Source organism: Cucumis sativus, chromosome 4 (assembly GCF_000004075.3).
Source record: "Cucumis sativus cultivar 9930 chromosome 4, Cucumber_9930_V3, whole genome shotgun sequence".
NCBI classification, from domain to species: domain Eukaryota; kingdom Viridiplantae; phylum Streptophyta; class Magnoliopsida; order Cucurbitales; family Cucurbitaceae; genus Cucumis; species Cucumis sativus.
Genome location: NC_026658.2, coordinates 4,130,382 through 4,188,974, shown reverse-complemented (window position 1 = coordinate 4,188,974; position 58,593 = coordinate 4,130,382). Strand labels below are relative to the sequence as shown.

The window sequence follows — 58,593 nt, the reverse complement described above, 5'->3', positions numbered from 1 at the left end:
ATTTTACTTAATTATAAAGAGCAAATCAAAGATTTTCTTGGTTATGGTTATATGGATATGAGATAATTTTATTTTAATTATAAAGATTCAATAGAAATTTTTTTGGACATATTATTTGAATACATGGAAATTCATTTATAAATTGCCTTAAATTTATTATTTAGTTTAAAATCTTAATTTTTATTGTTTACTTGATATCTTGGATTTTTTTAAATTTAGGTTATATATATATTTTTTAATTTTAGCTACAATCACCTTATCAAATTATTCTTTTCTTTTTTTTTTTCTTTTTTTTTGACAAATTCTTTTCTAGTAATAGATTATTTTGTAGCTCCATGCCAATATTCATCTTTTAATGAAAAATTTGTTAATATTATCCTTTTCTTTTTTCTTGTTTGAGCTTCAATTTTTTTTTCCTATCTAAAAAGTAAGCACCACCCTCATTTTTTCTCTTCCAATTTTACAAATAAGAGTTTTGTTTTTAATTAAGAGATGATTATCACATAACTAAAAAAATAAAGGAAATATTTTGATTTAAAATTTCTAACGCAGTTATTAGTTATTTTTTTTTATAAAGAATAAAGTTGAAATCAGAAATATAGTCAAATCATCTCGATCATATAAAAAAAAGATTATTAATTTGAACAAGATAATGATCACAAGAATTTGAAAAAGAAAATTAGGAAGTATTTTTTTTTTCTGCGAAAAGAATAGTGCAAAATGTTTTAGTTTATATATTGTTTAATACATGTTTAATTTGTATATTCTTTTATAAATATATTTGAACTTAATAATTACAAATAGTTAATATAAATTATTACAATTTTTTTCACCCAATTTAAAAAACTTCTACAAATATTTATTAAGGACTTATTTAATAATATTTATAAACTATAAAAAATAGTTAAATAACAAAGTGGTTTTTAAAAAAGTATAACACAAGAAAAAAATATTTACAGACTATGTTTCTAGTACAAGATCATTTGGCTATTACCTACTCAAAACTAAATCTTCTTTTTTTTTTTAAGATTATTTTTCTTCGTTAAGAAAATGGATTAGATTTGGAATTTGTCTACAAGATTCATATCATTTAAATTTTACTATCCATTTTTAAACAATTTTTTTTCAATATTCATTCTTACCTGGGTGTTTATCAATATCTTTTATATTTGATACACGATCTTGAATCAAATAACACTCTGAAAAATAAAATACAAAATTCATGATTGATTAAAAACAAAGATTCTAATTTCAAAAAAAGAAATATAAAAGAAAAATTAGAGAGAAAAAGGAAAGAAAGACATGAATAAGAAATGAAAAATTGCATAAGAAGAGAAAAAGAATGAGAATGACCGATTTTGTGCATTTTTTTATTTTGTTATACGAACCGTAAATATTTTAATATTGTATTATATTTATAAAAATTAAGAAATGAGATAAAATGATACGTACTCCAAGTCATCACCCGTACGGGCAATACTTGAGATTTGCATTATTTTTATTATTTTGACAATTGAGATTTGGATTATTAAACCTTAAACTAATTTTAGTTAATCTTGAAAATGTAAAAAAAAAAAAGCAATGACCATTCAAAATTTTGTTCTTAATTATATCTTTTTGGAATATTCTGTTTTGGAATTTGGTTATAAAAATATTTCCGTTGACTGCTCTTTTGCAAAATATTTATGCTTGACGACATGACACGTGGTAAGTTAAGCATTAAATTAGTTGACTTTCTCGTTTTCCTTTTCTTCCTTTTCTCTTCAGGGAGCCACGTCATACTCCACTTTTTTTGCTTTTCTTTCTTTTTTCCTTTGATGCAATATTCCACCTCATCCTATTCAATAATTCCCACACACGTCACACACGCTCTATTTTATTAAACCTACCGACCAATTCCAATAATTGATTAAATTAATCAAATTTGTAATCATATAAAATATTCAAATTTGGTCCCTTCGAATTTATGAAGGTTCAATTTTAGTGGTTAAAAACTGTATATTCAAAGGAAAGTGGCATTTCTTTTATAGGTTTAAACTACTGTTTTCATTTCCCTAATAATGTTGTTAGCATTATGTTGTATATATAAACATTTATTTTATTATCTATTATACATATACATTCTGTAATTCTTTCCTAAATTCAATCCATATTTGATGTGTCATTAAATAATATTTTATTTCATCTCATGAATGTACTCTTACTCATTTTTTGACACTTCATTAACTAGTATATATCTATAGACGTTGACACTATTTTAATAGGTATGAGTATTAGATATATCAGATTTAAATATTTGAAATACTTGACATATGTGCTTAGATAGGCAAGTTAAATATATATGTTTTTTTAATCAATTTTTGACATAAAAACTAAAATTATATGGTAACTTAATTAGATGTAAACCACTGTTAATGTAGCCACAAATTTTATAATTATTTAATAATATAAATTTATCCTTAAGTCATTTAAAATTTTAAAAAACAACATTTTTAACTTAAACATTAATTTTAAGATATTGATAACCATATTATTTATGTAATTACAAAAAATAAATTATAATAGTAATTATTTGTTGCTTAATATAATATTAATTAAATTTATCTTTACCTATTAATTTTTGTTTTTAGATTAATTAGTAATTTAAGATAGTGTAAAAGCATATCGTCTACATCTATTGTTCAAAAGCTATGTTATTTTTCACAAATTTAGTATTGAATTTCCTCTTTTACATATTTTCAAATCCAACAATGTGAGGAGAAATATTAGATAATGAAATACTAAATTTACATTTACCAATTATCTTAAACTCTAATAAGTGATTTAATAACCATATAATCCAAACATCGATTTATTTATATGATATTGTTGTTTTGGGAGTATTTTAAAAAGAAAAAGAAGAAGCAAGAGAAAGATTTGTGAGGTCATCAGTTTAAATCACTGTTTATTATGGAGTGTTGAATAGTAATTTTACAAGGGGTCATTGAATTTCTTTGTTTTAGATTATTTGAAGAATATATTATTGGAAGTTGAAATAGAAAAGGTGTAATAATGAAATAAATATTCATTTTATCCCTCCACTATTATTAATTTTATGTGGCTAGTTTTAAGTTTCCTTTAATAAGTAAAGGAAATCTATGGGCCAAGTTTGTGTACATAGGTCAATATTTTCACAATATGGAATGTTTGATTGTGGTAGCAAAGAGATTGTCTTAATTAAGTGCAAGTGTAATTATTATGCTTAAAGACTATATTTGTGATACATCTGTTCACCTTCTTGAGGAACCTCGCACTTGTGGATATAAAACATTGTAAACATAAAATCTCTCTCTATATATAGTGGAAGAGAAAACACCCAATAATATTAATCTTGATTTTGATTTTGAGTGTAGAAGCTTTTAGTAGGTAGTGGGAAAAGGTGATGATACTATATATTACTAACTTTGTTAACAAACATATGGAGTGTATGTGTGACATGTGCTAAGTTTGAAATTAATCAAAAGATAATTACACTATTAAGATCCACTATAGGGATACCATGAACTTGGTCCACCATCATCAAGAATATTAATAACTAAGTGTATGTATCAACACTTTTTTTAAAAAAAAACTAGAAGAAACCCCTTCAAATTCTACTGATAGATTCTTGAATAAAAATTTGTTTGACATCAAACACTACTTGGCCCTACTTTGCAGCATCAAAATCACAACTCCATGATCCTACATGACCCACTCTGCACGATTAAATAATTGTAATATTAGTTCTCGAAAGAAAATTTAAAACTTCAATTATCTTAACCGTTTTATGTCTAGGATTTGGTAGTCGTGTAATTTATGTATAATAGGTCCTAACATGAACATTGATGTGTTATGAGTAAATGATATAAAGTAATTGAAAGTATCATATTTGATATAATTTTAGTTTGACTTCATGCATATAATTTGTTTTAAAAAGTAATTAAGGTAGCTCAAAAAATAAGTGGTGGTTAATTAGCGGATGAAAGATAAATAATTCAATGAAAAGCATGAAATTGAAGTTAGTTTCGACAATTAGTGGTGCACAGATAATTATAATGTTGCCTATTTTATGAATGTGTCATAAATCAAATACCACTACTCAACCTTTCTTGAAGCATCTTGTCAACCCTAGAAGATTAAATCTACCTTTTCTATTGTCGCTTAGTAGAACTTTTTAAGAACTAAATAGCTCATACTCCTTGGTATTATATAGTACCCCTTAGGTTTAAGGTCATATGACGTCTATACATGGTCTAGGTCGGTCTAAGTTTTATATTATCTTCTTTCTAAGATTTGTTGTTTACTCAAGTTTTTTAAGTGACAAGTTTAAATTAACAAGATTAATCATGCAATTTGACAATGTGAATGATAGTAAATATGAATAAATACCATACAATATCATACATTATTACAAATTAAATATCGTTGAGTGCTCCCCATAATTGAGTCCTATAAAACTTAACTCAACATAGATAAACAAATATGAGAGTTCTTCGTTATTAAACAAATAATCATGAATACAAAATGCCAAGAGTGAAATGAAAAATAATAAAGAACAAAAATAATGAGTGATACGAATAAAGACATCTTCATCACACGACAAAAATTTCAAGATGGAGTTGCATATAATTTATTCATATCAATGAGTTTAAGTGGTAACACACTAAAAGATTATATCTTCACTAGTTGATCAACTGCTTTTTAAGGAGAATCGAACCTTCCAAACACTACTTTAAAATATAATTAAAGTATCTTAATTCACTATAAGATTTTTTAACTAGCATATAGTAGTACTTGTGTATTAACCTCAACGTCAAAGGTTCAATTATTACGACCTCAACCGACATATCATAAAAGAAATTAACAAAAGGAAAGTTGATCACTACGTAATACGTTATGACCTTATTTTTTACAAAATGTCATGAAATTCCTCAACATACATTTATTTTTGTCGTCCAAAACCTTAAAATGTTTAAAAGAGGAGAGAAAGATTTTGTGAGTGAAAATATATATAGTTCATGTATATAGTTGTTATTATTCCAACATGACCCATGAATGGCCCTAAACTTAGGGGACATTCTCCATTATTCACATTTCACATTGCATAAAGACACATTGAGAGTAGTGAGAGCTACGTCATTACCACATTTCAATAAAAGAAAAGAACAAACAGTGAATAGTTGATATTTTGGGGCCATATCCAAAGCAAATTTGTGGTGTTCATTTCATTTTCTTCTATTTTAAGGATATTCCTTTTCAAATATCAATATTTATTTTCCATATTCGGAAGACAACGACATAAATCTACTTAGTAATTATTTCCTTTACCCTTGGGATGCCTCTAGGGTTCCTTTCAATGGTGAATGAAAGGGTGACCTAATAGAATATAATACTTTATTCAAAATAAGTCTAAGGCTTATAGATTGTGAAATTATATTTTGTAAACATTATGGTTAATTTTGCGATCTACTATCAAATGAAAATAAAAAATTAGAAAACAAAAATGTTACTTTAATTATAATCAGCTCCATCATTTCTTTCTAATCTAACTTTGGCCTCTTTTTCTCTGTTCATATCACTTTCCTCATCCTTGTTTTTTCTCCCATCCAACCACCGTATCCCCCACCTTACAATTTATATTAAAACTATATAACTAAAATTATTAAACCAATTGATGATACCTAGAAGATTATATATATAGAAACAACAATGAATTATTTAAACACCTTTGGTTTGTCAAATGGTTTAAATGTGAAAGTCAATCCAAAACATTGAAACTGATCCATTGGTTAGGTTTAGACTAAACAACACATAGAGATTAGAGATAATGTTTATATATATATATATATATATATATAACAAACATTATTTTCCAAAGTAGAAAATTTAATGATAATGAAAACTTCATTAACATAGACAAAAAAAGAAAAAAAATCACAAAACTATTATAAATGCCGTACATGTTAGGTCAAGCATAGAAAATTCATTAACAATTTTCTAGGTACAAAAAATAAGTTGTAAGATAAGTTCGATAACTATTTTTCATTAGGAAAAGTTTTCAAAATCCAGAAAGAAAAAAAAGTAATAATCAATAAAATAAAATTAGATTTTTAATTTTTTTTTTTGAAATTTGAAATATGGTTAGATTTATTTCTTTCTATTATTCTTTTTTTTTTAAAATCCTTTTTTCTCAACAAATCATATCAAACAAATTGGAATAAAAAAAGTACAAATAGTCAGAGCTTAGGGTTTCAATTTTTTATTTTATTCTTTTTTGAAAAATAAAGAGCTAATGTTTGGGGACTATTTTCTATATTTTTGTTTTTAAATATAGAAAAAAAAAAAAGCAAGTATTCTCTACATTTGAAAATAAAATTGTAACCCTTATTTTGTATAATGGATCAAAAACTAATCTCCTTATAGTTTTTAGAAGGAAAAAAAAAAACTACTTTATCAAATGTATTCTTTTAAAAAATATTATAAAAAATGTGTAAATGTCTCTTATATTATTATATGAAAATTTGTTTTGAATGATAAATTCACGAAAATTATTTATAAATACACACATATATATATATATATATTTAATATGATAGTATATGTGGAATTGTTATATTGAAAAAAAGAAGACATGAAGTGATTATTAATTCTCTTTCTTTTAAATTTATTTCAAGAAAAGAGGAATTTTAAATTTTGTCCATTGTTGGGTCCAAAGCATGTCTTAACCACTCAAAGAGGAAGAAGCATAAGAGCAGAGAATTTTTTTTCTAATAATAATAATCTTTATTGCTTTACTCCAAATCACAGGTTGGATTAAAGAGAGACCAAAATTGAGCATAAATAATAATAATAAAAAAAGTATTATATCCAAACAAAATTTAAAAATATATTATCTAAGAAATTAATTACAACAGTTGTACATTTTTTGTCTTCAAAAACTTTATTTTCTTTGAAAAAAAAGGTTATTATAATAACTTGTTGAACATCCCAACCTTTGGCAAATTGATGCAATTCATTAGCGAATTTAGTTGACTATAATAAAAATTATTAACTTTTTTTAATTTTGATTTAGTCAAAATTTCTTTAATAGCTTATTCATATATAACGTGCACACCCATCATTCACTTGATTTTAAAATTAGTGTGCTAATTTTTTAGGCAAATGAATGTAAAATTTAATTATTTTTTAAATATGCAATAAAAGCCATAAAAAATTTCAACTTTTGAAAAAGTCGTGCCAAGGAATCCCACTTTTTATTTTTCAAAATTAAAAAATGAATTGACGTTTTTTTAAAATCTTTTCATCAGTATTCATCTCCATCAAATTAAATCCAGCCACTCAAAAATTGGAATATTCTGATCAATCATATGACATATAATGCTATCTCAAAAAAATCTATAGTTTGATTCTTTAGCTAATTATTTGCTGTTTATATTATTTATACAGGATAAAATTTATTAAGAGTGTTGATGAGTTTCTAATTAAAATAAAAAACGATTTCTCTTTTATTTATGATGAATATTTCTTTTAATTACTTTAAAGGAATCTTGATTTTTGAAATTGCGGCTATACATTTAGCAGTTTTGTGGTACGTGTTAGATATATATGGAAGAGAACCTGAAAATAATAATAATAATAACTTCAATGGTATATATACCATAATTAATATTTAAGAATGCAAATTTTCAATCTACATCTACCTAATTAAATAAACTTTTTTTTTATGTTATGTTAGAATTTTGTGTTAGAATAACTTTTTGTTTTTCAAGAAAAAATAATTGCATTTTTTTTTTTCATTGTTGTGTTTATAAGTAAATATTAGCGAGAGATTTGAGTCTGAATAAAAATATGAATTAGCTCATATTTATTGGCATATAATTAATATTTTTGTTTTTTTAGGAACAATTAATCAGATAATTTCTATAAATAAGTTTCTATAATTATTGGAATTTTATTTATAAAAAAATATGTGTTTGTTTGAAATTTGAATGGATGGAAAAGAATATTTTTTAAATTTATGTATAAAAACTATTTAAAATAAAGTTTGAAAGTCTTATAAAAAGGTATTTTGAATGTTGTCAAACAATTTAATTTTTTCGTAAAATGGTTTATTTTCAAAATCAAACATTTAAAAAATTAAATTTAAAACAAAAATAGCACACTTACGTATATCTAACCTCAGTAAAATTCATATACAAATTAGTTTATAGTAAAAAAAAATAGATGGATAAACTGATATGAAAATGATTAAGAAGATTGGTATGAAAATTTGGATAAGAAATACTTGCTACTTTAATACAAGCTAGGTGTACTATCTGACTTAATCGTAGAAACTTTAAAAGTGTATTTAACTTAAAGCAATTCACATTGGTTTGTAAAGATATAATAATCTATAGTTTTAAAAGCAATTCAATACAAATAATATGACAGTATATTGTCAAGTTGCAAAGAGATGCACGAGAATTGTCAGAATCATCAAGTATCGAATTCGAATATAATTAAGAGAGTGAGTTATTTTATTTATATTATAGTATAAGTTATTTTATTTATATTATAGTATAAGTTCCATAATTGAGATGGATATTGGATAAGATGTGCCAAAAAAATATTTATAAGAAGAAGTAGCTATCAATATAAAAGAAAAATAATAGTATTTTCCAAATTACCAAAAGAACCCTAAATCCAACAATAAAGCATGCACATGAAGGTATTGTTTAGATATAAAAAGGGGATGTGATAGTCCCAAAATTCTTCATCCCATTTCTTCTTCCTCTTAGTTTTTTTTTTCTTGATCTTCATCAAACTTTGCTTTTGGAGATCTACAAACATATTGATATCTCATCATTTTCAAATCAAAAACTTCTGTCCACCAAAATTCAGGTGATGATTATTTCCTATTCAGACACTTTATTTCATTGGTTTTAAATATATATTTTGTTGACTAATATATAAATAAGTACAAAGTTATTTTTATTATTTATTATTTATGAAATCATCTACATAAACCTTTTATTATTTAGCCTATGTAAACAAAAAAAATTACAATTTATTCAAATTAATGGCATAAATGTCGTTTATTATTACCTTTTCTTCATTTCTATGTATTTAATAATTGAGAAAATGAATTGAGTGATCGATATTTTATATATATTTAATAAAGTTCCACAGCATTTGGAAAAAAATAATATATATTTTTCTCTCCAACAACAAGGAGTCTCCTAATATTCGTGTTGATTTATTATTACTTTTTTTACTAACTTTTTGAGAAATGAAATTTAATGGTTGGTTGGTTGATCAGAAATGGCGGGGAATACGACGGCGCCGGGTGGCTGTCCGGCAGTGATGAAAGCAACGTCCAACGGTGTCTTTCAAGGCGACAATCCACTTGATTTCGCTCTTCCTTTAGCCATTCTTCAGATATGTTTGGTTGTTATTCTTACTCGTCTTCTTGGTTTCGCCTTCCGTCCCCTCAGACAACCTCGAGTCATTGCTGAGATTGTCGTAAGTATTTTGTTCTCTCAGTTACAGAAACTTCTCGTATAATTATATCAATTCAACTCTGCATGCTTTTAATTTCTTTTACACCTACCATCTCTATACCAACAAAAGAATGACTAATAGACTTCATTTGATGTTATTTAACATGTTAGATAAAATTATACACTCTGAGTTTCATATAATTTTTTAAATACTTCTTTAAAGACTGCACAATCAATTTATTCTAAAAGGTTCCAAAACCATATGTTTTGATTCGCTTCCTTCAATTTTTTAATCTTAGATGTCACTATTCAAACTTAATCTCACGAATATATTTTACGATTACGACTATGATTTAATTGATATGGAATAGAACATGTCATCGTATTAAAAATATATATATACACACATCGAACAAAATTTAAGGAAAAATAAAGTTACGATGGATGTAGCCACATATTTAGTATAGATTCATCTTTTTAGTTAAAACCGTATCTATCTACTAATTTAATTATTAATGTTTAGACAGTTATATTATATTTATCTATTATCATATGGTTGAATTTATTATTTTATTTACTTATGTTAATATTATATATTTCATTGATCTATTTTCTAATCCATTGGGTGTAGATAAATGAATGAATCAATCCTAGGTGGAATATAATACTTGTCTGTGGGTGTGTGACCATTTTTATTTCAGCTCCCTACTTCATAGTCAAATCAATATGGTGTTATATGATTGAGAATTAAAATATTTATTGTATATATCTTTGTTTTAATTTTATCTTTTAATATCTATTAGAGTCGATATATTGATATTGATAATGAACCCCTCAATTTATAAATTACATTACTCAAAAGTCTAAGCAAAAACTACAAAATATTAGTCATGTTATTGTTGTTATTCCTAGGGGGAAATTTTGATGCACCTATGTTCTGTGCAATCTCACAAGCATCCAATCATTTTGTTGTATTGATTCTTTTCTTTTATGTAAAAAAATGGGAACATAAGATTAGGATTTCTCATGCACCTAATCCAATCCATGCATTTATCTTTTCCAATACATAATAAAAAAAATTCTTAAAGTAATAAAATAGTTATGTGTATATTTTCTGCATCTTAATCTAAAAAGGAAAAAACTTAAATAAATGTGTATCTATGAGTGTAAACGGGTTGAATTGAGTTGAGAGACATGTCCAATTCAATCTATATTTTCGAGTTGGCTGAGTTGTTCAGTTGTTAAGCATAAGTATACATTTTATTTTACTCCATATTCTTCAATTAATAATAAAATATAAATACATGTATTATTAATTTGGATTGAGTTGAGCGAACCCATTCTTATAATATCAGTTGGGTAGTGGGATTGTTTGGGTTATCGTATATCAACCAAATCATGGTTGAAAAAATAATAATTATATGGAAGAAAAACAGAGAGAGAGAGAGAGTGAAAAAAGATGAAGAAGAAGAAGAGTTTTAGATGACAAATTATGTAGATAATTAGAGCAAATATTTTTGTTACTTATTATTTTGTATGAATTTGTTTCTTCTTTTTATGGTTTACCAGGGAGGAATATTGCTGGGACCGTCGGCATTGGGTCGGAGCCAAGAATTTCTTCACACAGTTTTTCCGGCGAGAAGCCTATCGGTTTTGGACACGTTGGCGAATTTGGGTCTTCTTTTCTTCCTATTTTTAGTGGGTTTAGAGTTAGATCTCAAATCCCTCCGCCGTACCGGAAAAGGTGCAATGGCCATAGCCGTCGCAGGGATCACCCTCCCTTTCGTCCTCGGCATCGGAACCTCTTATGTCCTCCGTTCCACCATCTCCAAAGGCGTCAGTGGCCCTCCTTTTCTTGTTTTCATGGGCGTTGCTCTCTCCATTACCGCTTTCCCTGTTCTTGCTCGCATTCTCGCCGAACTCAAGCTCTTAACCACCAACGTCGGCCGCATGGCCATGTCCGCCGCCGCCGTCAACGACATAGCTGCTTGGATCCTCCTCGCCCTCGCCATCGCCCTCTCCGGCACTGGCCGTTCCCCTCTCGTTTCCCTCTGGGTTTTCCTCTGCGGCGCTGGTTTTGTTCTGTTTTGCTTCTTCGCTCTCCCCCCAGTCTTTCAATGGATCTCCCGCCGTTGCTCCGATGGCGAACCCGTCAGCGAACTCTACATTTGCGCTATTTTATCCACCGTCTTAGCCGCTGGATTCGTCACCGACTTAATCGGAATCCACGCTCTATTCGGTGCTTTTGTCGTCGGCGTCCTCGTGCCAAAGGATGGCCCACTCGCCGGAGCTCTCGTCGAGAAAGTCGAAGATCTTGTATCGGGTTTATTCCTCCCTCTCTATTTCGTATCAAGCGGATTAAAAACTAACATCGCAACAATCAAGGGAGCACAATCATGGGGTCTCCTCGTTCTGGTAGTATTCACCGCTTGTTTTGGGAAAATCATCGGAACAATCTCTGTAGCACTCTGTTTCAAGATGCCATTTCAAGAATCAGTTGCTTTAGGATTCTTAATGAACACAAAAGGGTTAGTGGAATTAATCGTTTTAAACATCGGCAAAGACAGAAAAGTTTTGAATGATCAAACATTCGCAATCTTAGTTCTAATGGCTATAATCACAACATTCATCACAACCCCAATTGTAATGGCGGTTTATAAACCAGCAAAAAGAAAGAGCAAATCGGAATACATAAACAGAACAATCGAGCGAGATGAACCCAATTCAGAGCTGAGGGTTTTGGCTTGTTTTCACTCTGTTAACAACATTCCATCGATTTTGAATTTGATTGAGGTGAGTCGTGGAAAAGAAGGTCGTGGGCGGCGGCTTTGTGTGTATGCAATGCATTTGATGGAGCTGACGGAGAGGTCGTCGGCGATTGTAATGGTGAACAGAGCAAGAAAGAATGGATTGCCGTTTTGGAATAAAGGAGGGAAATCGGATTCAGATCAAATTATTGTAGCGTTTGAGGCATTTCAGCAGCTTAGTCGAGTGTCAATACGTCCGATGACGGCCATTTCTCCGTTTTCAGATATGCATGAAGATGTTTGTAACAGTGCTGAGAGAAAACGGGCCGCCATTATCATCCTTCCATTCCATAAACACCAAAGGTTTCTTTACTTTTCTTTTTTCTCTTCATTTATATTTTGTTTTTATTTTATCAATTTTGAGGTTAATTTTTTTTTTTAAAAAAAAACTTTAATAAATTTATTTTCTTAAAAATATGAATTTTCTTCTAATTTGTTTTAGTTAGTTAATTAGGTGAGTGGTATAAATAAAGTTGATAAATGCATGTGATTCAACCATCACTTGAATATTTTTCATATTAAGTTGGATGAAAAAAGTGAAAAAAGTTCCCAATATAATAGTTTACTTCCACTTCATTTTGAATGAAGCACCATTTTCACAGAGGTTGTTTGACACCATTAGTAACAAATGGGCAGGTTTGATGGATCTTTGGAGACAACACGGACTGATTTTCGATGGGTTAATCAAAAGGTTCTCGAACAACCACCATGCTCCGTCGGGATCTTAGTCGATCGAGGTCTTGGAGGTGGCTCCCACATATGTGCTAGCAATGTCTCTTCCACAATAACCGTCTTCTTCTTCGGAGGTCGTGACGATCGTGAAGCCTTAGCCTATGGTCGAAGAATGGTAGAGCATCCAGGAATAACCCTCAACATCGTACATATTCTTCCTAGCTCTGACATGGCTACAGAATCAACCGTAATCGACATGCATTCCAAAGATGATACTAATACTTCAACACTCATGGATCAAAAAGTGTTGATGGAGTTCAATGTGAAGAAAATAGATGACGAGTCAATTAGATATGAGGAGAGAACAGTGACCAAATACAATGACACAATTGAAGTAATAAGAGAATTTAGTAGGTGTAATTTGATATTGGTGGGTCGAGCCCCTGAAGGTCAAGTAATAGAGAGTCTTCATTTCAAAGGTGGCGATTGCCCGGAGTTGGGTCCTATCGGCAACTTGTTGACATCAACAGAGATCTCAACATCAGCTTCAGTGTTGGTGGTACAACAATTTCGAGGTCCATTGTTGCCTTCTTCGTCCACCTCTACAGCAACAGTATTACCCGAAGAAGTTACTGAGTAATGAGTTGTTTGGATTGACTTTCTAAATGTTTTTTAAAAAATGTTTAAATCCCTAAAACCTACTATTTTCATTCACTCTATAACACGTGGAAAACCATGATAAAAAAAAATTGAATGAGATGTGTACAAATATAGGTATAGTTTCGAGTGTACCTATGTATTTTTCTCTTAAAAAAGATGTGGAGTAAAGCTCATGTACATTTTAAGATGCATTTATCATTGTGCATCTCATGGTGTTGATCAATAAGTACATTATAATGTTGTATTTGAGTCTTTTTTTTAATGGTAAAGTGTACATTATGGCTATTGTCGTTTCATTTTAAAATTTAGCCTCACAAAAATCGAGGTGCTCTTCTTCTCCTAATTATTATTATTTACCCCTTTTCATCATTTTTATTGATCGGCTTTGCGGGATTTCGTAGGATTTTATGATTTAATTTAATTTGGAACTTTACGTTTAACTTTAAAAAATTGTTCTAACAACTATACACCTTAAAAACATTTTAAAAACATAAAATTATTCTTCTATATCATTTAAAACATTTTAAAACTTTTTTTCCCATAAACTTAGAGTACTGATGTAATAACCTTTTGGATCAAGGTACTAATTATGTTAGTCCATATACTAACTATATTAAAATAAAAAATTGGAAAATTGCATCATATGATAAAAAGAATTTAGGAAAAAATGGTCCATAACACCTATTTTTTACGATTACAAATATGATAATTAATTAAATATATATCAAATGATTATCCCTTTTAAATTTGATATTTTTGCAATTTAGAAAATGAAGCGACATGAACCGTATTATCATAAATTTTTTTGTTATTTTTACAAACACCCTATTTTTTTAATCTTTCATCATCCAAAGTTAGAAAGTATTATTGACCTTGTGAAAGTTCATATTATTGTCTTTTAATTAAAGTACAAACCGTTTCTATCCCAAACTAATAGTTGAGTATTTTAATTTTTTTTAATTTAGAGAATTATCAAAAAAAAATCAAAGGTGCATATTCTCTTGATAAAAGAAAGTATTTCCAATAAATTTGCATTTATATTCTAAATATAAATAAAAATCATCCATCAAAAGTAAGAATAACTAAATTTATTTAGAGTTTTTTATTTTTATAATTTTTTTTCTTTTCTTTTCGATATGATATTTTTCACAACAACTATGAGTTGGACGATTGAGTCTTCTACCATAAGAATGAAGGTTATGTAAATTATCGTTAACATAAAACGTTAGCTTTAAAACAATTATTACTGTTTAGCTTTTCTTCTAGTTAATTTAATCTCAACGATGTTATTGATTATGAGACGTTCCTTTTTTGGTTTTTTGTTTCAAAATTTTCTATACCATAAAATTGAGATTCAATGACACCTAACAAGTGTCACAAACAATTTTTTTCTCCCATTGGTATATGGTCAAATTTGTAGATAAATTTAAACCTTCTTTTTCTTAAAAGATAATAAAGAATATATAAACCCTTTTGCATCTTTCTTTCCTTTCCTACGGTTGTTTTCAAGTCAAAGTGTCACCGACTAATTGTACCACAAAAAATGTATCACCCACTAATTTAACTAAATGTATCATCTCAATCTTCAAATAATATGATCTAAATTTAAATTATTGGTATAAGTTCAAGGATGGAATGAACGATACTTTATCAAACTTATAAATGGCCTAAACATAATCCCATAAAATAGATAAATGAATTCTAGTAAAAATAATTTACTCGAGTAATTAATGTTTTGACATGTTATATATATATATGGCATATATTATTTTTTGGGAACTAAATCAAACAAAGATGGTAAAATGGCGAGAAATAGTACACACAAATTTTCTTTCTTTTAGAGAAATAACATCATCTTTTACTAATTGCCTAATAGGATGTTTATGACGTTTTGATGCATCATTGATACCCTAAACCTCTTCTAATAACACTTTTCGAACCACCAATTTTATTGGATGAAAACTTAGTGTTGAAACTAAATTAATCTAAACTTAATACATATTTGCATTATTGCATATGCATGTATAGTCGAGATACAAGAAAATAGTTAATTACTAATTACTTTGAAGAGTCACATGTATTGGAATTTATTATTGATGTCTTTTGATATACTTTCCTACCGGTTTGAATATGTGTAGGGTTTTCTCGTTTGAATGTAAGAAAAATAAATTTATAAAAAATATTATTCAAGTTCTCAATTATATTCTAAATTGAGGAGTAAAGAGAACAATCTTCTTCACTTTTGTTCGAGTATTTTTATCGGAGGGTTTAACTACATTTTCAACACTTGGTCGGTGGAATCTTTGTCAATACGATGACTGAAATTTAACAAAAACGTAGATAAGAAAAAGATAATAAAGCTTTGGCAAAATGTTCTTGCATTATTGCAGGGTCAACTTTGTATGGGAAGATGATGGATGGTTTATTATTCTCTTCTAGCTTTTGTTGTCTACAATATTGGCTTCAAGTCAGTTTATCAGATAAATTTTCTATCGTTATAGTCTCTTTACTTAAGATTTGTTCAATTTTGATTATAGTGTCTCTATAGTTCTAATGAATCTTAAATTTACTTCCTCACTTCTAATTTATTGTAGTTCTTTAATTAAAAACATTATGTCAATATTAACATCTTAAGAAAAAAACCCATATCCACATATTTGATTTGGTTGCATGAAAAAATTATTGTTATTAGACCAATTTATTGTATATAGGCTAAAATCTAATGATTGAAAATGAAATAATTAAAATTAAACAAAATTTAAAGTATAGAGACTAAATTCGTATCTAAACAAAAGAAAAGGTTTTCTTTCCCTTTTAATTGCGAGATTATTTTGATGAATATTTTGTTGCAATAGAATAAAAAAAAAACTCTAACAGCTATTCTTTAGACTATATGGATTTCATCGAGTGATTTTGAAGAAAAGAATAATTAGAAAAATAGAAAAGAAAAGTTCCAAAAATACTCATAAGAACTCTTCTAAACTCAAAATCACCAGTCATACCTTTTATTTCCAATAGAAATTAATTATTTTTAATAAAAATTAAACGATTCTCTTTTTAGTTTGTAAGTACGGTTGAGCTAAGTTTGTATTCGTTAAATACTTTTCTAAAAAATACGTATGTTTTGAGTATCTTAAACGTAATTAGTTAAAAACGAAAAAAAAAAAGTTGAGAAAGTTCATCAAATTCTTCTTCTAATTATATTAAACAAGTACATCACAATTTTGAATTAGAAATAAATAAGATTTAAGATTAGTGTAATTATAATAGGTATTAATAATTAAATATATAATAATATTTTAAAAAATTTCAAATATAACAAAATTTATTGATGATAGAGTTTGATAGACTCTTACTAATAATTAAATATTTACAATATAATCTAAGACTTAGATTTTGACATATTTTATTATATTTGTAATTTTTTTTAAATATTGTTATAATTAATTATTTTAAATTTAATTATTAAGTTTGTACATATCCCTTAAAATTATCTCTGTTCTCATCCTCTCTTTTTGTCTATCAAGATTAATATTTTCAATTAATTTGACTAATAATCTACCAGGCATGGATAAGTAAAATATACCTATCAAACCATGGTCTGTTTGAATATTTAATTTCTATTAAACAAACTTAACCACGTTGGAGTTACTTTTTCTCACAAAACCGATTGATTTGATAGACTTTAATTGGAATATCTCTTTATTTCTTTTTTCTTTTATATAATTCAACAACGGTGATTTGAGGAATCAAGTTATCTGTTTTTAAAATATAAATTAACGAATGTTTATCTAATAAGTTAGAGTTATTCGCATCTTAACATTAGGTTTATCCTATATATCATACAATAATGTAACCGATAACTAGGTATTTTAGAAAGTAAAGTATGAGTTTGGTTGATTTTGTGATCTCTTTCACACGTATATCTACTTATTTCATCTTTCTTCCATTTGATTTATAGTCAAAATTCCCATTTCAAATAATAGTAACTTTTATAACTTCCTTTTGCAAAAGAAAAGGTATAAAAAGTACATGTCACCTTTTACCGTGTATGATTCGTTCTTATATGCCAAATGTTACTCTTTGATTTTTTTTTTCTTTTTGTTTAATTAAGATGATATCTCAATATTTAAATAACATTATCAATAATTGAGTCCGACTAAAATTAGATAGTTGAGTGTGTGTTCACGTATGGAATCAAAAACTTCTTAAAATTTATCAACTTAAGTAAAGTAAAACACACAATCTCATACAAATTATATACTAAATAAGTAAATAGTAATGTTTAGTATGATAATCCTATGGTTGATTTTCTTTTTCTTACAAATTTGAAAAATTAAGCCTCTAAGTTATAGAAACTTCTTCCATTGGTATTATTGTTTTAAAAAACAAAACCCTTTTTAAAAAATTGTTTATTATTCAAGAATTTGCAATTTTTCCAAAGAGTGAATACATGCATAGTTCTTTAAATTAAATTTTCAAAAAAAAAAAAAAAAACTGTTTAGTAATTGATAACATCCAAAAAAAAAAAAAAGGATTTGAACGGATTTCATTTATTTATTTATCTTACTTAAAGTTTAAATCCTCTCTATTAATTAAGTAATCCAATAACTCTATTCTAATTTGCTATATTAATTTTATTTTATATATTGTTAACTTTTAAAACATATAAACTAATAATAATAATTTCTCCTCCCTCTACCATCATTCTCTCCCCTCACTTCACCACATCTGTTTAATTTTTTTTCCCTCTTCTTGATGGTATCGAGTAGAATGGAACTAAATTATGTTTATAGTGATTGATATTAAACGTTCGAGGGTTAAGATTGTTACGACAACTAAAGTTGTTAACTATAACTTGTATGTAAACTAAATTTACAAATTTATAAATTCTAAAAGAACGTGTTTAATAATGAATGAACTAAACCCATTTAGAAAGAAAGGTAATTAAGTTAAGATTTAAAATAATATTAGATAAGGATGAATTAATTTTTTTATAAAGAAAAAAAGTAAAGAGGGATAAGTAAGTAATGAATATAAGTTGTTGTGGTGGGTGGAAAAATACAAAATAATAATAAATAAAAAAGGGAAAAAGGAAAAGAAATGAGGTGTTATTTTGAGAGGGAAAAAAGAGAGAGAGAGAGAGAAAAGAAAAGAAAAAACAAATTGATTTTGAACAAACAAGGAATTGACCATGTTTTTAAAAGGCAAAATATTGACCATTAAAATGGCATAAACTTACCGAAAAAACTTCTTCACAGAGAAGTAGAAGCCTATAAAATTGGAACTACGTTTCTACATAAATACATCACCTTCATTGTTTAATTAACTTAATTACTACTAATCTAATTTTCATAATGGCCACGGTGACCACCCATAATGCGACGGCGCCTGCTGGTGTTTGTCCTCCGGCTATGAAAGCCACCTCCGATGGCATTTTTCAAGGCGATAATCCTCTTAATTATGCTCTTCCTCTTGCCATCCTTCAGATTTGTCTCGTCGTCCTTCTCACTCGCCTTCTCTCTTTCCTCCTTCGTCCCATCCGCCAACCTCGTGTTATTGCTGAGATCGTCGTATGTTCTTTCTCTCTTTCTTTTTATTCTTATCTTTTATAATCATAATTAATAATATTAAGTTATGTTTTCGTTTTTTTTTATATATTATATATTTATGAGTTTTTTGGGGGGCTTGTTTCACTATTTAATGATTTTCTATACTCTAGTGAGTTAATGTTATGTACAGTGGTAAAACCAAGGTAGAAGAAAGTGAATTTTATTACTTTGGTCCCTATGCATGACTCTATTATGTCTATCCTTTTACAGTTTAAATACCAAAATGAACCATAAGTTTATGTTGTGATTGAGAATGTATTATTGAATTTGTGTTAAAGTGATTATCAGAGGTGTTTCCTTTTTTTTCTTTCTTTTATAAAAGTGACTGTTAGAGCTTAATATTTGAATTGGAGAATGGACATATTTCTTATAACTTTTCACTATGGAATGGACATCTGTTTCTATATAATTTAAAAGTAGCGTTAACGGGGTATTGCAGGGCGGCATCTTGTTGGGTCCATCGGCACTTGGCCGGAACTTGGCTTACTTACACACAATCTTCCCGCCGAGGAGTCTCACCGTATTAGACACATTGGCCAATTTGGGTCTTCTCTTCTTCCTCTTTCTCGTCGGCTTGGAGTTAGACCTTAAATCCCTCCGCCGCACCGGAAAACGAGCCATGTGCATTGCCTTTGCTGGGATCACTCTCCCCTTCGTCCTTGGAATCGGTACCTCCTTCATTCTGCGATCAACCATCTCCAAAGGAGTCAATGAAGCTGCATTGCTCGTCTTTATGGGTGTCGCTCTTTCCATCACTGCCTTCCCTGTTCTCGCTCGAATTTTGGCGGAGCTCAAGCTTTTGACAACCGATGTCGGTCGGATGGCTATGTCCGCCGCTGCCGTTAACGATGTCGCAGCCTGGATCCTTCTAGCGCTGGCAATTGCACTCTCTGGCACCGGAAACTCCCCTCTCGTCTCCCTCTGGGTTTTCCTCTCTGGAGCTGGTTTTATTATTTTTTGTACCTTCGCAATTCCACCGGTGTTCCAGTGGATGTCGGAACGGTGTTCTGAGGGTGAGCCGGTGAAGGAATTGTACATTTGTGCCACCCTTTCCATTGTTTTGGCTGCTGGGTTCATGACGGATTTGATCGGAATCCATGCCCTCTTTGGAGCTTTCGTCGTTGGTGTTTTAATTCCGAAAGAAGGACCATTTGCCGGAGCTTTAGTTGAGAAAGTTGAGGATCTTGTCTCCGGTCTTTTCCTTCCATTGTACTTCGTTTCCAGTGGATTGAAAACAAATGTTGCAACAATTAAAGGAGCTAAATCATGGGGCCTTCTTGTTTTAGTCATTTTCAATGCTTGTTTCGGTAAAATCGTCGGAACTGTCTCTGTTTCGCTGCTCTGCAAAATGCCATTTTCAGAATCACTTGCTTTGGGGTTCTTAATGAACACGAAAGGCTTGGTGGAATTAATTGTTTTAAACATCGGCAAAGATAGGAAGGTTTTGAATGATCAAACATTTGCAATTATGGTTCTAATGGCAATCTTCACAACATTCATCACAACCCCGATTGTTATTGCTGTCTACAAGCCGGCCAAAAAACATACCAAATCTAATTACCAGCATAGAACAATAGAGAGGAAAAATCCTAATTCCGAGCTTCGAATTCTTGCTTGCTTCCATTCCTACGGAAACATTCCGGCGACGATTAACCTTATTGAAGCTTCTCGAGGGATTGAGAAAAAAGATGGGCTATGTGTTTATGCTCTGCATTTAACAGAGCTAACAGAGAGATCATCCGCCATTCTTATGGTTCACAAAGCACGGAAAAACGGCGTCCCCTTTTGGAACAAAGGTAGGGTTGATTCGAACCAGATCGTTGTCGCCTTCGAGGCATTTCGACAACTTAGCCGGGTTTCAATCCGGCCAATGACTGCCATTTCTGCTCTGTCCAACATGCACGAAGATATCTGTAGCAGTGCCGAAACGAAAAGGGCCGCCGTTATAATCCTTCCATTTCACAAACATCAAAGATTGGATGGATCTCTTGAAACGACGAGGACTGATTACAGGTCAGTTAACCGAAAAGTTCTGGAACAAGCCCCCTGCTCCATCGCAATTTTGATCGACAGAGGACTAGGTGGTGGGTCTCACGTCAATGCAAGTAACGTCTCTTCCACAGTCACAGTCTTTTTCTTCGGCGGGCCTGACGACCGTGAAGCTCTGGCGTTTGGAAAAAGAATGTCGGAACATCCCGGAATTAGGCTGCACGTTGTCCGATTCACACCCAGCACTGATTTCGTGACGGAATCCGTCGCGGTCGACGTAAACAATAATAGTTCGGAGGATTCTGACGGTGATAATAAAGCGTTAACGTCGATTGCGTATGAGGAGAGAAACGTGAGCAAAGGGAGCCAGGCCGTAGATGCAATGAAGGAATTTAATAAATCGAATTTGATTTTGGTAGGAAGATGCCCGGAGGGGGAAGTGGTGAGGAGTTTGAATACAAACGGTGGGGATTGTTCAGAGCTTGGACCAGTGGGCGGGGTGTTGGCATTACCGGAATTTTCGACGATGGCATCGGTGCTGGTGGTGCAGCAATTTCGCGGTGAACAATCAGTGTTCCCAATGGAGTCCACTTCCACTTCAAAAGGGGAATCTACCGAAGATGAACGTTGAAGGACTAAACTTTTTTTAAAAAAAATGATTTTATGTAATACCTATTTAATTCCAAGATTATGTTTCCAAATTGGGATTATTATGCATTATTAAATAATGTCATTTTTATAGATTTTGAGATTAGGAGTCTTATTCATTAGATTTGAGTTCACTGTTTCAACTTCCAAAAATAAATATAAATATAAAGTTTCTCGTTTTTTCCTTTAATTACATTTTTCTTTTAGAATTTTCAACTATATTTTTATTTGGTCCCTTTGTCAAAAGTTTATATTATTGAAAATGTAGTAAAAGTAATTGAATGAGCAAATAAAAATTTAGTCCAATGTAGTAAGTTTATTGTTAGAATCTTGTATCACAATTTGATCATCTTATTGATAAGTTACAAAGCTGATACACTAAGTTTATTATTAATAAAAATATTCTTTTAGTAATTTTTAAAAAGTACACGATACTATTTTTAATATAACAATTAAAGTCGAACTATGCACATATCTCATCATTTATGTTAGTCGAGTGAAAGCTCTTTTTTTACCACAAACATAATTTTTTTGACCTTATGTCAACCAACCAATGTTGTATGACTTCTGTAATTGAACAAATTATATTCATATTATATATTGAAAAACTATTTATTAAAATAATATATTTTCAAAACTGTTTAGAAAATTGATGGTTTTGTTTTCTCTCGCCCACTTTTTTTTAATTAATTATTTATTTATTCTATTTAAATTTTATTTTTCTTTCTTAAAATTAAAACTAAATTTTTTAATTTAATACTAATTTATTTTCCTCTCCCACGAAAACTATTTTTTTTTGGAAAAATTAGTTTAATTTTATTATTATCTAAACTTATTAAAAATGTGTGTTGTTTTATTTTTAAATTGATCAAATTTCTTTCAACATTTATTTTAAATATTTTTATTTAGGTCTACATTAATCTTTAAATTTATGAATATTTAACCGTTGTAATCCATTCGTTTAGTATTAATTGAAGGCGGTAAATTTTTAGTAATTGATTGAGATTGGAAAAAATTGAATATAAAGTAGAACATCGAATACAATGATTTAACACTTTTCATTTAATGAAAATAATATTAATCAATATGTTCCACAATCAGGATGTCGCCAATTTATAGTTGGTTTTAGCCGTCAACTCTACACTCTTTGTTGTTCTAATCTCTCCTAATTCTCTTGTTGTTGTTGTTCATCTGGTTGCTTAGGTACCACTACAAGCACTTCGTAATTCAAATGGTCATTATTAAGATGATGGATTGATCTCTAAATTACACTATCATTGCCAAATGTTTGACGATGATGGACATGCCTCCATAATGTAATATATTGTTTCGAAGTCTGATAATTGACTAACTCCTGAATCATATATCCCATTCTAAATGTTGTCATCATCATCATTGGACTAACATAACTAGTCCCACACGAAAAATTTCTTTCAATTTATCAAGCTTTTGCACTCAAGTACGTATTCTTTGAACTGGTGCAAGTACAATAGGGGTACATCATACGTATAATGTATGTTTTCCATGTACTACTCGTTATTGTTGCATATATTTAGGACATGTGTTTAGTTATTGGCATGTAGAAATTGTGGAAGTATGCTACGGTGGAGTGGACCAAATCCCACCCAATTCCCATACTCACCCATTATTTATTATTATTATTAGGATAATTTCAATTGATAATAATTTAAGGAATAATAATTAAGTATATAGCAACGTTTAAAAAAAATTACAAATATAGCAAAATTTATCAATGATAATTTCTATCACTGACTGAATAATTATCTGATAACCATTCGATCATTAATTACTTATTATATTTTTCATATTCACACATTTCTTTTTTATACAATTTCTGTTTAGGTTATTTGAGTAATGAGTTTTTAAGAGTGTATTATTTTCATAAAATATCCTTTATAATTTGAATTTACTTAATACTAGAAAATTAAGTTAGGGTTTTAATAATTGAATAAGACACATAACTTTGTCCCTATTTTTTGGCACACAATCTTGAGATGTGAGCCCAAGTAAATATCAAAATTGCCAAATCTTCCTATTAAGTCAGCCTTCACTTTTACTTATATATATATATATATATATATCTTTTTGGGAACTATTTTATGATTCTTTTTTTAATTAATTCTTTCAAATATTTTCCCCATTTTAATTAAAATACAACATTTATCCCACAAGTATTCTTCTGTTTTCTACCAAAACAGTATTGAAAATACTAACCAAAAATAAGGAAAATAACGTCAGAACCTATGAATTGAAGAGTCCCTAAAATTCATCATAATTTTTTTTCTGGTTCTTTGTTTTATCAATGGAAGTGTAAAAAAATTAAATTTTGTTTCAACAAAACTGTGGAGATCTAATTTAGAATATAATAATTTATAGTTGCTATTTTCTAAATTATTTAGTGACATTATTACAAGCCCTCAGATAAACTATTTTTAGGGCATTCAATGATAATAACAATAAAACTTTCAGACGATGTGAGAAAAAAGTTGACAGTGTTATTGATATTGATAATTGTTAATGTTTATTTGACTAAAGTTTTACATTCAATTTTTAGTTGGTTCTCATGAATATCCTATAGATCCGTCGAACATGGATGAGTTATATTTATATGTTAACTAGGCCATTAATTCATTTATGAATTCAATAACTAAAAGGAACCATCCTCTGAAAAGTAAACATATTACACCAACAAGTCTTTTTTATTATGTTATATTTATAATTGATTTTCTTATAATTAAGGTAGGGTTGTAGATGGATAAAAGATTTATCATAGAAAGAAGGAGATTATATCAAACTTACAAGATTAATATATTATTCTTTTATTTTTATTTTTACATTTATTCATTATAATATACCTAATTGTTACATCTACCTCACCCCAAGTTTAATTTTTCAAACTAACAAAGTTGTTGAAAAAAATGAAAAAGAAAAGTATTTTTCGACCACAAATTTATGATAATTTTGTTATTAGAAAAACTTATAAGAACCTTATTGAACTATGAACATAAGTTTAATTCATGTATGTATCATTTCATCTTTAAACTAGGTTTATATTTAATTAACTATTTCTACCTTTCAAATTTTAGTGCATGATACTAAAATAATATTTTCTTTTAAAAAAAATTGATATTAAATTTAGTTTCTAGAGTACATTCAAACTTAAATTTGATGAAAATATTTATGTTTGGATGCCTCGATTGTTAAGTCATGTTTAATATTTATAATTATAACAATGAACAAAATAAATATTTTTCAAGATATAACATACTTTTTAAACCTCCTCACAATAGTATAATATTTTCACTTTAAGTATAGGTTGATGATACTATTTTAACGAAAGATTTAAATAAACAAAAATAAAGTTCATAAATGTTGTCATGTGTGATTACGTGGCCACAAAGTTTTAAAATCATAAATTTAAACTCTAAATTTTAATTAGTTTCTATGGGATGCACATGGAATAGGCTATACTCGATTTGATTTCATTGGGTTTAGTGCCGATCAAAAACCAAACCACATTAAACCAATCAATTTTATACTCAAAATAATTCAAATCAACGTACGTAAAAAAACAAAATCAATGAATTGACTTTATTATTATCGGATTTTTATCGGTTTGGTTCTTAGTTTTTTACTTTTATTTTTTAAAATAATTTATTCTTTCTCTTGTGTTAACTTTGAATTAATACGGTGTCTATTTATTTTAATAAATTGTAATTTAGCGTTTTAATTTTTAAAATTTGGCACCTTTTAAAATAAAAAACAAGCATGTTACGTCCTACATGATGATCTTTTTTCTAAACAAAACATATAAATGCACCAAAATAATTCAATACTAAAAAACACTAAATTAATAATCAAGTCTATTAAATTAATATAATTAATCTTCAAGATAAAAAGAATTTATTTATAAATAAAAGCTAGTTAGTATATATTTGTTCGATTCTAATCACATTATACGTATAGTGAACGATACAATCTTAAATCTATATATTACTAAAACTCAAAAGAATAAGTATCAACTATCGTATCACTTTTCTCTTTTTTTTTTCTCTCCATCTCAAAATAATCGATGGTGTAAATGATTACACATTAGAAAGGAACATTTATTTATTCCTAGATGCCAAACTAACAAATAATCAAAAGCCAACCTTTTATTTTCTCTTCCCCTTTAATTAACTTATTATATATATAGTACTAATGATGTTTCATCAACATTTGTAATTAATTTTATTTATAACAATATCTTAGACCTTGATATACTAATACTTTTCAATATTTAAAACGTTGATCTATCTATATTTTGGTGGTTAGGTTGCATGATCTAAGGTGGGATTTTAAATTTAATTAAAACTATATGTATAGAGAGGGAGGGTTATTTGTATATAGCTAGTGTGTGTGTGTGTTTGAGCTAATAGTTTACTTTACTCATTTCACATGAATATGAATAAATATGTAATAACAAGCAAAGTAGCCACTTGGTAGGAAGGTCAACTTCATACTTACTATTTAGAAAGCTATTTGAAAAATATTAAATTTAGAAGGGTATAAAGTATTTGTACCTCTCAAGTGTGTCATTTACCATAAGGTTAAAGTCTTGGAATCTTTATTTTCCTAGTTCAACTAATAAAAAATAAAAACCTTTATTTGGTTGTAAAAATTACAAGATACAACCATTAATATATAAAAACAAAAAGTTTAAAAAATCAAAATCTCAAATTTCTAGACTCAGTTAGATTTGATTATAAATCTATCAAAGTCCTCTGTTTATAAAAAAAAGTAATAAATAGGTGGATTGCTTAGCTACTAAGAATATATAGATGAATTGATACATGCATGAACGAGGTTGCTTTATTTAGACACTAAATGTCTACCGAACTAAGACATATATGTGCATTTATGTATTTCTCTTCTATTATATTCTTTAATATTTATAATATATTTTAGTGTTTGGTTCTTGAAATTAAACTTTTATTTTCTCTTAATTTGACATATGTATTTTTTCTAAAACTTTTATATTTATACAAATTAAGTAGTATAAAATTCACCAAAGGTTCTTGAAATTTGTGTTGAATTTCTATTTTATGCCTAATATCAAAGAATTTGACTTTACATTTACATCCAATATCATAACTACTAGATCAATTAATTAGTTATTTTTAACATAAAATTATAATTTGAGGAACTAATTAGAATTCTTTGTTTGAAAATAAATAATTAAAAATATTAAAATTTAGAGATAAACACAAAATTAAACATAATTAAAAGACTTAAACAACCTGAAAAACTTGTAATTAATTTAAGGAAGACTCCGTACCCAAACGGCGCCGATAATTAGTGTTCATACTCCAAAACTCAAACGACAATGGAGATCTTTTCTTCCTTCTTCATCTTCCTCTTAGGATCAGGTCCCACTCCCATTCTTATTTATATATCAAATGTAATTCTTCACCTGTAATTGCATTTTTTTTCTTCAATCCTCTGTTCTGTTCTACTACCCCAATCAACCCACCCAGTACTAGAGCTAATCCACCATTTTTCTTTCCTTTTCTTTTCATTGCATGATGGATTTCGCTTTAATCAAATTTCACACAACTTTTCATCATTCTGATTCATAAACCTTTCTGGGTATTTAACTTTTTGCTCTGTTTCTTGTGTTCTGTTTCCATTCCCACCTTTTCAATTTGGCTCCACCTTGGAGATTTTGCTTTTCATCAACACATTCTTTGTGGGGTTTGTTTGTTTTAGAGATTCCTGATGTTTTTGTTTTGATGTTGTTCTTTTTTGTTTCATATGACTTCGTTTTGGATGATTTGGTTCTTCGTTAATGGGGGTTTCTTTGGAGTATGCGATTTCACTTCAAGATTTCGTTGTGTTTATATCTCTCCTTGTCACTAAGGTCTAATACTAGTAGAGTTTGAGAATGGATGTCTAATAGTGTACACAAGATTTGTTATTCTTGTACTTAAAACATTGATTCCTTTGCTGTATGACCTGCTTTATGAACATACTATCGCAGTATCGCTCTCAGAATTTTTTGGGTCTTTGGTGCTGGAACTGATGACCCCACATCAAAAAGACGAAGTTTTAATTATTCCTTCAGTGGCAAGGCCTGATTAAAACCAAACTTTTATTTCCTTTATTTATTCATTTTGTGCGGTTCTGCTTTGGTTCTTATTTAAATCGAAGTTTGGTGAATGACGTTTTCTTTAGTTCCAAGTAATATAATCGGCTAAATTCTTATGAACCCAGATGGGGAATTTCAGTTCTATCGAATATATTGGCTTATTTGTATGTCTATATACGTGTTTGAGCATTGGATATACTGAAAATGTCTTTGCTTGATTGGTTTCCTTCTTTCTTTCTTTGTCTGTTTTTCTTTACAGTTCTAGGCTCTTTGTTTTATGATTATCAAATCTGACTGTAGAAGACTTTTACATTGCAGAGGAAGCCTATTTTTGAATAGGAACTGAGATTAAAGTAACCTGTTCTTTGTAATTTTTTGGGTGACGGAATGGCTTCAAACGCTACGGCAGTGACCTTATGTCCGACTCCTATGAAAGCAACGTCAAATGGCATTTTCCAAGGCGATAATCCTCTTGATTTCGCTCTCCCTCTTATCATTCTGCAGATATGTTTGGTAGTCGCACTTACTCGTGGGCTTGCTTTTCTTCTGAGGCCATTAAAACAGCCGCGAGTGATTGGAGAAATTATCGTAAGTCTCATTGTTCTTCTTCTGAGGCCGTTAAAGCAACGTCAAAAGGTCTTCGTTTCGAGATGTTTGCCTGTTGTCTAGAATATTTTTACATCTCTGTGTAGTAGACTGTTGCATGAACTATAATAATGCTTGCATATTGATCTGTTAGTTCTTCTTAGAGGAATGCCTTTTACTCTAGAATTGAAATTGAAGCTGGTATTAATTGAAAGAGTGATCACCCTTCTGAGTTAACTCTTATTACAATTTGGCAGGGAGGAATACTTCTAGGTCCATCAGCTCTTGGACGTAACAAGAACTTTCTTCATACGATATTTCCATCCAATAGTATCACATTGTTAGATACCATAGCAAACATTGGATTGTTATTCTTTCTCTTTCTTGTGGGTCTTGAGTTAGATCTAAAGTCAATACGTCGTACGGGAAAGAAGGCCTTTGGCATCGCTATAACTGGAATTTGTGTTCCCTTTGCATTAGGAATTGGATCATCATTTGTCCTCCGAGAAACCATATCCAAAGGTGTAAATGCTTCTGCGTTTCTCATATTCATGGGTGTTGCACTTTCAATAACAGCCTTTCCCGTCTTAGCTCGTATTCTTGCTGAGCTTAAACTACTGACGACTGATGTCGGCAGGATGGCTATGTCTGCTGCAGCAGTAAATGACGTAGCTGCCTGGATCCTCCTTGCTCTTGCTATTGCGTTATCGGGTTCTGATAAATCTCCCTTGACTGCAGTTTGGGTCTTTTTATCTGGCTGCGGCTTTGTGGTGGCTGCCATTGTCATTTTATCCCCTGTTTTCAAATGGATGACCAAACAATGTTTTCAAGGGGAGCCTGTACGGGAAATCTACATATGTGCCACATTAGCTATCGTCCTAGCTGCTGGATTTGCCACAGATTTTATTGGGATACATGCTATGTTTGGAGCTTTTGTTGTTGGAGTATTAGTTCCAAAGGATGGACCATTAGTAGGTGCTTTGGTAGAAAAAATAGAGGATCTTGTTTCTAGTCTATTCCTGCCTCTTTACTTCGTATCAAGTGGATTGAAGACTAATGTAGCCACAATTCAAGGAGCACAATCATGGGGTCTTCTAGTTTTAGTTATAGTAACTGCCTGTTCCGGAAAAATCCTTGGCACTTTTCTGGTGTCCCTTCTTTGTAAAGTACCTGTTCGTGAGGCTCTCGCATTAGGATTTCTAATGAACACGAAAGGTTTGGTGGAGCTTATTGTTCTCAATATTGGTAAAGATAGAAAGGTAAAGTTATCTTAAGCCTCTACTTTCACTTGTCAAGGACTTTTTTATGGTTGTTTTTCTTTTGTTTTGGAATCTGACTTGCTTCTTTGTTTGATTCTACAGGTTTTGAATGATCAGACCTTTGCAATAATGATTCTAATGGCTCTTTTTACTACTTTTATTACCACTCCCCTTGTCATTGCTGTATACAAGCCGGCAAGGAGTGCCAAAATAGCAGATTACAAACATAGGAAAATCGAACGGAAAAACAAAAATACACAGCTTCGGATGTTGACGTGTTTCCATAGTGCAGGAAATGTTCCGTCGATTATAAATCTGCTCGAGGCCTCGAGAGGAACTGAGAAGGGAGAAGAACTTTGTGTGTATGCAATGCATCTCATGGAGCTGTCCGAGAGATCCTCAGCCATTTTAATGGTACACAAGGCCAGGAAAAATGGTTTGCCTTTCTGGAATAAGGGACAGAGGTCGGATTCCAACCATGTTATTGTCGCTTTTGAAGCTTACCAACAACTGAGCAGAGTATTCATCCGACCAATGACGGCGATTTCTTCCATGTCTGATATACATGAAGACATTTGCGCCACCGCTGAGAGGAAAAGAACTGCAATCATAATTCTTCCATTCCACAAGCACCAGAGGGTGGATGGTTCACTGGAGACTACTCGAAGCAGCATCCGTGTTGTTAATCAGAATGTTCTTGAGCATGCTCGATGTTCAGTTGGAATTTTTGTTGATCGTGGGTTAGGTGGTACAACCCATGTTTCGTCAAGCAATGTTTCACTTTTCATCACTGTTCTGTTCTTTGGTGGTGGAGATGATCGCGAAGCACTTTCTTTTGGAGTTCGTATGGCCGAGCACCCTGGTATTAGGTTGATGGTTATTCATTTCTTTGTTGAACCCGAGCCCATTGGGGAGATAACCAGTGCTGATACTGTTGGGAATTCTTTGGCGAAGACAGTTCCTCAGGATGATGAATTTCTGTCAGAGTTCAGGCACAATGCAAGCAAGAATGATTCCATCACATATGTAGAGAGAACTATAAAAACTGCTGCAGAAGCAATGAGTACAGTACAAGAGCTGAAACACTGCAATCTGTATCTCGTTGGTCGAACACCGGGTCTCAATTCAAGTTTTGCCTTAAACAGAAACGACTGTCCGGAGCTTGGTCCAGTTGGGAACCTGCTGACTTCACTGAACTTCCCGATTACAGCGTCGGTTTTGGTGGTACAGCAATATCGTTCCCAGTTACCCGTGAATTCAGCTTCAGATTCTGCTGATGGAGAATCCGAATCAGCATAAGTAGTGTGTTGATTGACTTAAAGGAGAGTAAAAACTAGTCAGTTTACATTCTTTAGTTGCACATAGAAGAGGAGCATCATTGTGAATCATAATAGATGTCTATTTTTTTTTTGGTTCAATTTTCAAATATGATTGGTGTTACTTAAAGCTCCAAATAGCATTAACCTATCTTTAATATGGTAATATTGTCTAATTGAATCTCTAAAAGACAAGCTTTCTGACCTAAAATTAAGATAGCAAAGATTTTTAAATCATTAGATATTATCAATCTGGGTTACAACTTAAAGGGGACTTCTCTTCTAAAAGCTTTTGGTTTATGCAATGTTTTTCTTTTTACTAATAGTATCTTTTGAATGAACATTATTGGTAAATATCAAACATGCATGGGTAATGGTTTCATTTGAAAATTTGTAACTTAATTATAAAGAAATTTTACTACCAAAATAAGGTAAGGAAGGATTTAAATTATTTCAGTCTATTATAATTTCAACTATATTTAAATTTAATTTTAAAATAAAAGTTACGTAATTCATGATAAAATACCAACACAATTTCAAGAACGTGAAAAATAAACACGCCAGAGTATAATATAGTTTGACAATCCAATGAAATATTATCTATATTTGGAGATAGTGTTTATGTGGAAAAAGATCTCGCTAATATAAAATCAAACAATTATAACAATGTATTTGTTTGCAAATAAATAACAATTAGGGTGATGTTTGAATAATCCAACTTAAAGAAGGATAACCTGCTCTCAAGAAAAATCTGACTCCTCTAAACGTGAGATCTCGTCATCTTTCACATATTTAAGCTCTTCTTAGATACAAAAATATTCTTGAATGGTCAAGTTAGTATTCTCCTGATTGTGAGATCTCTTCTCAACTCAAAGTTCTATATTTTCTTACTTGAAATGAAGACTGCTCACTTCAAAATCCTATGCTCCACTCACGGTTGAGAATCTCTTCTCAAGTTCTAGTACAATGATTCAACAAATATAAAGAAACACTCCAAATTCAAAGTAGCAAAAGTTTCACAATCACATAATTAACATATTTGTATTTTCAACACCAACAAAAAAAAAAAAAAAACTCAAAATTCTTCAAAACAACCATCTTCACAATAGAATAACATTCTCTTAAATATGCACACACAAAAAAGGAGAAAAACTCAAAATAGACTAACACCAACCTAAAAGGAACTGAAAATTTATTATAATAACCAACATGAGAAAAATATTGTTGCACAGTGGACATCAACCCATCTAAAACGATTAATGCACTGACATAAGTTTAACTTACCTAACATCTATTATGTTGTCGAGAACACGAAGTCTTAGGTTTAAATCTCACACTTCAAATTGTATCGATAAAAGATATTTTGAAAGAACAAAAATAACATTGGAAAAAAAAATCTTAAAAACAACACTGATTAATAAATGGGATTATTTGACTAAACAGCTGAGTGGTGCCTACAAACCACCAACTTAAACTAAAATCCAAAATATGAACAAAGAAGATTTTAGCATCCACCTCTACTTAATTATTTATTATCATTTGGTATTTGAATATTAAAAGCCATTAAGATCATTTTTCAACCCTTAAAAGTTACTCCAACATCATGTTTAAAAACTTTTTTATTTTTTTTCTAAAGAAAAAATATGATGTTCATGCATTTTAAAGATGGTTTAGAAGAAATTAATTATATGTTACATCAATCTAAAAAAAAGTTACTTTCTGCTTTCTTACACATGTTTACCGTTGTTCTACTTTTTAACTTTTATGCTACACAAATGCTTTTAAGTCAAATTTATAAATAAAAACAAAAACAAAATAGTTATGAAACGAGACTTTTAATTTTTCATTATTTTAAAAGCTACGTTAAATTTGAATCTTTTTTATGTACAACTTTTTATATTTTTAGAGACGATGTTATAATTAAAATTTTCTCATTCGTTCATTAGTGATTTAAGCTGGTATCAGAATAATTTAATCTATGATATCATATGTTTAAATTCCTACAACGTTTCAAAATTAATACGGTACCGACTTCAATAGTTAATTTATGAATGTCAACGTCAAAATCCTCCACCATTAAATAATTTAACACCAAGAAAACATTTCATTCCCCCTATTAACCTACCAAAAGGGGAGAAATTTAAGGTCTTTCCCATATTATATTCCACTTCCACCAACTAATTTAGACTTTAATTTTGATTCATTATTAATGATAGTTGATTGAACTTATTTTCAAGAGAGAAAAAGATGATTTAGAAGAAAGCAAGCATGAATTTTGATCCTCAATTTGAAAGGTTTTGCCAATTGAAAAACTATTGGCCTTTAGGTTATAACTTTTTAAATAACTTTTTTAAAATTAAGAGTACATGTGGATGTTTTTCTTAAAAAAAAATGATTACACTCTTGAAAGTTTAATGAACAAATAATTATAAAACTCAGTTTTGATTTAATGAATTATAAATCATCCGATTCTTAAATAAAAGCATTTTTAATCGTTCACAAACATTAGCCATAGATAAATTTTAGGGTTTTTTTTTTTAAATATAACGAAGTGACAAAATACTTGGAAAATATAAAAAATGTTGTCGTCACTTGTGTCTAATATATTTGGTACACAATCGTTTATAAGAAAATTTACATAAATAGAAGAAAATAGAAAGTATCTACGTCGTATAACAAAAAAAAAATGGATATTTTGGACTTAGGTTAAAATTTTAGTTATACAACTTGAGTTTGGATTAAAATTTTGCTATACACAATAAATAGTTTGTCGATTCTTTTATTTTTAAAAATTCTTTCGTTTATATTTAGTTATCCAAATCTAAATAACTTTTTTTAAAAAAATTGGTATGTGAACATTTAGATTTGACTGTTCTTTGCTATATGATAGTTTAGGTTTGATTGTTTAAGGATATTTTTCTTCAATTTTTTTTTTGTACAAGATCGTTTAGATTTGACTATCAAGATTTGTAAATGACATACCAATATCCAATGTTCTTTTTAAGATCTTTTAGATTTAGATTGGTACACTATCTTAAACAGCCAAATAACCGTTTGAAAATATATATATATATATATATTTTGTATTTTGTACACGATCATAAACCAAATAACCGTTTGAAAAAAAAAATAAAAGTAGAATTGTAGAAGAAGAAGAGTGATTTGTTATATTTATGAAGATTTTTCTAAATTGTAACTTTGTTTATAAATATTTTCAACCGTTTTACACAGTTATATTATATTTTAATTTAAAAATTTAAGGAAACTAAAACGTTAGAAAAAACTGAAATATATACTTTTGAAATTGAATTAAAGAAAATTAACATAAATTTAAGGGTTCCATCTGATTATGATGTGAATTCAATTGATTATTGAATGTGAGTTTATAAATAACCAACTTACACTTCTACTTTGTTGAATGAAAATGGAGAAAAATATTAATTATAATTAACTTTTAAAAAGTAGAAATTAGAAGTAAGTAAACACTTAAAATTATAAAATAATTAATAATTGGATGCATCGAAATTGGAAAACAGAAAGGCAAAAAAAAAAAAAAAAAAAAAACTATTTTCTTACCAAACTATGATTTAAACAAACACATTATTTTGTGAGAAGTTAGGGTTAGACAATCACCCACCAATTAGAAAATCATATCATAATTCACCTAACCCTTCACCTATCTTCAAATTATACATTCAATTCAAACTTTTTCCTTTATTCTAAATTAAAAATCAAATAATCTAAATTCCTCTATTTCTTACAATAATGTTTATATTTCTTAATTAAAAAAATTCTTAATCAAATACCCAAAAAAACAAAAACTAATTTAATTACCTAGCAAAATAAATCAAAATATTTACAAATATATCATTTGTTTCAATCATGATACAAATAGTTATTTATCAACAATCAATCTATTAAATTTAGATAGATTTGTAATTGAGTGATTAATGGATTAGGGGCATTTCTATGTTATAAAAAAGAAGAGTTTTCAATTAATAATTGAATAGATTGCTTAACTAAAAAATCCTCTCTAGAGGTCAATCTATGGATATTTTAATAAAAGGCAGTCAAAAGATGTTGAGTTGCTCACCAATGCATGCAAATAGGTCCCATAACATTCCTCCATTATAGTCAAATAAATCAATAAATAATTGCATATAGGTCCTTTAATATCTCTGATCTTTAGTCAAAAGAGCATTATAGAAAAAAAAATAGTGGTAATTACTTGATGGATTTAAGTTCCATCCTTCGTGATCATTATTTTCTTCCAAACAAAACATACATATCTCTTCTTATTAGAAAAAAAGAAAAAAAAAAACGTTTTGAATCGGACCGCGTTACATTCTTATCTTCTACAACTAAGTCAAAAGTGAGTGTCTTTAAAGAAAGTGTAATTATTGTTTTATCAATCGAGAGATGTTTACCATTAATGATTCAAAGCGTAGATGACAATAAATATGTGATCATTATATACATTAAATAATGTATTTAATCTTAAATTAAATATATATAAATGTATTATTCATGTAAAAGTAACTCTATTTACAATAATATTAACCAAGTAATACATTTGAATATCTCTTCTCCTCTAATCAAGAAGTCAATGACTTACTTGAGTTGTTGGTGAGCTTTTGACAATTGTAATTTAAAATAATAACAACAATTAATTAAAGCAAATTCATTTTTTTGTTGCCTTATATAAAGCCATATGATGAACGAAGAAAAAATCACTTCAAAACCTACTTTCCTTACACTTCACTTAGTGAAACAAAAAATTGAATTTTAACCAAAAATCTTCAATGGCTTTCTCAACAAAAAATTGTATTACTATCACTGTTTTGGCTTTGTTCTTATTCTCTTCTTCTTCATGCTCGGCCTTACCTATGGTGAAAAAGCAAAAACACAAGCCTTGTAAACAGTTGGTTCTCTACTTTCATGACGTTCTTTACAACGGAAAGAATGCCAAGAATGCAACTTCCGCCATCGTTGCAGCCCCAGAAGGTGCAAACTTAACCATTTTAGCACCACAGTTTCACTTTGGAAACATAGTTGTTTTCGACGATCCCATTACTTTGGACAACAATCTTCACTCGAATCCGGTAGGTCGAGCTCAAGGGATGTACATTTATGACACGAAAAACACTTTCACGGCATGGCTTGCCTTCTCCTTTTCTCTAAACTACACGGCATATAAAGGTACCATCAACTTCGTTGGAGCTGACCCAATTCTGGTGAAAACTAGAGATATCTCTGTCGTCGGCGGCACGGGAGACTTTTTTATGCACCGTGGTGTTGCTACCATAATGACTGATGCTTTTGAAGGAGAAGTCTATTTTAGGCTACGAGTTGACATAAAATTCTATGAGTGTTGGTAAATTTTATCAAACAAGTTTCATTTTAATTTGCTCTTTCTATCATATGCTCGTATTTAATCATGTGATGTAATGTTCTAAAAAAATCTTTGTTTTTGGTGTCTGTTGAGTATTGATCATAAAGTTAAGATCATTTGCTAAATTATTGGTTTCAATAAAAGTTATGATAGAAAAATTTCTTAGAGTTAATACTTAGATGACATCATTTTTATCCGTTTCTTTCAATCATAAAAGAAAAGAAAATATAAAACAAATATATAGTTTCTTCTTTCAAAAAAAGTTTGCAATCCAACAACTTTTGAAATGCTCTTGACTCACCATTTAGATGAACTCTACGAAAAAGTTGCAACTCAAGAAGTACTGTATATTTTTCTAATGGTGGTGTTTTACTTAGTGATCTAGTCGATCGATATTCATTTTTGTTTGGATTTAGCTACATAGTTTCCATAAATTTTAGAGTTATTTGAAATATAATAAAATAAACTAAAATATTTACAATCGTCACGATCAGTAGTATATCTTAGTCTATAACAATCTATATTTTACTATATTTGTAAATATTTTTAAAAGTTCCATCATTTAAAATATTTTTTCTTAATTTTAACTCAAACAACTTTTATCTTCGCATGATTTTATAAATTTTCATCATATTTTAACATTTTTACTTTTTAGAAAAAAATTATGTCCAGTTTATTGAAAACCAGTCCTCATTAAAAATAAAACTCTCTAAACGGTTTATTTATTTTAAAAAAAAGTCAGAGGACTAATTTCTCAATTTAACACAATGAATTAATAGAAATATAGAGGAGAAAAAAAATCATCAAAGAGACAACTTTAGGTTGCTACTAATTTATTATACATTTTGAAGAATTACTAACGTAAAAATTCAACTTGAGATCAAACATTTGCTTTTAAAAGAACTAATTCTAGAAGTGAAGAAATAAAATGGAAGTTGAAGAATATAGTAAGTTATTTCATAAATAAATTCCTCTTGAATGAATCACTACAAATTTCAATGACAACTAACAATATAACAAAGTGTTTGTCAATTTTGGGCTTATGTTAAAATTCTGTCATAGTTAGTAAAAAGTTTGTCAATTCTTCTATTTTTAAAAATTTCATCGTTTATATTTGGTTACCCAAATCTAAATGACTTTTTTTTTAAGATTGATATGTGATCATTTAGATTTGACTATTCTTTGTTATATGATCGTTTAAGTTTGATTGTTTAACGATTTTTTTTCTTCATTTTTTTTGATAAGTATCGTTTAGATTTGACTATCCTTTATTACATAACCATTTATATTTGTAAACGAAGTATCAATATCTAATGTTTTTTAAAGATATTTTATATTGGTACACGATCTTGACCAATCAAATAACAAATAACAGTTTGAAAAAGAAAAGATAATAAAAATATATCTTTTATATTTGGTGTACGATCATAAACCAGGTAACCATTTGAAAACAAAAAGTACCTTTTGAAAGGTATGAGCATAATTTGATAAAAAAATTAGATTCAAAATTTAAATAAAAAAATGTTAAATCAAATCTTGCCATTAAATTGATTTTTTAAAAAGAAAATTCTTATATATTCAAAGTTTAAACTTTCAAAAAAAAAAATATTTGTTATACAAATTTTAAGTTATTTAAGGATTCAAAAGTTATTTAATTTAATATCAAATCGTCTCGTTTGATTTTATTTTGCTTTTATATAAATTTAATAAAACTCATTTTTTAGAAATTTATTTAACTTAAATTCATCCAAAGCAGTTTATATAAAATATTCAAAGATGAAAAAGGAAGAAAAATAAATAAAAGACACGAAATAATAAAATTTAAAAAAAAGTTCAATACTAGGGCTAAATGCATAAACTAATTATAATTAGTATTTAATTAAAATTAATTTCGTAAATAAAATAAATTAAAAATAATATTCTTTTAAGAGTATTAAATTAGTTAAAAACAAATAGCATTTGATAAATAAAAGAGTATATTTTTTTAATAATAAAAATATAGAGATTTGAAAATGTAGGTTTATGAGTAGTTGAAAAGGGATCGAGAAAAAAGAGAGAGGGAAAAGGTTTATTATAATCCTTCCCAAACAAAGGTTAGTTATCATAACTCTAACCCAATACAGATAACCCTTAGCCAAACGACCCCTTAAGATTATAAAATAATTCATAATTGAATGCATGAAAATTGAAAAACAGAAAGGCAAAAAAAAAAATTAAAAATTAAAAAATAGTAGATTTTACAAAATATTTACAACTTATAGCAAATTCTATCACTGATAGTGTTTGATATACGTGATAGAACACGATAGAATCCAAAATTTTACTATCACTTATAAATATTTTAATTTATTTTATTATTTTGAAAAGTGTCCTAAAAAACTATTTTCCTATCCAACTATAATTTCAACAAACACATTATTTTGTGAGAGTTAGGGTTAGACAATCACCCACCAATTAGAAAATCATATCATAATTCACCTAACCCAAATTATACACTCAATTCAAACCTTTTTCTTTTATTCTAAATTAAAAATCAAATAATCTAAATTCCTCTATTTCTTAAAATAATTTAGATGTTTATATTTCTTAAATAAAAAAATTCTTAATCAAATACTAAAAAAACAAAAACTAATTTAATTACGTAGTAGTATAAATCAAAATATTTACAAATATATCAAAATATCACAACTTATTTGTGATGTTCTATATTTATTTTGTTTTATTGATAATTGATAGACTGTTATTTATTTCTATCATTATACAAATAGTTGTTTGTCACAGTCAATCTATTAAACTCATGGTAGTGAAGATATGTTTGTAATTGAGTGATTAAATTAATTAGGGAGGGAATTCCAATCTTATAAAAGAAAGAGTTTTCAATTAACAATTGAATAGATTATTGCTTAACTAGAAAATTCTCTTTGAGTTGCTCACCAATGCATGCAAATAGGTCCCATAACATTCCTCCCTTTTAGTCAAATAAATCAACAAATAATTGCATATAGGTCCATTAATATTCCTCAACTTTAGTCAAAAAGAGCATTAATTAACTTTGTAATAGTGTAACAATAATGGTAAATACTTGTATATTTGTTTGGAAAAAAATATAACGATCATAAACGACTAAACTTAAATCAAAAGTCTATATCCTTAAAGAAAGTGTGATTATTCTTTTATCAATCGAGAGATGTTTCAGTTTATATACTCATGTTAATGTAAATTTTCATTATCGAATGAACATTTTTTTTCTTATTTGTCGATTTATTCAAATGTTAAAATCAAGTTTCCTGCTAATGGTTCAAAGTATATGACAATAATGTATTTAATCTTAAACCAACCATGCCAACTCAATTATGTAAATGTATTGTGACGTAAAAGTAACTCTATTTACAATAATATTAACCAACTAATACTTTGAATTCATCTCCTCCTCTGCTAACTAAGAAGTCAATTACTTACTTGTGAGAATTGTAAATTTAAAATAATAATAACAATTAATTAAAACAAATTCATTTTTTTGGTTGCTTTATATAAAGTCATATGGATGAACCAAGAAAAAATCACTTCAAAACCTACTTTCCTTACACTTCACTTAGTGAAACAAAAATTTGAATTTTAACCAAAAATCTTCAATGGCTTTCTCAACAAAAAATTGTATTACTATCACTGTTTTGGCTTTGTTCTTATTCTCTTCTTCTTCATGCTCGGCCTTACCTATGGTGAAAAAGCAAAAACACAAGCCTTGTAAACAGTTGGTTCTCTACTTTCATGACGTTCTTTACAACGGAAAGAATGCCAAGAATGCAACTTCCGCCATCGTTGCAGCCCCAGAAGGTGCAAACTTAACCATTTTAGCACCACAGTTTCGCTTTGGAAACATAGTTGTTTTCGACGATCCCATTACTTTGGACAACAATCTTCACTCGAATCCGGTAGGTCGAGCTCAAGGGATGTACATTTATGACACGAAAAACACTTTCACGGTATGGCTTGCCTTTTCCTTTTCTCTAAACTACACGGCATATAAAGGTACCATCAACTTCGTTGGAGCTGACCCAATTCTGGTGAAAACTAGAGATATCTCTGTCGTCGGCGGCACGGGAGACTTTTTTATGCACCGTGGTGTTGCTACCATAATGACTGATGCTTTTGAAGGAGAAGTCTATTTTAGGCTACGAGTTGACATAAAATTCTATGAGTGTTGGTAAATTTTATCAAACAAGTTTCATTTTAATTTGCTCTTTCTATCATATGCTCGTATTTAATCATGTGATGTAATGTTCTAAAAAAATCTTTGTTTTTGGTGTCTGTTGAGTATTGATCATAAAGTTAAGATCATTTGCTAAATTATTGGTTTCAATAAAAGTTATGATAGAAAAATTTCTTAGAGTTAATACTTAGATGACATCATTTTTATTCATTCCTATCGATCATAAAAGAAAAGAAAATATAAAACAAATATATAGTTTATTTTTTTAAAAAAATTGCAATCCAACAACTTTTGAAATGCTTTCGACTCACCATTTAGATGAACTCTAAAATTATGGTGCAACTCAAGAAGTACTATATATTTTTCTAATGGTTATGTTTTACTTACCTTGGTCCATCAATATTCATATTTGTTTGATACGTAGTTTCCATAAATTTCAGAGTTATTATAAATATAACAAAATATCATTGTCTATCTACCACGAATAGATAGACAACCAATATAAATTATTATTTGTGTTTATTTATATCGATAGACTACTATTTGTGTTTATCTATATTGAGACATAAATTCAATAATCACAAAGAATAGTGTATCTTGATCTATAGCAATCTATATTTTACTATATTTGTAAATATTATCGAAAGTTTTATGATGTAAAATAATTTCTTAATTTTAACCTTTTATCTTCATGTGATTTTATAAATTTTCATCACATTTTAATATTTTTACCTTTTAGAAAAAAATTATGTCCAATTTATTGAAAATCAGTCATAGTTAAAAATAAAACTCTCTAACTGTTTATTTATATAAAAAAATATAAAAATCCAGAGGACTAATTTCTCAATTTAACGCAATGAATTAATAGAAATATAGAGGAGAAAAAAAATCATCAAAGAAAGAACTTTAAGTTGCTACTAATTTATTATACATTTTAAAGAATTACTAATGTAAAAATTCAACTTGAGATCAAACATTTGCCTTTAAAAGAACTAATTCTAGAAGTGAAGAAATAAAATGGAAGTTGAAGAATATAGTCTAAGTTATTTCATAAATAAATTCCTCTTGAATGGATCACTACAAATTTCAATGACAACTAACGATATAACAAAATGCATTTTCTTAATAATATTACATTGCCGTTGGAAAATATGACAAGTTGTTACATACGTAAAGAAAAACCTCTACTCCCCTTTATTCTTCATTACAAGTAAATAAGTCATTAGACTGGTGGAATGTACTTATGCATTACATGATCAAGAAGAAAAGTCCCTTTAACTTGACTGACAGAAACTCCTCTTCAGGATCGTTATGAAGCCGCCCTGCGTGCTACTCCAAAGCGTCCATCCAGGTTCAATATAAATAACTTCACAAGTATACAACATATGGATGAATAATGGTAAACAAAACATGTATGGAGAACAGGGATGCGCCAATGCTTCGGTTGCGCCAATGCTTTATTAACTCATCAGTTAAAACATCTTCGAATCACCAAGATGCAGCTGCTATTTAAAGATGATGCAAGAGTGAGAAGGCTCATAAGAGAACAGGGAGGGACACTTAACTTTCAACTTGCATCAACTCAAGCACCCCTTGGCTTTGATTAGGGAGGTGGAAGAATGTATGGGCTTCAAAGCATATGGTGGGCTGATAGTAATCAGGAGGTAATTGCTACATAGCATGAAAATTTTACTGAATGATCAAAAAATTAATTCTTGAGTCTCCATTGGGGATGACCAATAACGCAAGAGTGATTCCACAGTGAGCCTTCGTGTTGCACTCAGCACTGAGATGAAAAATCGACAACCATCAATCTTGTATTCCTCTAAAGGATGCCTGTGCCCAAAGCTTCTCACATTTACCTGTCATGTTCCATGTAAGATTACGCATAACTAAAACGTTGTTGGAACAAATGAAAGAGTAAAAAAGTACTTATATACCGCAGAACTGAGTCTATTCATGTTTATGAGATGATCCCTCCAGAAACAATCTAAAGTCTTCACAAGAACAGCTCTCTGCGTTCAAACAAAAATACGGACATAAGAAAAGGGAGAGATAATTTAATGAAAAAATCAGTAGCACTTAATAAGATAACATGATTTAAAGAGACTTTTTCAGTTGTTAATGTTAAGTCCATTATCAACTGCCATTGAAATGTTTTTGTCCTAAATGATCAAAAGCTTTTTGTTAGGTACTTAAAGCACCTTGGAGAACTACACCTCAAAAGCCAACTATTGGGCTGGGAGAGCCAAGCTGCTTAAGTACCACATTGGCCATCCCATTCTAACCAATGTGGGACAAAGACATCTCATAACTACCTTGGAGTAATGCAAGCACACTGCAAATCTCTCATCCCAAACCTAGTGAATATAAAAGAAAATATTGAGGCCGAATTTATTAGCTGGTTAACAAGGCTAGAAAGACGGTTGTGGGTAGATAGTTCGTGGGAAATTGTGTGAGAGGTGGTGTATTTTAATGTTCTCCTCTAGGCTCCAATTCTTTTTTTTTTTTTTTTTTTTAAATTGTCCCTTGTTATTCCCAAAACAAAAGCCTTTGTACTCCCCCTTTGGCTTGGCCCATTTATTGGAGGCCCTCCTTTGTAGTTCCATTTCCATATTGAAGCTTGTTTTTTAATTGATAAGATATGATAAAACATATATATACACACATCAGAAAGTGAACTTGAAGGACCAGGACCCTACCTCAATTTCCTTCACATACGAATCATCATAACCAGATTCTTGAATGACATTTAAATATGAAGCAATCAGAAAATCCCCAAGGTATTTGCGAAGTAGGTTAGCAATCATTCTGTACCTGCCATTTCTGCATTTGAAGTAAAACATTAATGCAATTATGAAGTAGGATTGATGGATAAATAAAATTCAGAGAGAAAAATAAGCTATTCATAGAATTCAATGTCGCATACTCACGGTGTCAAATCATCAGAGCAGATTGAAAGCCAGCGTTCCAATGAAGAATTTTTCATGCGAATCCCTCTGAAGGCATTAGGAGGTTTTGGCATTTCAGGAAGGTTCAAGTTGCAAACATCTGTAGAGATCGTTTGATGTAATTTCATAATGGCTTTTAACAGTCCTTCCTCAGTGATTTCTGCGCCCAAGTCTGCACAAAAACATCTACGGTTGAACTCGATAGGAATAAGAAAATCAAGAATCAGAGAATGTTACAAGATATTAACTTACCCTCCAAAATTTTCCCACCGATTGTCTTAAACTCTTGCACAAGTTTACCCAATCTCCAGCTTCTGGGATGCTGCCATACGAAGAAGTTTATTTAAAAGATGAAAATGTTATACAGCCAAGCATAAATCTTCAATGAAAAGATGAATACACTACCTTTTTTGGATCCACATGACTAAAGACAATCTCATCAACCACAGCTTGCATATACCTATAAACAAGTACAATTTAGCACAAACATTGACAAAAACTGAGCAGAAACCTAATGGAAACTAATGCTGTTTTCCCTTTCTTAGTTGGTTATTAATAGTCGGTGCAATGAAGATCAAACCATTCAACTTTCTTACTTGGGCTGTTAATTATATTTTAACGAGTGGTTTTTCTACAACTAGTAGTAGACCCATTCAGAAAAAAACTTGAGTTGCGGATGGGGAAAATTGATTGTCGTTCCAATCCAACCGGCTACTATTAATAGATTATTCAAAAACAAACAATAGTTAGTTTGAGGTTAGCTCACAGGTATGAGGTGTCTAAGTATCTAACGAACCAAGCATTTTGTCCTGTTACTGTCCGACATGAATTCCTTTAGCAGTCAAATTTACTTTAAGAACATACAAGCTACTTACATGAACTCAGATTTAAACAATTGAAAAAAATCAAATTCACAAATCAAGATGCATTTAAGATTCTTCTTGTTTGCCACCCCGTTCTCACATAATCCAAGCTATAAGACTTAATATTCAACAATAGCGTATGCCTAAATTTCAACTCTATACACAGGATAAAAAATATGGATAGCTGCTGACAACTTTTGAAATAATCAACAAGCTAGAAAATGCATTCAAATATTTAGTTATTTTCTGAGTTAGCCGATTAGACGAATTGCAACAGCATAGCCATTCACGTTTAGAAGTACACTCACTGAAATATGTGTTGAGTACAACTTTCATTATTGCCAGTCAAAATCGACTGTCGAAGGTTATAGACATGCTTGCGCTGCACCTGGTGAAAACAAAACATTCCATCAGTCACCAATAGATTGTTGTATAATTTCTCAAGCCAATGCTAGTTCAACTCAATATTTTTCTGCAAGTATTATAGGGAAAATCAACAACAATATTTGGTTAACTGATGACGATAACAGGATGGTATTACTAAATACAGTCTCTTTGAAGCCAGCATTGCATATCCTATCCTCCAAGGAGTAAGTGGGATAATCAGTTCTGTGTTTTTTTTTTTTTTAACAAGAAACAGTTATTGATAGAAAGAAATAGAAATTGATTATATGGGCTAATCAGTTAATACAAAAGTTCCAACAAAAACTTAGCCTCCATTCAGAACTGACCTCTAACACTTCATCAAATTCAACTAGGCTCTTCCGTATACCAAAGAAGTATTTCTCTGCATTAATTTGTAGGGCCAAGAGCTAAAACAATATAAATACAGTGTATTAATAACAGAATCCATTATTTTCATGAAAAGGATGATTTAAAAAATTAAAGATTATAGCAAAGCAACTGTTACCTGTTTCACAATTGCATCACCTTCAATTGGAATATCTTCATCATTAGTTATTCGAGAAATGAGTCTCACAGCCCATTCTGTATCAAAATTGAACTTTTGAAACATCTCATCTTGCAAGCTGCCAAAATTTATAGGACATGAATTATAGCTACAGCAAGCTCAGTTCAAGATAAACATGCACCTATTTAGTAGCTTAAAAAGCACGCTCTTTAAAGTTAGGGTTAATGCATTCTATGAATCAATCAATACTCTCAGATCAGCACCGTTATATTGGTACAATAAACAACAAAATTCTTATATTATCATAGAACAACAAAAATGGATGCAAAATTTTGATCTCTTTTAGTAGGATTGAACCTTCAACCTTGAGGGAAGAAGGTTGTATCAATCACCACTGAGCTAAGCTCACTCTCGGATGCAAAATTTGATTCAAACCAAGAATCTTGGCTTCAGTCTATCATCCCATTAGAACTCATCCCATTAGAATTGATCTACGTATTTAAAAATTTCAAATGAGGTGCACATTTATAGGCAGGCGGTATGACAACATGCTCTTTTGTATCATGGGATAGTATTCTACCTGACCATAAACCGGGTTGATCCAGGGTCTCCTTGTCTTCCTGCTCTCCCACGAAGCTATCAGATATCATGACCATTTAGATCAAGATCCAAGTGCAAAAATGAAATCTCTCTTCCCGTAGGAAAATAATAAAAAAGTAGGAACTACAAATTTGAAGATCAAGACGATGAAATAGTTATCAACAAACTGCTGGTTCCTTTATTTGAAAAAAAAGTCATTTAATTAATGAATGAACTTGTACTTTGAGCATTAGTCTCATTTATTATTATTAATAAAGTGGTTTGTCTCCATTTCAAAAAAAAAAAATGAATGAAATTATAAATCAAATAAAATAACTTCCAACTACCCAATGTGGTTACAAAAGAATTTCCAATTTGAGACTAGAGTAGCAAGAGAGTAACCACAAACTGCGAAGTGTGATGACCATTTACACCAAAAAAAACTATAAAGGGAATACTATGCAAAATCCAATGAAATGAAGATTCCATTTGATGAAAACCCAAGAATTCCATTCACCAGAAACTCCAAAGAAAGGCCCTGATGGCGAACCAGATCAGCTTAACCCTTTTTTTTCTTTTTAGTGAAAACAATTTTCATTGAGAAAAAAATGAAAGAATACACGGGTATACAAAAAATCAAGCCCTCAAAAAAGGAGAGTACCCTCTATCAAAAGGGGCTCCAGCTATGCAACAAAACGCCTAATGGCCCTATAGGATAATCCTTCGAAATCAAAACCAAAGAGAAACATGAAAACGAAGAGGGACAAAACATCAAAGGATCCTTACCCACACCTCTAAACACTTTCCTATTTTAGTCATTCCACAAGCCCAATAAGATAGCGCCCACCCACCCCTGCAATCAGCTTCTTGTCCCCTTTGAAAGGTGTGTTCCAGAGGGATTGAGATAAGAAAGTCATGAATAAATGGGTGACCAGGAACCAAACAAAGACTTCCAGAATCATATTACAGCAGTTTTAAGCCGCACAGACAAGAAAAGGTATGACTCTGAGTTAGTTTTACACAGTTAAATATACTAGCACCTGTGTTTATGTATAACAACTTGAGCTCTCATGCAGAAAAATGAAATAGAATACAAGGGCTTATAAATACAACCAACAAAGAGAGTCCAACTAACTACGGAGAAGGACTCCAATCTAAGAGAATAAGAAAAAGATTTGGCTCATAGTAATGAAAAAAGAGCTTAATAAAAGAAGCCCACAACGAGGTATTTAGTCTGATGTCATTCCAAAATTCCTCCATGGACCCGTTGCCCTCTCTCTAAAACTTTTGTTATTTCCCCGAAGCTAAATACCCAACAAAGCTCCAAGATAAAGTAGCTCCAATAGACAGTCATGTGCAAAATTAGTTATAATCATAATCACATGGACCAAATCATATGTTGGGTATAGAATCTCCTAGTTTTGCAACAAAATCATTGTGATAAGACAAACGAAATTTCAGAGGGAAGGCCAACCTGATTATCAATTCTCCGGGACTCGTGTAAAGATGTTCCTATAACGTGAAGACCTCCAAGCCTTTTTACTTCAGCCCCTTCTTTGGAACAGTGCACTTCACAATCCTCTAAAACTGACAAATAGGCAAGTGCTACAGTGGGGCCAAGAGGGTATGTCTCAATCTGTTCATCAGCCAGCCTCTCTAACTCTTTGAAACTCATAGACTGGCTCATTTCCACCGACTCTAAGATTATGGATTTTGCCTCTTTATATGTCCAGTTTCTACCTTCATTTTTGCATACATATTTAGCTGGAAAATTCATAAGACAGAGCATAAGAGTTCAGTATCCTTGCATCACTCGTAATAAACGTACAGTCATATCATTTAAAATGATTCCTGAGATCAAGTATTTTAAGAGATGACAAACCCATTAAAGCTGTCTTGGCTAGCAAAGCTAATGACGAAGATCCAACATTTATCTTGGACAAGACCTACAAAACAATGTAAATTAGATACGTAATTCGCACATTAGCTTCACAAAAGTAAAATAACCATTGTAAATTACCTTCCTTGGAAGTTCTTCACCGTCAATTTCATAATCAGGAGATTCTTTTGTCAGAAATGAAAGCAGGCTGTCTTCTATAATTTCTTTTGCAAGCATCTTCAAGTATTAGACGAGTTTTATAAAAAATAGTTAATTAAAATAGATTAAAAAATGAAGCAACTTGTAGTTGTAGAAAGGGAGATACTTCCCTATACCTAATTTTTATAAGAAAGAGAAGGTTGTATTTTTTTTTTTTTTTAGAAAGGAAACAAGACTTTTTCATTGAATTGAATTGATGAAAAGAAACAGAAGGTTGTATTTTTTTTTCTTATGAACAGTTTTCTTAAACTGACATAAAAAACCGGTTTCACTTGTATACCTACTTTTGGGTTTCCTCCTAGAATTATGTCAGTGCCTCTTCCAGCCATATTTGTTGAAATGGTGATGGCATGTTTCCTTCCAGCTTGTGCAACAGTTTCAGCTTCCCTGGCTGCATACTGGGTAAATGGAAGAAATAGGAAGGCAAAAGGGTTTTAGTATAGGATTTACAAAAGTTGATAAATGATGTTTTAGTTGGTAAGACATTAACCTTGGGCCGTGCATTCAAGACATTGTGGGGAATTTTTCGTTCCTTTAGTAAGTCAGATAAGTATTCAGAATTCTCAACGCTGCATCAAGAAATGAGAAAACATTAGGGTAGATATACTCATAAGTCATAATGCCTCCAAAAGTGAATTAGAAACCCTTCCCTATAAACAAAAGGACAATATAACCTTCAAAATAATTCTTAAAAAATAAAAATCAACTTGTTATAAATACATTTCAACAAGAAACAAAACATTCAATTAAAAATAAGTATCAGTCCATAGATAATAATGAACAAAAAATATTGTATGTTGAAGGATACAAACTCTCTTTGAGCAAAAAGTAAGAAATAAATCAGATACAATCAAAAACTTTTTTTTTAATAAGAAACGGAGAAGTATATTCATTAAAAGAGCCAACGAAACAGCCAAAGGCAAGGGTAGAGGAAACTCCCTCCCTGAGAACTAATAAAGAAAGGCCCTCCATTGTTAATAAACAGTAATAGTAATATGTAAAATTTTCAAAAATTTTACCTCTTCCTCTATCCTATCCCACAGGATACATTATTTGTAGGACCATCGTTTTCCTTTCTAATCCAGGTTCATTATAGAGAGAGAACAATGTTCTTCAACAAATCTTAAATCAAGTCCTCAAACCTGAATGAGGGAGACATAAGGATTTGGGGTAGGTGAAAAATCATGTTATGTGCAGATGGAGAAATGCTCACAATATTCCTTCCCTTCGTGGAACAAATGGACAGATGAACCCTACTATTTCAATCATTTGAAAGAACAAATCCACCAACAAGAGGAAACACAAAATTGTTCTCTCGTGTTGGACCTCGTAAAGGTCCCATTAGAAAGAGAATTATCCTTAGAGGGCCTTGAAAGGTTGGTTGAACTTTCTCATGCATTTTGGTTACACAGCGACATGATATTTTCCCGCACCTATCAAATAAGCATTAAGTCTTCACCAATGCACCAAACACTCGGAAATTATAAATTTCCCCCTGATGGCGTTTCTTCAACCATGGATACTTGGATACCAGAGATCAGAGATCCAACAAACTCAATGGTGCACCAAGTCAGTAGAAATTAAGATCATCCCACTGAAGGATTCGACGTATGGTTGGTTGAACTTTCACATATTTTTGGATGCATGACGACATGAAGATTTTCTCACATCCATCTAATATTGAATTCTTCGCCATCGCACCAAACACTGTGATTTCTGTCCAAAAGTGTTTCTTTTAAACGAAACAACACTTTTCGTTGATAAGTGAAAAAATCCTAATTTTCGAATTCCAAAGAAACAATAATAACAAGCACTAGAACTAAAGATCAACAAGTGCACCCCGTTACCTCAACTAAGTTGAAACACTCATAGCACCCCCGTCACACCCCAACAAAATTCGACAATTACAATAGACAACTAAATTCGACTTAGAACGATGAGAAGGCCTCATCACATGTCAAAAGTGTTTACTTGACCATAGATACTAGAGATCCAACAAACTGAATTGTGCACCAAGTCAATCGTCAACATCGAAAACATCGATGGCCAAGGTGAACTTCCCGTTCCAGAAAGAAACAATTCACCTTGCAATACCAACAGAACGAATAGTAAGCCATCTGATGTTCCTATAACTCCATCAATTCAACCAAACTCTTATTCACCTTCTAAGCCCCGATTCTAGAAGGAAAACAAAACCATGCCAAATCAATAACACTAGAGTTTTTAATTATTTTTTCTTCTGATCCCAAACCCCTTGACATTCCACTAAGCCCAGATACTTCTACTCTGAGCTTCCTTCAACAGTTTGAGTGCACCAATTTTCTCATAATTGATAGTGTAAACAGGTGAAAAGTTCTCTACTTCCTGTCCCTTCTTTTTAGGAGTATAAGGTCTTCCTTGCATTTTTCTAGGACTGGACCTGAAGCACAATTAAACATGACCGTCAAGGCCTTGCCATTTTCTATCAAGAAAGTAAAGGGTCTAGGCATTTGGGTTACCTCCCTAGCTCCTTGAAATGCAACCTCTTTGCGGCTTCAGTCAAGGTAGCTCCATAAACTAGCTTTACTGTTTTTTTTTATAAGAAACTCTATATAGTAGCTTTATTAGTGATTTCAAAATTCCAAAGATCATTAACAGATGGCATTAGTAGCTCTATATACTACCAGGAAGGACATCAAATCAACCACGCTATTAGTAAATCTAAATGAAAATCCTAATGTAAAAATGAGGGGGCTTTGTTTGAGAAACGTATATGTGTGATTCAATTAGGGTCAAACTTTACATGCCACACTGGCCAGAATAAAAAGATGAGTAGAAAATACCTGGTGGTTCCAACTAAAACAGGACGGCCTTGTCTGAACATGTATTCAACTTCTTGGCGAGCATATTCCCATTTTCCTCTGGCAGTCTAACAAAAAGAGAGACCAGAGAGGGTCAAAGTGAAAAATTGAACTATATGGGAAGGTTAAAGATTATTAAAAAAGTATTAAAGTCTTACAGCAAAAGCTTGAATAGGTAAATCTTTACGTATGTTTGGCAAATTTGTGGGCACTTCAATTACAGGTGTCTGAAACATTTTCAAGAACTCCTTCTCCTGAAATAACAAATACTCTTTATTGCCAAAATGACTAAACAAGAACATACAAGAGCAAATTCAGTTCATCTACATCAATGCCCACCTCAGTTTTTGCAGTTCCAGTCATCCCTGATAACTTTGGATAGAGCTTGAATAGCGACTGATACGTGATTTGTGCCACTATAACTGAATCAGCCTGAAAATAGTACACAAAATTAGACTAAATCAACAGCATATGTCTTCTTGTCTTTCTGAGAACTCTTATAGAAAATGATAAAATACCTGAATCTTCAGACCTTCTTTGGCCTCTACTGCCTGATGTATTCCCTCAGACCATCTTCTTTTTTCTTCCACTCTGCCGGTCAGCTGCAGAAATTATACCTGATGTTAGAAATGGTTATTCATATGTTCACCCTTGAAAGTTCTAAGAGAATGCAACCAATATCGTACAAAGGAGACAAGAAATACATGGCAACTCAGAACATAAAAATATTTCTTTATATATATAATAATAATAATAATGATAACAACCCCTTTTATTGAGAGAAAAGAGGAAGAAAAAGGAAATCAGGATAAACAAAAACTAAGCCCAGAAAACAACTAAAGAAAGGGGCTCCAACTATAAAATACCTAAGGAATAGCTACAGAGGATCTTCGAAATTGAAGCCCAGAGGAAAACTTGAAATCTAATAAGAAACCAAACATCACTAGGATCCACTCTCCAACTCTCTAAACACTTTTCTTCCAAGAGAACCTGCAGAATAGCACACACCCCACCAAGCCACAAAAAACAACCCTTCTCTCAAAAAGGGTGGATGGAGGACCTCCCTGATCCTATCACTAATGTCCCTACGTTAAGCTAGTAGAATTAAACCATTTATAAAAAGTAATTCCAAACAAATCTAGCAAACTCACATCTCCAAAGAATGTGACCCAAATTTTCTACCGTCTTCCACAGAGTCAGTCCAATGTGTCAAATTTTCCATGTAAATATTGCAAAGTAAAGAACTTCACTTTCCTGGGGATCTTAATCCTCTAAAGAGAAAAAATAAGCAAACACCATTGTTCGGGCCATTTGGATTTCAGTTCTAGCCACAAAGTGAAATATGTTGAAGCTTCAACTTCAGGCAGCTTTAAGTCCTACCCTCTTCCAAGGTTTGTTATCTCAAGGTCTAGACAGCTAGCATACAAGTAAAACTACCTTTGCCACATAGCATACAAGTATACTCTTCAAAATAACATTTTTATCTCTTATGGAAAAGATAGTGAGGCGAAAAGAGAGAGGAGAGAGGGAGCATTTTTTCAAGTAATTAATTACGCTTTTCTCTTTGCCTCTTCAGTAAGAGCATATTTTTTATTCATTATAAACATAAACATCTATCTATCTCCGCGCAAGCAGCACAATTTTTGAATGAACACAATATGTTTCATATTGACGTAGAATAACTCAACACCAACAAAGAGATAAACAATAATGATGCTGGTAGAATAGTAAGAAAGAAAACACTTGCAATAATATATAAGTTTACCTCATTTATTATCAGAGCCTTTCCATTTCTAACTATATATTGGACATCACGTCGATAAAATTCTTTAGCCTTAAGTGCATTCATCACAAATCTGTATATGCCAAAGTTAAAAAGCAGACAGATTCAGAGTTCAATAAACATGGAAAAACCATCCTACGATCAAAATGTTATTTACTACTCCAAAAAAAAGCAAAACAAAAATTAAAAGCATATAAAACTTTTTTAAAATACTAAAAAAGAAAACTAGAAATACAAAAGAGATGTTCTCAAGGTGAATTTCAAGACCAAAACTAAATAATATTTACAAATAAAAGCCAAAACAAAAGATTGCACAATTACCTAGCCCATGGATCGTTTTCATCCCATAAATCATTGGTTTCAAGAGCAATCTCTGCCATCGCAATTCCTTCTTCGGTCAACTCCACCGAATTGTCTTTCAATTCCACATTATAGTGCTGATACCAAAGTATGCAATTTAGAGTAGAAAGAACACTTGAGTATGTGCACCTTTTGTTACTGATCATTTGAAAAAAACAAAGGCACTCAGATTCTTAGTGCAAAAGAAGAAACAAATTAAGTGATCAACTCACAACTCCCTTCACAAGCAGTTCTGCTACCTTCGCTGCAACTGGATATCGACCAGCATCTTTGCTAGCCTAAGAAAGAAAATAACAAAGGCAATATTACTTTTCATGGAAACCACTGCTTCCAATATAGTAGAGAAACCAAAAAAATGATGTATTCAAATTTCACCCAACCCAATGAGAGAGCAATAGAAAATCATTCTCAGATGGTAGTAAAAACTACAGTTTAACCAAAGGCCGAGGAAAGTTTTCCTTCTGTTTTGAATGAATGCAATTGCTCAATGAGATAAAGCAATTGAAATCCTTCTCAGACCAAAGCAAGTTCCAATTAAAGATACAGAGGGCTGCCTTTCCTAAAATGAACTTAGTTATCAAAATAAATAGGAATATATGACTAGCATCATTACTATTGCAGACTTGAACAAAATATCCCAAGCTGTAGACAAAACCAGTGGGTGTTTCTCTCATTCGGTCTACGTCTTTGAGGAGTATCAAATCCCATTTAAAACCCAGACGAATTTTCCCATTACTTGCCCATTGGCTTTGTCCTCACTCTGAAAAGAAACTACAAGAGTTTTACCCACCCTTTACTGTATAGTAAGTTTTCTTATCAGTGATGGTGCTCTACTCTCAGTTCCTCAGAATCCAAGGTTGCTTCCCCCGTAAATGTGCTAGAGATAGTTGAGAATCTCTATAATCATCAACCATCAAGAAAGAAAGCTAGAACTGTAGTTGCAAGAGATGGTTGCCAGTATTTTGATGTGGGACAATGATCCACAAGGAGTAATCATGATTTAGAGGAGGGATAAAGATAAAACTGTTGGCCTTTGAGATATTGAAAATTCTAAACTTTCTTATGGACCTGTTTTTCTTAATATCTTGTAATTATCCTTCATTTTTTATGCATGCCAATCAGAGTGGTTACAGATCTTCTCAGCCTTATACCTTCAAAAAAATACGAAGAAGAAAAGAACAGCAATCCCACAAAAAATATTCCACATGCAATATAATTGCACTGCTAAAGTAACAAGATTTCCATACGCACATTAAGATGCTGAATTTCTAAATAAATAACAAAGAAAATGCAGGAGGATAAAAATAGATTTACCTCACCGCTTATTAATAAAGGATTTCTTCCTTCATCAATTAGAACTGAGTCAACTTCATCAACTATAGCAAAATGGAATGGTTTTGGCCTGTATTACATGAAATGTTACCGGTAGTCAACAAAGCTATGGTGACCAATTTCAAGTTGGTCATACTCATAACATACCATCTCATCACAAGCTGTCCATCGTTTCCAGCTAGATTGTCTCGAAGATAATCAAAGCCAAGTTCCTGAAAACAACCCAGTTTTGTGCTATGTCAGGAAATTCTCCAGATTTTAGGTATGTAGAGAAGGGGAAAAAACAAAGAATGATTCCTCAGACTATATGGGTGTTGGATAAAGGATGTCACTTCATCTACAAATTATAAACATTTAGATTAATAGAAGAGCAAAAACACTACCAATTTACCAGCACTTTGAGCCTCAGTTTTATCACTAAGCAGTCAACCAATTAAGATAATACTTCTTTTTTTATGAATAACTGAGTCTTCATGAAGAAGAAATGAAAGAATACAAAGACATACATACAAAAAGGGAGACAAACTACATAAGAAAAGGGCCCCAATAAAGAGAAATAGGACCTAGCAGATAATTAAAAAGGGTTTTGAACAATAGCCCATAAGGACACTAATTAAGATAAATACTTACTGAGTTATTTGTGTATGTGATATCACATCTGTAGTTGGATCTCCTCTCTTTGGCCGTCATACCCCTCTGCTTATTCAATTAAAAATACACCAATATATAATCAACTTTTCCTCTCAAAAAAGAAGAAGAGTGTTAAAACGTAACATAACTGCAATGCATGTATTTCAAATATTAAATCCGTAATTTAGGTCCTACCTTTTATAAAACTACAAAATATCCTGCAAACACCACCACATAAATAACAGCAACAACAAAAAAAAAACTGCTAATCACCTGTATTAAACCAACTGATAAACCTAAAAAGCGATGAACACGACCCATCCATTCAGCATCACGTTGAGCCAGATAGTCATTCACAGTTACAACTAGAAAAAGGAGGTATTGTTAGAGTTTGACCAGAAAAAGAACACATGCATACACTTCCTTTCAAATTTTGAGAGCAAGCCACTTGTAAATTACAATAAAACCAACTCTATGAGCCATACAGACTAGGAGCTAATAAAAGAAGTAACTTTGTACGGTGCAGGTACCTTTAACAAAAAGTGTTGGCACAATTTAAGTTGCTATTGTAATTCATACTATATGTTCTTAAGAGCATTCTCCATCTCCCTAGTATCTTTAGTCTTTAGTGTCACCATCAACAACAAACAAAGGCCACCAAGGATCAAGTAAGTCAGCAGGTCTCGAGAAGCCGGTAAATTTATTAGCAATAGAGAAACTGAAATTTTTGTCTCATGGCCAGTACCGGGTAGTAATGGCGCCGATGCTGCTCTACAAGGCAACAGAGTAGAGGAGCACCCACAACGGAGGATATCATTAAAAAGGAAAACTATCTATATCATTAGGCATTTTTATATGACGTTTACTCAGAAATGTGCAGATACAGGAAGTTGGTAAATTTATTAAATGTTTTTCATGATTAGGTTTGTCTCAACAACCTTGCTTTTTATAAGAAAACAATTTCCTTGATGTGGAGGAAATCACAAGAAGAGTCTCAATTCCAAGGAAATTACCAAAGGCTTTTCCATAGGGTACAAGATCTTTAAGCTAGAATTACAAAAGGGGAAACAATTTATACCAACTGACTCAGTGAGGGCTAAAGAGGTAGCATGTTCACCAAGTGAGGGCTATAAGATTATGCTTTGTCTCAAGAAACGTGATTTGCTCCTAAATAGTAGGGTAGTAAGACTGAACGAGGAACAATCTTAGGATTTAAATGTGTACAATTTGACCACTACCCTTCATCTCCCCTTTCCCTCCGTTTCTTAGCTAACATTTGTTGACAGAATATCACATCCAATTACTACAAGTTGACTTCAATTCATTTGCTACAAGCCGCGATCATATTCACACGCAAAAGTAAAATTTAAACTCCTACCATGAACACCTTCACCCGGCAGGGCATTGAGATATGCAGCCAATGTAGAAACCAACGTTTTCCCTTCACCAGTTTTCATTTCCGCTATTGAACCATCATGGAGCACTGCTCCACCAATAATCTATAGTAAACATAAACAAACCCACACTGATTACCATAATAATAACCACCATTTCAATCCAAAGAAAAACAATTCTACCTCCAAATTACATGAACTACAGATCATTAGAGCGGAAAGAAACAGATACCTGTACATCAAAGTGGCGCATTCCAAGCTTTCTTTTTGCAGCTTCACGGACCACAGCAAATGCCTCTGACGGGATCAAAAGTAGAAGAATAAGTAAATGGATTGTCACAAATAAGATAAATTGGATTATAAGATTCAAAATTTAGATAGTTAATTATAGAATGCTTCGACCAGATTGGATGTCTGCCAAAGTCTCTCCCTGTCTAAGCCTTCTCCTAAACTCCGAAGTCTTTGCAGTGAGCTGGAAATTGAAAATTTCATTTCACTTCGTGTTTTGGATGTAGTGTTAAACGTACATCAAAAACTACGACAGACAAGTTAGTTCAATGAACCTGCTCATCAGTAAGGCTCTGCATTTGCGGCTCAAAATCATTAACGGAGTCGACAAGACGATAGTAATCACGAACAACCCAATAGTTCATGCTCGTTAAATCACTCCAAGTCTTTCGCACAGTCCCAAAACTCTCCTAAACCAACAACCGTAATATACAGAGTAAATATTCAAACAGAAGAATTGCAGCCAGGAAGAAAACGGAGAAACAAGTAAGTTGGCAGAACACAAACTTTCAAGGACGCGGCAACAGGAGTGGCAGTGGCCACTGATGAGGAATTGACAATTGAACGGTGTCTCCGGAGACGATAACGCAACGACGACGACGTTTGGAAGGAAATGGGACTGACAAAGCCAATGGTGGGCTGCAGAGACGGCAGCAAGGAAGGGGGCTTCGGAAAAGCACGAGTGGTGGCCATGAAGGTTAACCCAATGTTCTTGCCGGCGCACCCCTTTTAGAACGAGCACAGACGAACTAAAAACGGCGGGGATTAGGCAGCCGCCGGCAGTATAATTCGGATGGAGATAAAGGCTGCGGCGGCGGCGGTGAAGTCTACGGTCACCGTGAAGAGGAGTTTGGGATTTTTGCTGTAACGGTGGGCTTTATTTTGGGCTTTCTTATGGGCTCTATAAGACAATTGGGCCCAAACTACAAATACCAATCATTCATCCTGAAAAATATCCATCGAGTTTTTAAAAAAAAATAATAATAATAAAATTTTGATAAAACTATTTTGAACAAAATCGTTAAAAAAACATAACTTTCTCCGGACGAAAATGTAAATATTTTATCAAATATTTTATTTTTATGATTTCTCTCGAGCTTTTTGTACATACTAACACACATCTGAACGATTATTCATATAGTAAGTTGTAGCTAAACTTTGATCAATTTGATAAGCAAATCAGCTTTAACCATTTTGATCGTAAGGTTCTATCTATTTTTGTTTTTATTTTATTTCATTTAAATTTGAATAAATAAAAAGATATTGTGTTTAATTGAGATTGTTAGATATTGTTTTATGTTGCACAAAATTATTCCTTCTTCCAGGTTTGACCATGCTCTATCTTTTCCAAATATGCAAAAGTGGGTTAGGAGACATTTCTAGAAATTATGTGAATCCAAAGAAGAATAAATAATCATAATAATAACAAATAGTGGAGGTTGTTTATGATAGTGACTATAGAGTACAAATATTTGACCCAAAGTAGAATAGGAGTTAGCATAAAGTTATGACAATTATCAAACTCAAAAGTCCCTAATCCATCTAGCCTTTTAATTATTATAACAAACACTTGGTGGGATTTGTTCACCCACCAATTAGGTGCCTATAAAATATTTTTTTCCAAAAAAATAACTTCTCCATTACACTAATTTTAATTTTACTTTAATTTGTGCAATTAATTATATTGGTATTTTTTAAATAGTCAAATAAATTAAAATATTTACAATAGTTTTTTAAATAACAAAATAAATTAAATTATTTGTCCGTTAT

At 30.8% G+C, this 58,593-nt stretch overlaps 6 protein-coding genes across 12 annotated transcripts; 5 read left to right on the top strand and 1 right to left on the bottom strand.

Moving 5' to 3' along the window:
• Positions 1-8,760: 8,760 nt before the first annotated feature.
• Positions 8,761-13,921, top strand: LOC101203169 (cation/H(+) antiporter 18). Its single transcript, XM_004146530.3, has 4 exons — positions 8,761-8,898; positions 9,317-9,519; positions 11,067-12,607; positions 12,941-13,921. The coding sequence occupies exons 2-4, from the start codon at positions 9,319-9,321 to the stop codon at positions 13,614-13,616; spliced, it is 2,418 nt and encodes an 805-aa protein (XP_004146578.1). The 5' UTR covers positions 8,761-8,898; positions 9,317-9,318; the 3' UTR covers positions 13,617-13,921.
• Positions 13,922-18,799: 4,878 nt separating this feature from the next.
• On the top strand, positions 18,800-22,075 carry LOC101202937 (cation/H(+) antiporter 18). Its single transcript, XM_004146529.3, has 2 exons — positions 18,800-19,209; positions 19,688-22,075. The coding sequence occupies exons 1-2, from the start codon at positions 18,994-18,996 to the stop codon at positions 21,866-21,868; spliced, it is 2,397 nt and encodes a 798-aa protein (XP_004146577.1). The 5' UTR covers positions 18,800-18,993; the 3' UTR covers positions 21,869-22,075.
• Positions 22,076-27,207: 5,132 nt separating this feature from the next.
• Positions 27,208-31,383, top strand: LOC101223205 (cation/H(+) antiporter 18). 6 transcript variants are annotated; one of them, XM_011654900.2, is made up of 4 exons: positions 27,208-27,314; positions 28,352-28,621; positions 28,876-29,877; positions 29,980-31,383. In XM_011654900.2, exons 2-4 carry the CDS (start codon positions 28,421-28,423, stop codon positions 31,174-31,176), a joined length of 2,400 nt encoding a protein of 799 aa, XP_011653202.1. In that variant the 5' UTR covers positions 27,208-27,314; positions 28,352-28,420; the 3' UTR covers positions 31,177-31,383. The 6 variants fall into 6 exon arrangements, with proteins under 6 accessions (XP_011653202.1, XP_031740731.1, XP_004146576.1 ...); XM_031884871.1 differs by lacking the exon at positions 27,208-27,314 and adding an exon at positions 27,332-27,346; XM_004146528.3 differs by lacking the exon at positions 27,208-27,314 and adding an exon at positions 27,363-27,534.
• A 4,556-nt stretch (positions 31,384-35,939) lies between these two features.
• On the top strand, positions 35,940-36,757 carry LOC105435185 (disease resistance response protein 206). The gene has a single exon (XM_011654897.2). It carries the CDS (start codon positions 35,996-35,998, stop codon positions 36,569-36,571), a length of 576 nt encoding a protein of 191 aa, XP_011653199.2. The 5' UTR covers positions 35,940-35,995; the 3' UTR covers positions 36,572-36,757.
• Positions 36,758-40,153: 3,396 nt separating this feature from the next.
• LOC101214654 (disease resistance response protein 206) lies at positions 40,154-40,979 on the top strand. The gene has a single exon (XM_004146492.3). It carries the CDS (start codon positions 40,218-40,220, stop codon positions 40,791-40,793), a length of 576 nt encoding a protein of 191 aa, XP_004146540.1. The 5' UTR covers positions 40,154-40,217; the 3' UTR covers positions 40,794-40,979.
• Positions 40,980-41,819: 840 nt separating this feature from the next.
• On the bottom strand, positions 41,820-57,674 carry LOC101222972 (protein translocase subunit SECA2, chloroplastic). 2 transcript variants are annotated; one of them, XM_004146527.3, is made up of 31 exons: positions 57,331-57,674; positions 57,099-57,233; positions 56,938-57,007; positions 56,768-56,832; positions 56,520-56,640; positions 55,415-55,506; positions 55,142-55,207; positions 54,659-54,723; positions 54,494-54,581; positions 53,392-53,457; positions 53,141-53,256; positions 52,802-52,892; positions 51,555-51,638; positions 51,376-51,468; positions 51,195-51,290; positions 51,019-51,104; positions 48,687-48,765; positions 48,481-48,594; positions 48,119-48,214; positions 47,981-48,044; positions 47,573-47,862; positions 46,100-46,155; positions 45,520-45,637; positions 45,341-45,421; positions 44,918-44,997; positions 44,152-44,206; positions 43,999-44,068; positions 43,729-43,918; positions 43,498-43,621; positions 42,736-42,810; positions 41,820-42,657 (listed from the first exon to the last, which is right to left on the bottom strand). In XM_004146527.3, the coding sequence occupies exons 1-31, from the start codon at positions 57,514-57,516 to the stop codon at positions 42,496-42,498; spliced, it is 3,174 nt and encodes a 1,057-aa protein (XP_004146575.1). In that variant the 5' UTR covers positions 57,517-57,674; the 3' UTR covers positions 41,820-42,495. The 2 variants fall into 2 exon arrangements, with proteins under 2 accessions (XP_004146575.1, XP_011653197.1); XM_011654895.2 differs by lacking the exons at positions 56,520-56,640; positions 56,768-56,832; positions 56,938-57,007; positions 57,099-57,233; positions 57,331-57,674 and adding an exon at positions 55,672-55,714.
• Between the last annotated feature and the right edge of the window lie 919 nt (positions 57,675-58,593).

What these genes read in the sequence shown, in the direction of transcription:
- LOC101222972 (XM_004146527.3), bottom strand. Translation starts at nt 57,516, where the DNA reads ATGGCCACCACTCGTGCTTTTCCGAAGCCCCCTTCCTTGCTGCCGTCT. An exon ending in CTTTATTAATAAGCGGTGAG is followed by an intron (nt 53,458 to 54,493) that starts GTAAATCTATTT and finishes TTTCTTTCTTAG; the next exon opens with GCTAGCAAAGATGCTGGTCG. An exon ending in AATTTGATGAAGTGTTAGAG is followed by an intron (nt 44,998 to 45,340) that starts GTCAGTTCTGAA and finishes TGTTTTCACCAG; the next exon opens with GTGCAGCGCAAGCATGTCTA.
- LOC101203169 (XM_004146530.3), top strand. Translation starts at nt 9,319, where the DNA reads ATGGCGGGGAATACGACGGCGCCGGGTGGCTGTCCGGCAGTGATGAAA. An exon ending in GAGTCATTGCTGAGATTGTC is followed by an intron (nt 9,520 to 11,066) that starts GTAAGTATTTTG and finishes ATGGTTTACCAG; the next exon opens with GGAGGAATATTGCTGGGACC. An exon ending in CCATTCCATAAACACCAAAG is followed by an intron (nt 12,608 to 12,940) that starts GTTTCTTTACTT and finishes ACAAATGGGCAG; the next exon opens with GTTTGATGGATCTTTGGAGA.
- LOC101202937 (XM_004146529.3), top strand. Translation starts at nt 18,994, where the DNA reads ATGGCCACGGTGACCACCCATAATGCGACGGCGCCTGCTGGTGTTTGT. An exon ending in GTGTTATTGCTGAGATCGTC is followed by an intron (nt 19,210 to 19,687) that starts GTATGTTCTTTC and finishes GGGGTATTGCAG; the next exon opens with GGCGGCATCTTGTTGGGTCC.
- LOC101214654 (XM_004146492.3), top strand. Translation starts at nt 40,218, where the DNA reads ATGGCTTTCTCAACAAAAAATTGTATTACTATCACTGTTTTGGCTTTG.
- LOC105435185 (XM_011654897.2), top strand. Translation starts at nt 35,996, where the DNA reads ATGGCTTTCTCAACAAAAAATTGTATTACTATCACTGTTTTGGCTTTG.
- LOC101223205 (XM_011654900.2), top strand. Translation starts at nt 28,421, where the DNA reads ATGGCTTCAAACGCTACGGCAGTGACCTTATGTCCGACTCCTATGAAA. An exon ending in GAGTGATTGGAGAAATTATC is followed by an intron (nt 28,622 to 28,875) that starts GTAAGTCTCATT and finishes ACAATTTGGCAG; the next exon opens with GGAGGAATACTTCTAGGTCC. An exon ending in ATATTGGTAAAGATAGAAAG is followed by an intron (nt 29,878 to 29,979) that starts GTAAAGTTATCT and finishes TTGATTCTACAG; the next exon opens with GTTTTGAATGATCAGACCTT.